The sequence below is a fragment of the Poeciliopsis prolifica genome, unplaced genomic scaffold, assembly GCF_027474105.1.
Source record: "Poeciliopsis prolifica strain line A6 unplaced genomic scaffold, Auburn_PproV2 SCAFFOLD040, whole genome shotgun sequence".
Lineage (NCBI taxonomy): Eukaryota > Metazoa > Chordata > Actinopteri > Cyprinodontiformes > Poeciliidae > Poeciliopsis > Poeciliopsis prolifica.
The window spans coordinates 5,531,483-5,603,571 of NW_026562415.1; the positions used below are offsets into that span (position 1 = coordinate 5,531,483).

Consider the following 72,089-nt stretch of genomic DNA (forward strand, 5'->3'; position numbering starts at 1 on the left):
CGACCCAGCCTCAAACGGCACGTCCTCTGCTTCATGGAGGAAACTGTAGTGAGACAAAAGGGGAGCGGTGATCAATCAGCAACCCAGGAAACCAATCATCTGTCTGGGGCAAAAAGGCTCTTCCAATTAGTGGGAAAGCTCTCTGTGGAGGCGCAAGATTCCAGTTCAGTCTGGGTCAATTTATTTATTAATTTTGTATTTATTTTTTTCTTTTACAACAAGCTCAGCCACACCTACTGTTACATATAAGGGAAAATTAATCAGGAAAAATAAAATGAACACATTGTGAAAGCATTATCACCATCTGGTTATACTACACGAGTTGATCAGCAGGACTCAGAAGAAAGAGGGATGTAAACAGAAATTGGAATTCAGTAAGATTTCACATTTACTTATTTCTTTCGGGGGGGTTTTTGACACATAAGCGACGCTGTGGATGTAGGTGACTAGAGACGGAGCATACGTAGCCGCATGTGTTTTCACCTACGATGTGTAGAGGAAGTTTTCAAGTGCTTGTTTTGTAGAGTATTCGACCTATTCTGCTGTTAATCGTGTGGAACTCGGCTGTGGTAGATGGCTGCTTCATCTGGTCACTTAAAATGTTTTTGGCAGCTTTAACAGTAGTTTGACTGAATTATTGTCAGCTCTTTTACCCTTAACTACACTTGAATTTAAAGGGAATAGAGAGCCCATGTGTGCTATTATGGTTTTTCTTGCGTTCAGAATCACATTTTCTATGTGTCCAAAGATAAACACGTTGGGTTGACTTGAGATTCCAAACTGTGATTTGAACTGGTTGTTGTTTTGATCCTGCAATGGACCGAGAACGTGTCCAGGATGTTCGGTGCCTCCTTTCCGTTGACCTCTGATCAGACTTCTCCTCGACCTTTCGAATTGTCAAGCAGGTACAGACAATTGTTCTCTGAAAACTATGATGGACACAGACAATAAGACAATTTTAATGGGAAAAAAACTTAAAACTTAGAATAAATTGTTACTGGAATGGTTCTTTCATCATTCCTGGAAATGGAATCGTCTGGATTCCCAAAGTGAAATAATGTTCAAATGTCCTGAGCAGTTCAATCTTACCAGCAGTAGATAAATTCTGCTAGTAGACAGCCAGGTTTGCTGTTTCCAGATGCAAAAACAGATGGTTTCAAAGTGCGTTCTATTTGTTAATGTAACCACAATTTCAAAAAGACATCAGTGTTTCTGCAATTGTTTAAAAAAAAGATTATTATTCCAACCTAAAATAGAAGGTTTTCTGTCACCAATAATCTTCCAATGTGAAACAAACAGAGTGCAACATTTTATGTTTCATGTGAGTATAAAATTATAATAATATAATTAGGCTTTTATGCTACTTTGCTACGTTTATTCTCATGATTAAAAGTCCTATAACATTTTTTTAATAGAAATTTGCAAGTTACAGCTTAATTTACTCTTAAATTGGAGAGTATTGGTCTGTTTTGGAGCAAGGGTTTTTTTCTCTCTCCTTCCTTTCTCCCCCCGCAAATTTTCAACTATCCCAGATATAAACCTGACAGATTGGGTTTGCACATTCTGGCGTTTTGGTTTAGCAGTAATTGCGATGCAGAACCAGGAACTAAAAGCACATCAATTTCAGCAGGCACATGCTGGGAGTGATGGTTGTAGGAAAAGGCAGACAGGAAGAGGTCTGACAGAATATGTGAGCGCAAGAAAACAGACAAATTGCTTTTGACTGCTCGCTCTTTGACGAGTCGAACTAAATCTGCCACAACATTTCGACTCTTACTTTCCCCGGAAACGCACGGGAAAGGGCATGTTTGGAATTAGAATATTCCTCCTCAAAATGCAGGCATGTGGATGTGCAGATTCTCATCAACTTCCCTGTAAACACTTAGCAAATGTTCATCCTCTAAACATTTCAGTCATTTTTATCACAAATATGACACCAAGGTCAATTTCTTTCTATTCCATTAGGGAAAGCACTGGTGCTTTGCCCATGGTGTCTAAATCATCAAATAGTTTTTTGGGTTTTTTTTTCAATACCTGTTTATTTAAAGGTTTCTTGGAAGCAAATCTTGGCATTGTATATAGGGTTAGCAGCAGGGATTGTAAATGCATGTTGACATTTTCACTTTTCAGGGGAACGCAGCTGCCTGTAGGTATACTGGCTGGCCTACGTGCAAGTTTGTAACTGTAATAGGCTGATAATTCAAACATATAAAAGTGCCAGCAGCAAATAGAACATTTCTGCTGCCAACACAGAGCCATAGGTTTTATTATGTCTTATCTTAGATAGAAGGAAAATTGGGCATTTATTTGCAGGAAAGAAAAAAAAAAGGGAGAGAGAGAGAGAGAACAGAAATAACAATTTTACTGTTGTCAATATAAATCTCAAACAAACCAGAGCCACTGGAGAGCCATTGAAATTCATTATTTAAGCAGTGCCATCCCGCAGTGCATACCTTTACAAGAAATTAGTCATCATAGTAAAGTATACTGATGCTGAGAATCGCAGAAGTGTGAACATTTTTACATTTTGCCCCAGCATCATGTTGCTGTTTGTTCACAAGTGTTCTTCACTTTAATACTTTTGGCTTTTTTTTTTTCTTTTTTTTTCACTCAGTCACACACAACAGTTAGAATTTAACCTGCACCTCTACTGTAAGTTATTTGACAATAATAATACTTTCTAAAGTGTGCTACATTTCAATAAAATTTTTAAATCTACCTTAGGTGACATCTAAATCTTTTTTCTCCATTGTCACGGCTAAGATAACTAAGGAGCTCAGAATATCGGCAAATGTGACATTAAGTTTAGCACTGCTGCTAAGCTAAGTAAACTAGATAAACATGTTTACAAACTGAAATTCTTCCTCTAGCAAATGCATTTAACCACAAATCTTATGACATTTTGTAACCCAGGTGTAACAAACTTAGAGTATTAAAGAACACATCAACATTAGGTCTCTTACAAAGCACTAATCAGTTGCTAGTTTTAGCTCATTTAGTTTCATCAAGCCTAAACTAAATTTTTCTACATAGATGGTTTCTTAGTTAGTCCATTTCTATTAAGTTTAATTAAAAATCTTCAGTTTGATTTGGTTAACAAAGTCAAATAGTAAACTTTCTCGAGATTTACCCAGTTTGGAACATTACATTAATGACTAATGCACTTGATTCAATTGAAATAAAATATATTTACTTCTTTCTTAAACTAATTAGTAGCGTGAATAATAAAGGCATGTAAAACATTGCAGCGATGTTTTTCTAGGGCAAAAGCAGAGGTGAAAATTAGATGAAGTCATGAAATGAATGGAGAAGTGCAAGAAGACAGAATTGAATTGAATGTATATGGTGGTCATTGAACTTTAGCAAATGAATCTACCCTAAACCTGCACCTCCTTTTCTCTGTGAACTTTACCATGAAATCTCAGTCTGCCTCGCAACGATCCCTGCAAAATTAAAATTAATTCACAACCAGCAGGAAAATTCCTCTCTAAAGCCTCAGAGTGCACTCCGGTATCTGTCTCTGAGCAGATGGCTTCTTTTAAACAGAATCAGGTGGGTTAAATATTTGAAGATTCAGTGAGAAACATAATTTTTCCCTCCTTGGAGCGGATTAAATCATAACAGTTCCGCAGTCCTTTTCAGGCAGGGATTTAACTTTAATCCCAAAGGTATTTTTTTCTTCTTCTTCTTCTTCTAATACAAGATGGTGTGAATGCAAGAATTCAAACAAAAGAAGCCAACCTATCTGTCAAAGTAAAATGGCTGTCAGTGGAGGAGGAGTATGAACAGCTGCAGGCGGCAGTGAGAGAAAACAAAGAGATCACGGAAATATGTGCGAATGGGACAGACAGCGAGGGAGATGAGAAACGAGATAAGGCTCAGCTTACTCAGTCATGTATGTAATCAAATCACCAGTTGTGGGGAAAATAATAATAATAAAGGCAAAAATATGGCAAGTGTGCGCGAGCTCCTTTAATCACAACAAACATGTGGGCTGATGAAGTCATTTTGTGGCCTTGCTGGCTGTCATGTTGTGTTCCTCTGAGCGTGCAGAGAGAGGCTCTGAAGCTGCAACACTTCTGTAGTTTTAGTCGTTGAGGTGATTTAATGCCGTTTTTTTTTTTTTCTGTTTTCCTCTTGAGTTTCGGCGACACAAAAATGAGCAATTTTGAATGTTCCCTAAGAGCCTCTTTGTACCCGTCTGCCGTTCATCGCATTTGTCACATAATAACGCCAAAATTCAAAGTATTTGTCTTGCATCAATGACTGAATCGCTACGTAAGGTGAAAGGGAAATATCTGGTTTTTAACATTTATTGCAAATTCAGAATGTGTGCTAATGATTTACATGCAGCCCAACTGAATCAATACTTAACTCCCTTGCTGACATATTGTTTCAGCATTGCACTATATTTAGTACTATATTTCCCTGCATAACAAAACCTCTCCAACAGCTTGATTTTACCACCTCCATTTGTTACGTTCAAAACAATCTGGGTGTTCCCCAATTCTCTTCTCCAAAGCTTGATTTTGGTCTCATGTCAACATAGCACTTTTTTCTGGTTAAATCCACATGGCTTGTTTTAAGCTTGGAATTAGACAACTTTTGAATTTCTTTCAGTGCTTCTTGCCGTTTCTTCCAAAACCTTCAGTTTCTCCAACTCTGAGACCTGAGGAGTGGTTCTCTGCAGCTCCTCTAGAGTTACCAACATTCTTTTATTGTTTTTCTAATAAAAGCTCTGCCTGTTTAGATGAATGGTAAATTAATAATTGTTGACTTTGCACTGATCGGATAATTTTGGAAGCAATTGAATACCCTCATGTTCAAGTAACTGGAATGTGTTCCAATGAGGAATGCTTGGTAGATGGAAGATCCCTTTTTGAGAATAAAAATAGTTTAAGCAGACAAGCTTTCCATTAATATCACCACTTTTCTAAATTTAAATCTTTTCTTAATTGACGAAGAAACGATTTCATTGGCTTTAGGTGGAAAAATTATAATAATTAAGAGACATAAAAACTTAAAATCATCAGTCTTTGTGTAATATATGTGGATAATGTGTTTCGGTTAGTGACTTGAGTCCCTGAAATAATTAACTTTCAATAATCCATTTGAATGGGTGTGGTTTCTTTTTCTTTGACTTCCTTCATGTTTGCATTACTTTGTTTCTGCCTCATGAAAAGCTGATCATATTCATGGAAGTTTTTTGGTTGCACCATGTTTAAGACTTACTACACTATGTGCATATGTTCTTGTACATCTGCAGAACAGTCGTACTGACTCTGACCTGAGCGTTACCTGAGAACCACAGTATGTCATATTTTAACTCCCTTTGTCTTTGACAGATGGCTTGGCTCTAAAAGCCTTGAGTCCGTGGCGCTGAAGGCTGGTCTGATGTATGAGTGTTAGGTCCTGTTTGATAAATCCACAGTGTCACTCTGCCTCTGACAGCCATTCATCATGCTTTGCTTTCTCATGTGAAATGTTCTGTGTGCTGGATAATTCAGCGAGACAAATAAAAAGTGAGTCCTAAAGCTCAGGCTTTGCTCATTCCAATTCTGTCAACAGGACACAGTGTCCCTTTCTAAACGTGAACAACGGTTGTAGCTGCAGCACAGTGTCTATATTCAGACCAGCTAGAAGGACGTACATGTACTTAATGAGGCAACTAATGAGTTCTGGTCCTCTGTTGCAGTGTTTTCTGTTTGCTGTGAAGGTTATAGTGTGACCATCCAGCTCAAGTCCTTGAACCTGTAGTTTCTGGTTGTTGGTCATTATCAATATACACTCACGGCCACACACACAAAAAAAAACCCACCTACTTGAGTTATCAGAAGGAATGGTCAATTAAAACCATCATTTTTGTTCAAATGTAAGCTCATAATAGATATATATATCTTTGCAGGGAGGTGACAAGTCTAAAGTCGGCACAAAACATATATGTAGAGGCATCACAAACTCAGAAAACTCTATTATAAGCAGTTCCCTGAACTTACAACAATCAATCAACACAGTAACACAGAAGTTGCAAGACAAAAGAGAAGTCTGGGGGTCAAGTGAGGGTCTTGCTGCAATACCTGCATCCATTAATGTGAGTTGTTTGGACCCTCACTGACAAATTTTATTTTGTCACAAAAATCTAGATGTCTGTGATAAGCACTAGCGGAACCTCGTTGACAGAGACGGGACGAAATGTTCTGCTACAATAGAGTTGACTGGGAGGGTGGAGTTTGTTCTTCGAAAGCCTCGAAAGGACTTCCAAGTAATCGGAGGGTCATATAGTGAGGCCGTCTGCAAGTCCCATTCAGTCGCATTTTTAGTAAGACACAGTGTCAGCTTAGCACAATTGTTCTCCCTCTGAGTGATTTTGCTTGGATGAAACTTCCAAGTGTGCGTCCACTGCAGAGCCAGTGGCCATCCCTACACCCCAAATGCTGTACAGCTGAAGGAAATAAGCAGTCAGCCTATCAAACTCCACCTTCAAGTCCTGTTATTGCTTCTCAGGATGTCTGTGAGCCACCTTCTTGGTCTACTGACCTTCACTGTCTGTTTTAACTGTTGGGCGTTAAAGAAGCTGCGTTTAACACCCTTGCCCTACTCATGATGTCACTACTAATGTCCTCTAATGTCTGTTCTAAATTAGCCACTCCCATCCATTTTATGTTCTTCCTTTATCTGTACAAATTTACTAGGAGGATGGTGCCTACAGATCTTGAGGGCTGACCACTTTCTTGCAAGTCAGAAAATTGACATACCCATTGCTTATTTTCATATTTTCTTTCGGCTACTAAGCTGTAATAAATTACAAATGAAGATATCAGATGCTTTACACTTATAGGTTCCACTGATAACTAGTCAATCCACATATGGAAAGACAAAGACAACTGTTTGTAAAAGGAACAATGACATTTATTATTTTTTCTTAGCGCTTTTCTCGATTAGTTTGTTGTGCCCATTGATCACATATAATACAGTTAATATAAAAATGGCTTTTTGACTTTACACCCAAAGCAATAACAAAATGCTTCCTTAAAATATGTATGCTAAAAATACTGAGAAAGTATTTCCACTAGATGTACTGGGAGTATAGTTTCTGATTCTGCAGTGATGACATGATCATGTTTTGCTGTGGTCGACAGATTTCCTCAGTTCCTCTTCCTCCTTTCTTCATGTAGTTCTTGTTGTAGGCACTTACCAGGATTTAGCAAACCACTCCTTCAGGAGACAACGCATCACTCACTTCACTTTTAATCAACATCTCATATTAGTTTTAGTTGAATGTATCTGCATTGTCTCCCAGTCATCGTCGTAATGAGAACTACAAAGCATAAACAGCCATTTGGCAAATCTTCTCTCTAGACACTCATTTCATAGCTGAATTTCATTAAGCTTAATGTGAAGCTGTAATCAAAAGTAGTTTGCTCCTCTCCTTAATTTAAAACCCATTTAAACTTTTCACATACAGAGGATTTGTCATTACATCAACATAATAGAATATATAACAATATTTTCAAGAAAAAAAACAAGAATCCATTTTTTAAATAGAAAAATGGGGTATAGTTCATCAAAAGGCTTACACCATAGTCACTGGTATTCGTCTACTCTACTAAATCTCCTTTCCCATAATAGACAGGTGTTATTACTGTTTTTCTAACTCGTCTATGGATGTTTGACAAAGCACAGACGGTATTGCTTGGGACCACACGGACAGTTCCACGACTCTGAACACATTTAACAGTCAATTACAAGAGAGTTGGCCACCGTCTTCGTCTCGGCTTCCTTTTCTCTGCCTGCGTTTCTGGGTGAATTTGAACTCGAGTTGGTGTTTTTGCAGTAGAGACTCTTTCCCGTAAGGTTCACAAAGCCACCGCTTTGGGCGGGATGCCATGTAGTCCAGTTAAGTGTTTCATCCCATTTATAATTATAAATTTTGCCAGTGTGTTTGAGCTGGGGCTTAGCCACAGGTATGCTTTTGAAAGCATAAGTTCGTCCACCCCTGCCTATGGCATTGTTCATTATCTGTAGTTAGTATGAGACGCCATCCATAGCTGGACTTTTTAAAAGGCATTATCAGATACATTTATGACTGTGGCTTTAACTTCCACTCCGCTCGGCACACCTTTACCCGAATCCCAAAGCTTTGTGAAGAACGAAGAATGCAGACCAGTAGCTTCCACTGGTGTAAGCAATGCCTTGGAGTCATATCTCCTTATATTCCCATAAAAGTAGCGGTTCCTCAGAGACGCATAAAAAAACAGACATGCCAATGAAACCACTGCCAAGAGCACTCCAAAGACAGTGATTAGTGCTGCATCCCATTTTGCTGTGTCCTTGGCTGCCAGCTCTAATCCCTTAGTGGTGACATTGATGCATTTGGTGTCATGGTCGTAGTGGATGGTGCGGATATCCACACAAACTTTGTACTGGGTGGCAGGATGGAGATGAGAAAGGTTGTAAAGCTGGATGTCCGAAGGAACCCTGGTGCTAAACGCTGTTGTGGGATGATTCAGATCAGATAGCGTGTACCATTTAATACTGGGAGCCAAAGAGCCAGGATGACCTTTCCAGGAAACAAGAATGAAGTTTGTCCCCACTGATTTAATCACAACATTCAGGGATCCACTTGCAAGTTGAGGAAAATATCCATTCACCTCTACTGAAACAGATTTGAGGTCAGCTCCAACCAGATTGTGCGCGACACAGGTGTAAACACCTGCTTCATTTTCGGATATATCGTAGATGTCAAATGTTCCTTCTGGATGCATATAGAATTTGTTAGACATGGAATTCGGCTGGATCCTGGTACCAGACGGGGTAATCCAGTAAATGTCTGGCTCTGGTTCAGCAAACGCTCGACAGTGGAGCGACACAGAGCTCCCTTTGCGTGCCTTTATGTGTCCCGGCATACTTTCTGGGGATATTAGTGGCAGGCAGATTTCCATCATCTCCCTGAAGTGCACCTGTCGAACATGTTGGCCCTCGTACTCTGGAGGTTCTACGCAGTACAATGAATCAGGCTCCATGAAGCGAATGTTGGTTTTGTTCATGTTCATCCAGCGAACTACGCAGTCGCAGCGGATAGGGTTACTGTGCATGCTGACTTCTCTGAGATTCGGGAGAGACTCAACGGTTATCCTGTGGAGGGCGCTGAGAGCATTGCCATTTAGCATGAGGGTCTCCAGTCGTGGTAGCTTGTAGAAAGCATTGGGGTGGATGTAGGAGAGTTTAGGATTGTTGGTGGCTTCTATTTTGGTTAACTCAGGGAGGTTATTAAGAGCAAAGCTGTCTATGGAAATTAGCTCTGGCATGCTATTAATCCCCAGTTCTTTCAGATGCAGCATATCAACAAAGTCTCCTCTTTGTATCCGGGATATTGGGTTTTTATTTAGATCCAAAAATTTTAGATTTTTAGCATTTTTCAGGGCTGAATGGGGGACTTCTGGAAAAGTATTATCATAGAATGAAATGCTCTCCAAGTTATCGAGACCTGTGAGTGCATTGTCGGGTAACTGAGACAAGTTCATTCTGGTAAGAACAAGACTCCGGAGGTTTACAAGAGGTTTGAAGTTCAGATCGTAAATGGAGAGAACTGGGTTCTCGCCAATCATTAGGATCTCCAGATTCGGCATGGGTTCAAACCATTCTCTCTTGATAGCCTTCAGCTTGTTAGAGTTGAGATGAAGCCGCACCAGGTTACTTAGACCCAGAAAAGCCAATGTGGAAATAGAAGAGATGAGATTGTGATTCAGGTAGAGCTCCTGCAGGTTAACCAAGTCGGACAGGCATCGCTCAGGTAACTCCTCTATCCAGTTTTCCTCCAGATGAAGGGATGCCAGCTGAGAAAGATTTCCCAAATGGATGTCACTGATAGACGATAAGTTGTTTTGTGATAGGTCTATCTCTGTGATATTGGCCAAGTAATCCAAAGGTTTAACAATCTTGGCAACGTTGTTTGTTTGCAGTAATAGAACTTGTGTGCCCATTGGTAATCTTTCTGGCAGACTAAAGAGTCCCACATCATTACAGTCCACCGTCTGCACCTCCATGTACACTGAAGTAGGAGAAAACCAGGGTCTAATTTCACACACACAAAGCTTCGGGCAGTCGGGCCCCACCTCAGTGGCTACAGCAAGAGAGGCCATAGCCAACCCAATGAAGAGGCAATCAACAAATGACATGTCCTTCATGTTGAACCTTTTCCCCCCAACAGAAGTTGGTCTTCTCAGATAAAGGGTTCTCTGTTGTTTCCTTCACAAACAACAACACATTTGCGGCTGCTGTTGCAGAGGCAACTGACTCACCCCCTTACCAAACCACCGGGTTCCCTGGGGCCCGGGTGGGGGGGTTATGTCCTGCTCTATAGGTGTCCTTGAATGTAATGGCCAATAAGTCAATATAGCTTCCAGATTAAGGGTTTGGAGCCAAACTTGCAATACTAACAAAAAAAGTAGTAGTTGGGGATAAAGAGAAAAAAAGTATAGATCTGTACCCTATATGTTAGTATTACTTAAATGCCCTTGTTGATCATCCTCAGTAGCTTTAAGGTTCCACAGCCCAGTCCATTCCTACCTGCAGAAAACAAACAAGACAGAGAGAAGAGCTTTTAGTATTACACAACAATGAAGGTGGTCAAGGAATGTCATGAGAGAGGGTTGTGGGCATATTGACATTTGTTATAGGCACACTGATGCATGTTGACATTTATATGTGCTCCCTTCAAGACTTAGAACAATGGATTCATATCTGCTTGACCTTCTAGACTTCATTTCTGAGATGTACCGCATGTGCCCTTACGATATGCCAGTCGGTCTTGACGTTGGGGGTGTGTGAGCCTAATATTAGTTAAAGAGAAAGCTCATTAAGATTCTTAAATGGCAAACATCCGAGGACTTAACCACCAGGTCTTTAAGGGAAGCTGCACTGGAATATGCCAGTCGCTATAGCAACAAGTAAATGGGCATCCAGTCACAAACAACATGATGAGACGGGTCGGTGGTAAAGGCAAACAAAGCTTTTGACCCAGATGCAGTTTGCACCTGTTTGATAGAGGACACAGAAATAGCAGGCTTAAAAATTAAAATGCTCATGCTGTTCTCTAAATATATGTGAAAGTCACACAGGGGATTGGTCGGCAAATGTTATTAAAGAATAGCAAGCAATAAAGACGGAGTCCAAATTTACATGCAAAATGAAACCATGAATATTGAATACCGAAAGGTACGACATGATACATCCAGTCAAATATATTGTAGTTGTACTTTTCAACTTTTACTGGGCTACCAAAAGACTGTAATCTATATTCCATTGAATTTACTATTGTATTTTATGAGTAGTAACTGAACGAGAAGCATAAGAATTATTCATCACATCATACATCCACAGAGCAATGAGAGTAGGAACTGCCACTCAGCTGCATTCACTTCCTGTGAAGTGAATGCAGATAGAGGTTAAATATAAGAGGCCACAAAACTAATAATGCTTAATAGAGGACTCTACATTAATTTATATTGATGTGAAATGTCTTAAGTTGGATTTTCCATGTCATAACTTATTCATTTTATTATTCTTAACTGGATCTGATGTCAGATCTGCTTAAAATGCCTAACATTATATATCAATGAAATAATGTCACCAATATCCAAAAACTACACTAAAAAATGTGCAGTAAGCTTCTGTTTACTGCACAGTGAGTGTGAATACACCGGTCCCTGCTTACAAGTCCAGAAGTAAGAGCTCTTTAACTGAGCTGATGTATTTTAGTACAAATACTGGTACACCAGTAATATGGTCCTACATCACAGTATCGAGCCAGACTGAGGTTACAGATGAACAAAATTACTGAAAACGTAGCTTGAGAGTAATATATCCAGATGTTCAGAATGTACATCCCCTAAAAAACATCTCGGCTGAGAAAGTTTGTAATTTTAAATTAAATTGCATTCAAGTACAAGCCAAAAGTTCTACAAATTTCTTAAGTACCTTTCTACAATCTACAAACATTGGCATGGACGTATTAGAGGGAAGTACAATTTTTAGGCCGTAATTAACGCCTGGTATTAAAACAATGATTAAGCAAAACACCCAAGACTGTCCCTAGGTATCAAATTCAATGGTAAAACAAAAAGAATAAGAAATTTGTATTTCTTAGTCAAAGCATTGCCTTCACTAAGAAAATAATCACTTCTCGTGTTTGACACACCTGGATCAATAGAATGGTTCATTAGCAGGCCTCTACAGAAACAGATGACCTTCCAACGAAACAATTAAGCCTTTTCAATCCGCTGTTCAATGGGCGCTGGGGACACATGTAAAGAAAAATGCAAGACGGGATGCCTTCACATTACGGGTCTGCAACATGTGGAAAACCCTACACCTAGGAACGAGCTCAGTTCTCTAAATTCATGCACTAAAAATGACTTCTGTGGTGACAAAAGCAGAAAACTAAATTGAGAGAAATTTTAAACAAAATGATTTCAAATTACACCGCTTGAATGTCAAATCCCATCGTTTGTTTAATTAACATTTTTTGGTACAAAGGACTTTTTTTTGTTGTTGCAAACAAGTTAATGACATTGGTACATTAAGAATATTATATAAACTGGATTATCAAAGACGCTCAAGATGCATGAAAAACTGCCAAGAGACTAAAAATATTCTAAGTTCAAGTTGTCATCGACCTTTTCTTTCAAATTAAAAAGTTTTCTTTTAAACCAACACTGTCCACTACTTTGGCAAAAGTTTCTGAAATATTATACACAAAGTGGAGAACAAGGTCAAAAAATGTTAACTAGAAACAACACTTGCTGCTGATGATGGAATGGTCTGACTTTCTTGCATCTATAATAATTGGAACAAATTAGTTGAAGGAATGAAGCCATTCTTGCCATTATGAAGCAGGGTACTTTTTTTTTTTAACAAACTCAAACTGTGCCTAATTTGCATTTTGTTTTACAAAAAAAACATGATGTAATGATGTAACTTCTATAGAAGTTGCTATTTTTCTATTTACACATAGGGATTTATGTGTAAATAGAAAATGTTTTTGAAAATGTTTACATTTTTAAATAAATTTCTATAACTAGTTATCCTGGCAGAGAATTAATGAGAAGAGAACTGCGCATTTCCTTTTTCCTTTTAAGTCGTCTCTATCGGAAGATTGCTTGCGAGGGGATAGCAGATTTTGCTGCGGATGAAAACAGAGTTGGGTTGTTTTACAGCATACCAATCATTGGACCTTTTTTACCACATGCAATAAAACTGAGTCATATAGTCCGAGATTATGTTCATCTAACATTTAAAGGAAAATATTTCTCAACTTTTTCACCATGTTTGTTTCTTGCAATGTCTTACTTGTTTTATTATTCATAGTAGTAGTATTAGTATTTCTATCTTTCAATACATACCACGGATGCCTCTAATTTATTTCAGCTAACCTGGCATTTACAGTTTTAATATAATGACTACAATGAATGCAACAGTAGTCACTATACATGTCAAAGAGCTTTTCGTGTCATTAGTTGCATCACTGTTATCCAGAATACTGGTCCCAGTACACCCAAAAATGATCCAAATAGCTTAAGATTTTATTCAAAGCCTGCCACACCAAACCAATGCAAGAAATACTTTTTTTTTTTTTTTGCAATCCTGCACATTAATTTTGAAACACCAGTGCAAAAAAGGTTCCCGTGATAAATCCGCACTTTCGAAATGATCATTTATTTATGAAAGTTTGTCATTTAAAGTGCACTAAAATCAGTGTCATATTAAAAAAGAAACATTGTCGGACTACTACTAATTCCAAAAGCATAAAGAAAGTCCCCGCAGCTATTTTTCTTGGAGATTCTGAGCTATGGGATTACTACAAATTTATGCTTTGTCTGACAAAACCTGAACTAGTTAATTCTTTGTTGAGTTGAGGTTTATAAAACTTGGATTTCATTTGTAAAACCACAAGAGGGAGGCTGAAATGAAATTTTGGCCACAGAAATGCCAAATAAAAGTTATTTTTTAAGAGTTTGCAATTTGTCCGAACTAAAGATTGGATTTTTTTTATCTCCCCTCGTAAGAGCTGTTAATGGTTCAGTGGTTTGTTTTAGGCAGGATGGAACAAACTCGCAAGGAATGGTTAGTTCTCAAAAAGAAATTGCCCTCTTAGTTAACACCTTTTCTTTTTGAAACCAGTGAGAAGATGCTTTGCATTTGCTTGTTTTTGCTAATGTAGTAAACTATGACCATGAAATGAGGAATGTGCCTTATTGTGATTAATGCCTGCCATTACACCCCTATTACCTACCCACCACTCTGCTGCTGTGTTGTGATTTTATGATTGTATTCTCTGATTATCAGTAAATGGTTTTTGGCATGAAATCTTTCCAGTGGATGCTGTTAAAATTAAACATGTCTCATAAGTGTCTTAAAGATGATGAACATTATGAAGTTCTGTTAATTGAGCTTAAAAGCGCTCATCGAACAGGACATTGTTTGAGGAAGTAACTTGAGCTATAACGACAGTGCATCCACTAGATGCACGTCAGGCCTTCATTGTTTCCTTCTAATCTGGCGCCTCTCGCACGTCACGGTTGAAGTGCAGCGTGCAATTTATCATCTGTGAGTCTGAGCGGATGGTTTTGATGGCGCCTGTGATACTTTGGGCCTAAAAGATCGGGCCGTCGCGTCACAAGGAGCGGTCAAAAAGAGACGGGATGAAATGGGAGGAATGAAGGAAGCTTTGAGAAACGATTTCATTTCATCAACAGTTCTGTTTCCACCTCAGTGGCCACAGATGAATTGTCTGTGTGCGTGCGTGTGTGTGTGCTGTAAGGATCGGGTAAATATGATGGCAGCAGAAATGTCTCCCCTCTACCACATCCGAGCCAACGCTTTATTCCTGGAGCTCTATTCCAGCATTGACTGGATTCTGGTGTGGATGGGTAAAGGAGGACATGGAGCCAGTGAAATCCAAACGAGGATGGAGAAGAGCGGTCAATGGGGTTGGTGGTATTATTTTTCGAGAGCACCTGGCACTTTAATAAGCTTCTGCACCCTGAGCATTCTGATAAACAGAGCTTAGCCTCTCTCCCTCAGCACTCGCTCCTCGGTGTAGGTTATGCGGTTGAGCTGCACCCTAGAAGCACGGCACAGATGCTGTAATTCAGCCTCAGTGTTCGGGTCTCACCTGGCTGTTCTTCTCCCTAATAACAATCGCCGGCAACGTAATGTGGCAGGCTTAATTGTTATTGCTTTGGCAACAATCTGCGTTCACCACAGGTGCCTCTAGCAGCGTGCACTATTGTTTGCTTAGCCGGGGATGTTAATTGGGGCGGGGGGAACGATTGTTCATGAGGTCCCCGGGTCACATTACACCATCAGATTCTGGCCTGGCTGGAGGACGGATGAGCAGATGATGTGGTGGCCAGTAGCAGAGTTCAGACATGGCAGTAGATTAGGAAAGAGGAAGCATTTGGTTTGGACAGGGTCGACGTCTGCTTTGTGTAGAGTGCTGGAAATCCATGATTGGATTAGGCCACCCAGAGGACAATACGCCATCTGAGTCAGTCGACGTTTAACGTTGATCAACTAGGATTAATTAAATTAATTACTCAACGTTGTGTTTCATATCGCTTTCCTATTTTAAAAATGGCTTTGACAAATCCCTTTAAAAACACGATATAATTTCGTTTTTTTATTAGTTTTTGCAAGTAATCAATATAATAGTGATTTATTATGGTAACACAGCTGTTACTCATTTTTGTTCTAATTTTTATTTTAAGATTATATGATAATACTAGAAAAAAAGGTTAATAATACCACTTCCTGCATGTTCTAGGAGAGTTATTAAAAGGGCATGGAAGAAGATTTCAACATTTTCAAAACTTTGGCAAACATAGGAGATGAAATAAACCATGCTAAAGTTAGAATCTGCTTGAGACCGTCCTTTCAGAGGTAAACTGAGTAAAGGTAAAACATCAGATTCATGTTAGACCTCTGATGCAGCTACTCCCAAATGTTAAAATTAGTTCTTGAATCAAGAAACATTCTTGATAAGTAAAGCTACATCTGCAAGGGGCATGACTAACCTGAGATTTAATTGTCAAGCAAAATTTTGGTTAGGAGAGAGTCACTGAATGTGACTTTACATCAAATGCCTCCACTATAACAATGTTTAGATGTACATATATTATGCTAAGGTAATGTAAATAAAAAGTGACTACTTGTCACTTTGACTGTTGCACAGAAATTTCCCCATTGTGGGATATTTCTAGACTATTTTGAGCCATTTCCAATCAACTAAGCCTTGAAAGTGTTCAACCACAGATCCCACAAATTTACAACCCTTATTTAGAATATCAATAAACTACAAGTTCACATACTCAAGTGCACTTTAATCAGTTCAAGTGAAGTATCCAAATCGTCTCCAGGCATCTGAGCGCATAATTTGGTGTTTGGCGACGACATTATGCAGAGCCAGGCGAGGAGGCAGTCTGTGTTCCAGAGGCCCTGCACTGTGACTGCTGAGACTGTGGACTTGTACAAACCTATTAGTGAAGGTCCAGTCACAGCCCACCCCACTCCATGCAACGCTGCCTTATACAGCTAATTCCCACAATCCGCTGCTCGGTTGGCGGTAATTGAGACAAAGCCAGATGGGAGGGGGAGTGGAAAGATCTGGAGGACAAAAGGACTTGTAGAGGAGGAACTTGTCTTAGTTTAAGCAGCTGTACAATAACCCCCTGCGGCATTTTATTGGGGGCTGTAGTGACAGGAAAAAAAAGGAGGAAAAATAAGCTATACAAATGCATCAAAAACGAGTCAAAGAAATGGATAAAACAAGGATCTCCTGGCAGAAGAGGAAAAATGTTGTGCTGTGTTTGGCAATAAGTGGCTCTGCAGCTGTTTGACAGGGAGAAATGTGGTTAATATGGCCGGGGGAAAATCGAATCCTAAGATGGATGCTTGGGTGTTTGCACGTCGAAAACCTCTAGGTAATCTTCTGAGGTTCACAGATACATAATCAGCACCTGGAAACGCAACGCAGCCTGTTGGAGACGGGATCTCCAGTAACCTAATCTCCACCTGCACCAACACATTAAATCTTGAAACTGCGGCGTTTGTTTAGGGAGCCCTTTTATAGGTCAGGCTAAGGTGTTCACTCATGGTGCTAACGCGGGTTCCCAGGTGTCGGAGGGAGGAATGTGGGGGGCAATCATTCTAACCACGAACTCTAAAGCAACTCCATTACAGTAGGAGGCTGACAGGTCTTGCCCATGGGCTTTTTCACTTTGGCCAGAATTAATCCGTCCTGTGAACATTACAGGAAACAAGCTCCTTGCATCTGGTATGTTCTGAGGAAACCTTAAATGTGTGAATTACTGCCGGGTCTGCTGAACACTGGCACTTGACACTGCTTCCTACTCAGAGCTGCCTTTAAATCCAACATAGACAGAATAGAGTTGCATTGGACAAGTGTTAAAATCTATCAGGCAATGCCTTGCTAATGTATTCATACACTGTGACCTTTTGTTGTACGGTTACAGTACTAAAAAAAAATAAAGTATTAAATGGGTTTTTATGTGACCAACACAAAGAAGCACATAAGTGGAAAGACAATTGTGAACAAAAAAAAAGGTGTTTAACTCTAAAAAGCTCGACCCTCGTCAGTCCAAATAAAATCAAGTGCAACCTAAAATCAATGAATTAATAAAGCAATATCAATAGAGATATCTGACCGAATATTCAGTAATTTCACTGAACTCCAAACCAGAACTGCACATGGGGGATGTAGGCAGAGGAAATATTTTAACTTCTCACGGACAGCTGAGTAAGGCTGGTAGCATCAACTGACTCACTCGCACTTTGGTTACTTAGCAGCAACCTGTTGAGGAACTTGTGCAGCAGCAGTTTCAAGTTTTGATACCATGCCTTATAAATGCTTAAAATAAAATTAAAAAACAGCAGCATACAGAAGGAATACTGTGGAGAAACCAGAAAAAATTGCACCACCAGTTTGGCAATATTTCAGACATTTAAAGCAAATAGTCTAACTAAGAAACTACAAAATGTAATAGTCAAATGTGGTAAAGTTCAAGGGGAATGAATTCTGTCACAAGAAACGTCTGCGCCGACATTTCATTTACCTTTTTTTTTTTTTTCGAACAAAACTACTCAACAAACTTATACTCACGAGCCAAATGCTCCAACATGCAGCTGTCTGCTAGAACTACAAAGCCAGTATAATATTGAACAGCTCTTGCCCATCCGGGCGTAAGGGAGGCGCCTCCGGTGGCGTCTCGCCGTGTCCGGAAACCGGGAAATTGAGCTGAGCACTGCGTGCTGGGACCACGTCCTGTGACCGTTCAATCAAATTGGGATCGAGGGAGTCTTGAAGCCTTGGGCTCCTCGTCGTGTCGGTAAGCAGTCTGTGCCGTTGCTGTAGTGGTCGTCAAAGCTTTCAGTGAATGTCGCTGCCTCATGGGGGACGGGCACTGAGATGTTTTTCTGGGTTTGTATCTTTTACTGGCTGGTATGTGTCAAAGAGACAGGGTTTCCCAGCAGAACAGTGCACTGTAACAAGATGATCAATGCTATTCACTTGAGCTGTCAGGCTATAATGCTTTGGCTGATTGCTGAATTCACCTGGTAGATGCAGGACTGATGGCCTACAGGAGCTTTGTTTTTAGGTTCTTGTTTTACTTGTGCTCCATTTGCAGAACAAGCAAGAAGCAATGTATAGCCAAATAAAATAACAGATAAAATTGCAACTTCTGTCTGTTGCCGCTCAGACCATTGTTAGGTTTATAAATGGATCACAAATTCTTCTAGGATGATTTATGTATTTTTATTGTAATCAATACTCTCCAAATCAGCAAAGCATGAGACCTTTCTCTGCAGCGGCTACGCTGTGATACATTATTGCCAGGAGCAAGAAAGAAGTGAAGCAAAATGCACTTGTCAGATCAATTCTCCAGCTAATTTCCCTCAAAGGTTTTAAGTCTTTGTAATGACAGGGTCATTGCATCAGCGTTACAAGTAGGCATGAGCTGGTTCCATAATACGCTGCAGGTTTAGAACCACTAAAATTTAGTGTCTTACTATTTTTATGATTTAAAGGATGTTGAAGGCATCAGGTTGAATGGAGCAAAAAGTAACGTGATAAGTTGTCAGTGAACTTTGTGCCATGGCTGAATGAAGGCATGAGGAAATTGCTTATAATTAGGGAAGTCTGGGGAAGATTCCCAAGTAAATTCTCTAATGTAGACATGGAAATGTGGATGGCAGGGTGAATTTTGTTTCTATTTTTATGTGTATACAAAGTGCAAAATGAAATTAAAAATGTGGCCAAAACCAATATTTACCTTGTTGGATAAGGACATGCTTCTGGTAAAATCACCACTTTTAAGGTAGCACCTTTAGAAAGCAACCTTTAGCAATAAGCTAAGACAGCTAGCATGGCTGCCAGTGCAGGTTTAGCAGATCTGCTGAAACTCAGTTTCATTGCACACAAAGTGATATCCTCTAATAACATTTTATTTCTGTTAATATTGATGATTATGGCTCAAAGCAATTGTAAACTTAAAATACAATTTTTCCTTAAGATGAGAGTATGAATCTTTTATGGAGAAGCATCACACAACTAGCACAAGGAAATAAAAATAAAATTACTGTTAAAGAACTTTGTTGTTGAGAGTACTGGATCCAGGCACATTAATGGACAGTTGAATGAAAGGAAAAACTTTCAGCAACGTTTTAAAGCTGATTCGTTCAAGAAATTGGGGTATTATGACAGTGTGGACTGTGGATGGAGTCTCATTATATTTTTTTTATTGATTAAGTTAAAATAATATGTCATGGGTCAAACCACTGGGCTCTTCACACATGAAGGCTGACGTGTTGTGGCCTGACGCTTGTTTTTCTATTTGTTTTCCAAAGTTATTCCTCTAATAACTTTCACTATATAATTTCTTAGCCTGCAGTTAATTTGCTCCCATCTGGAGAAGGCGCCGCACTCACTTGGCCAGCGCTTCCTTTAAGAGGCTCACCCCTGCTGTCAAGGTGAAAGGCTTTTCCATTCACATCTTGGCAACGCTTCGCTCGCATCCCCACCAGGCCACCTCCATTATGCTAACACTGGGGCTGCGGCGGACAGTAATGGCACAAATACAGTTTGATTAGAGACCAGTGAGATATGACCACTTTAAATTAATGAGCGTGCTCACTAAGGGGGCAGGAAGCGATGGTCCTGGTGACTCTGCAGTCCTAACTCAGGAAAGCCTGACTCGAGTCGTCTGGGCGGCCAAACTGCCGGGCCGAACTGTTTGTTTTGTGCTCTTTATTGAAATGAGTTATAAATCCTCAACCTCGCTTCACGGCGCTTGGATGAGGTGTACTGAAGCGGCGACATGGAGGTGATTACTTTGTTGCAGGTTGGCTACTCATCAATGCGGCACATGGTCGCGAGTTGACCTGTCGCTCATGTGAAAATAAAATCTTTTATGGTACAATGCATCGGATCTTTGGGATACGACGGGCATAGATGAGGGGATTTTGAGAGGAACAGCACACCTGCCCTCAGGGTAGCTGATTATGAAGCCTGCACTGTTTAAGTGGTAACAAGGCAGTATTGCATCTGCCGAGGCACACAATCGCTGTGGTAAAACTGGGTGGAAGACATAAAGGTCAGATGCAAGTGGAAACTAGGGCACAACAGAATTGCCTCCTCCTTTCAGGAGACCAACCGATGTATTGTAGGGATGTTTCACTGGGAATTTTGATCCACTGGTAATAAGCCTTGGAAGGTTTTCTTCAAGCCACCCCCACCTCTTTTTTAAACTCTTGTTCTGCCTTTTTGCTCTCCTGTTCGACTTTTCTTATGGTAATGCCTTCTCTTAGATCTCTGCTCTTTTTTTCCCCCCTAAGCTTTCTCACATTTGTCTCTGCTATTTAAACCCTGATGGTTAAAAAATTTCTCCCGACGTTAGCATGATTAGCCATTAGCATCACGACCCACGCAGGCAATGAGCTACGGATAATGCAGGCGTTGCATTTGTACTTCCGTATCCAGGTTTCTGTCTTGTGTTCTGCACACTCCTGTCGGCCTAATTCCCTGGACAATGCTTGTTACCACTGCCAGACTGTATCCATTCTTGGGCATCAATCCCCTTGCTGGAGTTATTTCCCTGGTTTTGACAGATCCCAAGGCATTCTCAGGCCAGAAGGGATGTAAAGTCCCTCCAGTGAGTTTTGGATCTGTGCTGGGGTCACCTTAAAGTGGGATGTGCGAAGAAAACCTCCAAAGAAAGTTTTAAAGGAGAAATTCTCATTTTGCAAAAGCTGCGCTCATCTACGACTGAGTCCAGCAAGCCAACAAACGGTCTTTCAGCCCCTTTTGTTCTGGATTGTGTTCTTTTGGTCATAATTGATACCTCATGACCAGAGTTAAGGGTCGGGGCACAGATTAAACTGGTAAATCAAAAGCTTCAGATGGATAGACGAGGCCCCGTTCTGTCCACTTAAAGTTCTGCTCAATCGTAACAACAAGCATAAACAAGACACTATTTTTTCTATCATTTTTGTTTTGAAGTGGACAGTTTGGTTTGAAAAAATTCTTATTTTGTTTTACGTTGGATTAATGTCCACTGTGATTCACAAAGGGGAGTTACAGACTGGAGCTGTTCAGTTACAGGAAAAAAGTCCACATCCATTTTGGAAAATATAGAAATTTTAAGTATTTAATATAAAGAACTTATAGACTTCTAATATGGTTCAAATGTACTGACGAAATAGCAAATTTCACAGTAAATTACATTGCTTTAGAACAGTGTGAAGGCTATCATTGAATTGATTGATCAGAACTCAATTTTGCACTTTTCTCAACTTTAATATTTTCATTCCTTTAATCATTTTTGTTTCATTTCTTGATATTTGATATGTACATTTTTGAACCAGATCAAATTTAAATTCTGCATTTTTTTTAGTGCACAGCTAAAACATTTGCAGCACAGTGAAAAAGCATTTGAAAATTACTCCCTCAGAAAATGGATGTGGACTTACAATACGTCTTTTATTGTAAAAGACATATTGCCAATCAGCAAAAGAATTTTGTGTGTATTGTTGCTCCCATTAATGGCACAAGCCATGTTTATTTGGATCAAAACCAGATTTTATTGTAATTATTCTGATTATCTTTTGTTGGATCTGAAACTGATAAATTTGGAACAAGAGGTAAAAATGGCATTAATCTGTAAGTGGGCAAATAACTTCCTAAAGTATTAGTTATATAACATATCTATAAAATTTTTGTTGGCTTTTACAGATTTTTTAATATATATACAGTTTCTGCTTTACCCAGAGGCTGAGGGAGAAAGACTGCAGCTAAATGTTACTAAATGTATATATTAAAATCTTTTTTTTCTTTTTTTTAAAATAAATTCTTCTTATGGCCTTAAGCTGGACAGAATCTGTAGTGTTATCAGGCTCGTTATACATTCACAGTAAATCCAGTATCGGGCGGACGGCTTTACCGTCCCTCCCACTGCCCTTCACCTCATTGATTTACTATTATACTTTCTCAAAGGTAAGCGAGAGTCCATTAAAGCGAGCCTTCCATGTGTCTGTGCATAATGAAACTTGCTGCATGTGTCTGAGTTCCGTGCCTTCCATGTGCGAGCCGATGGAAACCTTTACATCCGCGCTTGTGCGGCCATGAATCAGCAGCACGTCGGCTGTTAATGCAAAAATCGATGTTCTAAATTAACCACAGGAACCCCGGCTCAGATTTTTCAGCCTCTCTCCCTGGACAAGACGTGCCCTTGGCGGGGGGGAGCCGAGTGAGGGAGAAGCTGCAGCGTGCTGCACCGGTTCGATGCTAACAGGACATGGCAGATGTACAAATGTACAGACAAAAAGATTCCAACACTAAATGCAAAAAAAGGGAGAAAAAAATTCATTCATTCTCCTAATGTAAGCTCAGTACTGCATACAGTACTCCATACACACACACACACACACACCTCACTCGCCCCCATCCCGTCTAATTCGCATAGTGCTGCATCCATTAAAATTAAGCCAAGGTATCCAGCTTAAGGCGGCTGCTGATAAGGTCAAAGGCGTAGTGAACATTGCAACACTCATTTCTCCCCCAACATAGTCGGACCTGCTCTTGACAAAAATCTGCATAATGTTTCATGTATAGCTGCTAGCCAGGAGTTGAAAGACGGGAGGTATGAGGGGAGCCAGTGGCATATCCCTCAAAGTCAGAACTAAATTGAATCTGCAGGTGCGAATGTGGCATGTGTGCTTGCCTGTAAGATGCACAGCTATCTATATTTATATGAATAAAATATGGCTGGTCAAGGGGGCCACCAGCCTGCAGGGAATAAGTTCCTGCGGCAGACAGAATCAATCATTATATGCCACTGAAATGCGTTTATCGCGGGCTTGGACCTCTTTATTGTGATTTCATGGTGTCTGATATGGGCTTTCTCCTTCTGTTACTGTTCCTCGGCTAAAACAGACAGAAGATTGGGGGGGCCGCTTCCTACTCTGACTTGGGATTTGCTGAGGCGCGAGAATTTCGGGCTCGTCTCTGACGCGTTTGCGCGCACGCAGACGCATCCATCTCGACTGAAACGCGCGCGTCGGTCCTTGCAGCTTCATCGATACCCGACAGCTGATCCAGCACGTATTCATTAGCGCGACGACGTGCCGTAAGTGTCGAAAGCGAATGCGGAACAGATGGAGAAGCACAGCAGTGGACTTTTTAGCTGTCCTCCTCCTCCTTATACTTTATGTTTTGAAGCTGCAGTACGGGCATACGCCTCGATTATGTCCATGTTCTGATTATAAATCTGCGACAACTGAAGAAAAAAAACAAACCCTCATTAATCAGCAGATAAAAGCATTAATTTAGGTTTTTGTTTTTCATTTAAACAGTCAAAGCTAAATTCCTAAACTGGAAAAAAAAAATGCAAATTAAATGTCAGTGGACACAAAGGAAGCATCATATCCCATTCTGACCTTTTGATACAGAATAAAAGCAGCAAAATGTCATGGATGTTGCCATCAAAGCGTGTTTTGATCTGTGGCTCTTTTGCAATGCAGCTCTCCTCCTGATGATTAATAATAATTTAGGCCCTGCATCCTCTCCATGCACTCCATCTAAACCCCGTTCCTCCACCTACAGTCCCGTGACTCTGCTGTTTACTCTATTTTGCCGAGCTGCTGCGTTTGCCTGTGAAAAGGATGCTATCAGAGCGATCACGCTCGGCTGAACATGCTGATCCCCCCGAAGACGTCTTCTGAATATGTTACGCAGTTCACTCAGAAGCTCTGGTAGATCCCCGGGCATCTCGTTACCGCCATTATGGAGGGGGAACGCGGGGTGTGGAAGAAGAGAGTCGTCTGAATCGGACAGCACCAGGCTGGGCAAGTTACCAGCAACAAGGGTTGGAAGACGTTATTTCAGCATTCCCTTCAAACAATTTATGAAGACAAGACGAGTGTTGGAGAGTCTGGCATTTTCCACCAGATCGACAGAGAATAACATATTTAAGCCTCTGTGCACTGCAGGTCAGCTGGCTGGAAGATGGCTATGATCTCTGATCAAAGGATTACAATATGTTGAAGTTGGAAATATTACCAGACCAGACAATCAGAAAGTGGACAATAAAATTTTTAAAAAAGTGTATTTTTTCTTATTTTTCCTTTAGACCAAGTTATTATCCCCTAATAATCTCATACCAGCAATGCCTAGTTAAAACAAATATAATCACTTTTGGTCTATGCTACATTTTATTTTTCATTTTGGTAGACTAAATGAAGCACTTGCTAAATTCTGAATTGCTTTTCAAATAAACACGCTCGCTGGGTAAAACACTGCCCAGTCACTTTGTGCTCAAAAATTGGATTATTATTTTTTCGAGTTACTAGTACGAAACGCAATAAGAGCGCCCCCTGGAGTCGCAATTTCAACTAGAACAGCTGGCAGCCAGTCACTACAGTCTATCATAGGTCTGCAGCTTATCAAAAATGGAGTAAGGCTGCAGATTAAAACTATATATTAGGACTTCTGATGAATTGCCACGTTACATAATGGAGTTGGAGCACATAAAACTGAGCTAAAACTATATGAAGCTTCGAATTCTTCTCTTGCAGTTCCCACCAAAATGAAAGCAAATCATACTGTTATTGTAGCACTTGCCACCACAACTGAAGCTATATTAAAGAAAAAATGCTCATCACACCTCCTAATAGGTAAATAAAAGAATGAAAAGAATTATATACACCCACATGTACACAAACATATGCAGTAATATACATACAGTGAGAACAAGTCAACAAATTCATGGTTTCTATAATGATATTGTATTTTAACATGAACAAGAAAGCATTTACCTTGAAAAGCTGTGGGAAGAAGACAAACCTATTTACTCCCATTCCCTATTTGATTAAGTAAATTGCGTGGTCGTGTGTTACTGCTTGTCCAGTTTGTATCAAAGCCGATTCTCGCGTGTAACATTTTCAGATCTGTTAAGACGAATCACATGTGTTGTAACTGTCCTGCGTTGTCGGAGAGTAAACACAAACGTAGCTGATAAGATGGCCTATAGGCCTGCAGTCGAACAGAAATTACCCTTACAGAGAACCAAACTGGCCGTTTTAAAACTTCATTAAGTTGATGTTTCTCTTTTGCAAGAATTTGTCTTTCTTGCCAGTGAAAGAAAGTATCTGGTGGCCTGCCGCCAGCCAGCTGACCAGCAGTGAGCAGCTACGACAATTTCAAACCGCAGACATGTTCATGGGGGAGATGTGAGTCTGTGGAATCTCTCTTTAACCCTCTCAGGCTCAAATTACTTGAAATGACTGGCTAAGTTGTTGCAAATCTGCAACACCTGCCTGGAGAGGGTTAAGCCAGCTGAGTGGCAGTGCACAGCAAGACTATAATCACCCCTTTTAGCCTGCGAAAACTCTGGTACTTTATTGGCATCTCCGAAAAATTTTAGCAGTTCCGAAACTGACTTTAAAAATATCTACATACATATAGGCATACAAATTCACCTTGACGCTGCAACAGGGAAGTAAATAAGAAGAAAAAAACACGCAGATTCAACTGGCTTGCACCACAGAAGGTTAAAGTCCTCCAACGCCACTTCTAACCAACTGTGGCGTTCAGCTGCCCACACACACGCACACACTCTCGTAGGGAACCTGCTGCCCTCTTGCCTATAGAAAGGGGAAAAAATGAATATGGAACACCCACACTGTGCTGCCTGTCATGCTAGTGGAGCCCCCTCTCTCACCCCCCCAGAGAAGGCACTGCAGGCAGAACACCTTTTCTTCCACCGCGGCTCTGTTCCCTTCACACACAGATCAATAGGCAATTCGCAAGCCCACTCACTTAAAGAGTATGACTTGTGAACATGTAATATTGATTTGTTTTGAGCAAATGTGGCAAAATTAATGAAGTAAACCCATCACTGTTTATCACTGTAGAAGAAAGAAGGGGGTGAGGGGGGCGGGTTGATGCAACAATGTAAATGGATGTTGCGTTATTGATCTCGTATTTTTGAGAGTTCGCCTTGTAAATATTTGCTTCAGAGGTTAACTTAAAAAAAAAAAAAAAAAAAAACGGTTACAAGTTTCCTGAGGAACGTGGGTGCAATCTGTGGCCTCATGCGCAAGTCCAGCTTTTCATATGAAAAGCGTAGTTTTCATATGAAAGCAGCTGCCTCGGGTGAGTAATTTGCATCATGCAGGCCAAAATCGACTGAATTCACAACTGAGGAGAAGCAAAAGCCCAAATGGAAGATGGGGGGGGAGCAGAGGGGAGGATGTCATACTCATTGCCCTCTATTCTAAATCCGTAATCCCTGAAAGAGTCAATAGGATCTTAGTGTGATGGTGTATGTGGAGGTCTGTGGGAGATTAGTGGGTGCCATCCCGCTCTCTGTTTACCATCCAGGTCCCTGGATGCGTGGATGTAGGAGGGATGACGAGCAGGTGATCAGGTTCGTTGGTGATGGTGAGTGCTTCTCAGCTGCCGTGTGGATTACGCAAAAAGCCAGAGAATCCAACATGCCAGAGAGCGGCTGGGAAGCTAATCTGTTCAGCGCGGAGGTGCTGGGAATGCAAAATGCACTTAAGTAGCGTTTTTATATTACTATGATTATAGGGATGTATTTAAAACAAAGAGAAAAATAGAGAGAGAAAAAGGAGCAAGTGAATTGTGTGCGTGTTGTGGTGGTGGGGTGTCAGGCACCGCTCTATTGATTTGAGTATTCATTTGTTTTTCTAAGACGCGTCTCTGGTCGGCGACGCGAGTCTTCAGTCGGTTTGACTTGTTCGCCTCGGCGCAGTCCGAATCTGCATCATGCACAGCTGCGCAAAAACAGCGCGTCCACAGCGATGGGTTCGAGGGCCAGTCATCCGCCTAATTGCTGTGCGCCGCTTTCTCCGCAAGCGCCCGCCGACGCCACCACCACCACCACCTCCCCGCCCCCACCCTCATCCATCACTACATGTCTGGATTTTAAACAGTGACAGAAAATCTGCCTCCCGTGAATTGAAGCGTTTCTGCATCAACTTGGCAAAATGCGCCAAAACGAAACGACAGAGGGGAAGAAGAAGAAGAAAAAAGAAAAAAAAAACTTACCCGCTTCAACCATCGTCGCATTCAGAGCGCTGCCCGTCTATATTCCCATCTCGATCGAGTGAGGAGGAAACAAAAAGAAGAAAGAAAACAAAACAACAACAAAAATAAAAGAGGATCAGGAAACAACGTGTGGTCGTTTTCACACCGCTGATGAGAAATCAGTTCTCTGCTCTCATCCGATGGAGGGGGGCAGGTGGCGAGGGGGGGAACGCACGCAAATAACACGGGCTTCTTTCAAAAATGTTCCAAAAGCAGCAGCAGCAGCAGGAGAAGGAGGATGAAGGAGAAGTGCAGATCCAGCTTCCTGTGTTCCCTGTGCCCTTCCCTTCTCTGTCTTCAGAGCGGCCGATCAGCGGCGCGTCTCTTCCCTCGATCAAGTGTCAGGCGGACCACATAGATGCGCCGCCGTCTCCTCGGCAGTCATTAATATGAGCACAGAAACCTCCACCCGACTCTCTGGCGCAGCCGGCCAATGGCGTCAGCGGAGCGGGGCAAGCTGCGAGCAGCTCCCCCGCTCTGATTGGCCGAGCGGAGCCGCCAGTCATCTCCCCTCCCCTCGCCCCCTCTCCTCTCTCCTCTTGTGTTCCTCCCGTTTGGAGGTGAAAGGCCGCTGCAAAAAATGTCGGTCATCCGAGTCACTTCAGGAGCCTCTGAAAATGGAACTGGAGGTTCAAATAGAAGCTGCTGTTGTTTTGATTTCAACATGTTTTTTTTTTTCAATTATTATTTTGTGACATTACCATCATACACTTTTTGAAGTAGAATATAATTGGCATTTTTCTCCTGTAGATATGCATGTTTTTTATGTATCTATAGTTGTTTTTTTATGCATATAAACTAATTCTAATTTATATTGTTATTATGGGTTTCAGTTTGGAGTGTATAGACTAAGTTGTGAAGAAGACATGAAATGACGTATATAAAATCTGTTTTAAAATATTAATGTTGACTAGATGTAAAATCTTGAAAAACAGTTAAATTTGTGCAATGCTTTTTTGTTATATTAAATGATTTTATTATTTGCTAAATAATCAATGTCGCTATTGATCCAAAGATATGCTAATGATTCAAAATCCTAGCTCTATTCGCTTAACTTTTTGATCAATAGCAACATTTACTGTGTTGCAAATAATAAATGCATGTAATACTTTAAGGGCTCCAACAGCAGGCTTTTAAGTGAGCTATTCAAGAAAATAAAAAAACGAGACAGCGGTAGCAGCCTCTACTGTCATCCAAAGAGTTCGACACATTATTTAATTCAGAGCTCGCTAGTTTATGAACTTTGTTTCCAGTTACAAACAGAACATTCTCTGTTTAGTCAAACGTAAAAATTCAATGTTGCCGACATGTGATGATTAACATGCATCACATTTTTGATGGTTTGCATCTTGATGTGCAATTTTCATACATCCGGTTAGTGAATGTGTCGCTGCAGTAGTCGTTTATGGGCCACATTTGAATGGGCTTCTACTGTGAAAAGCAGTTTGTTTTGCAAGTCATTTACCACGTCCTTTCTGTTTTTAACTCTTAAGGCTTAAAAACAACTTTTTTTAATGGCTTAATTAAAAAAACATACATCAATTTGTACCATATAGGGTGGCACATTGTAACCATCTAGATAGCCAATGATTGAATTTTCTAGAATATGCTCGGTTTCTGAAAAAAAAAATTCATGATTTGACCATAATTAATATTATTTTTGATTTGAAGAAGACTTTAGTCTTATTCTGCAACATTCTAAACCTAGATTAGCACCACAGCCAGTGAAAGCAGAGTCTTAAAGTCTCAAAAAATAGTTTACATAAAGTTTGTAATAGAAGTCTTGAGCATTTTTATGATTGCTACCTTAATTTATCAGCCGTTATTAACTTGCAAGAAGGGTGAATTAATACATGAGGATGAATACGTGGACACAAATGATTTGTTTGCATGCTCAATGTTTAGTTTTCTGGGGGATTAAATGGTTACCAAGGGATACTAAATGGAGCACATATTGGCGAATGGGAGCATCATTAACCCAGACATAACTTCTGACAAAATGACACTAGTTACTTGAACAATGACAATGAATAAACTGGTAAATCTATAAATTGAAATAACTTCATAGTAACGTAGTAAAGTAGGAGTTTGGGAATAAATTATAATTCTCATCTCAAAAAAATGTACAAAGTAATAATTTAATCTAAACCCAGATGAGGTAGAATCCTCTAGCTTCCCCAAAGAGGCAATTTGATGTTCTCATTTTTATCCTTAAAAGTTTCTGTTGAAATGAGTTTGAGTGTAAGCCCTTGAATTTAAATGTCATTCCAAGTATCTGAGATAGTTTAGGTTTATTCTGACTGTATTAGAGTGAATTAGACTGAAAGAAACGGGCTGAACTGAAATGTAATGAACTGAACCGCATATATTTGGATTCTAATGTGACCTGTCGGCCTTTTTGAGGTGTCCTCAAATGACTGCTGGTATGGATTGGCACTATATAAATAACAAAATTGCACTGAATTGCATTATTGTGCATCTATTTTCTTTTGATCCGTTTTTATCCTCTTGCCTCCAGTTCTGGCAGTGCTTACATCTGCAAACATGACATTCAATCTGACAGACTCGCTTCATGAAAACAGAAGCTGCTGTAGCAGACAGCTTCTTAATTAATTATTTTGCCATCTAATGGAGGAGAAGGAGGGGGAAGAATCAGCATACAGTGTAGTAGGAAAGTATGTGCTTTGCTGATTTCATTTAATAATATATATTTTTAAAAGCTATTCGAAACAACCTGGCAAGATGTTAGAAATACAATTTCCTCTTTGTTAAACTTTGAAAAAAGAGAGATTAACCTTCTTTTATCACAAACCTGTTAACTGCCCAACTTCTTAGAATACAAGCTGACTATGTGAAGTTAGCTTACGGATGTCAGAAATCAACACCTGCTAATGCCTTTGGAGAGCATTGGAGAACCATAACTGACAAAATTACTCCAAAAGAACATTCATAACTCATACAGGAAGCAACTAAAAGCCCAAACCAACATCTAGAGCACTCCAGACCTTGCTTTCCCAAAAGTTAAGGTCACATTTTGGGAAGAGAAGAAGACAACTCTTTTGAAGTTGTGCATCCAGTTAGAAAGTAAAAACACATTTCAGAAAGCTCTCCTACATTTTGGTGCTAGTGTGGTGCAGGCACCCAAACAGATGTTCTGTTGTAGGACCTGGGTGACTTTCTGTTATTGGTGCAACCATAAATTTGTTTATTTAGCAGAAAATCCTGAGGAAGAACATCCATCCGTCAGTTTGATGTTTAAGCCCAGTCGTGCCTGAGTTGCGCTTGGGCTTAACTCAGGCGTTGAACATACAGAATAGCAAGCTCAACCGTAATTGACTCAAAGCAAAAGAAGAAAACAGATTTTGGATTTTCCTAGTCTGAAATTACATTGATATACCGCGGTGCTGATTATGAACCAAAATCATCCAAAGTGGATCAATTAAAACAACTCTGATCTGCAGTTACAACAAGAGCTTGACAGCAGTTGCTGTCGATAAGGGGGACACAACCTGGTGTTCGGTTTTGGTGGTCATAACTGTTTTACACAACTCCAGGTTGCTTTTTTTCCTTTTGCTCTCCATAAAGGGGTAAATACTTTTTAACACCGCAGGTGACATCTTTCATTAGCATAAAACAACTGAAGGACTGTGTCACATGGTTCTGTTGGCTTTAATTTGTGCCGTTCAAGCACAAAATCTGTTGGAGAGGAGCTAATCTTTCAGCACTGATACCACATGTTGACAAATGACTCTACGAAAAAAACCAAAACAACAAGGAACAGAAGATGCAAGCCGTGGCCATATGGTCACCAAATCTCCCCAAGACTGATGATAAGACACATACGAGAGAGCTGGACTCCTTTCTACCACGAGATTTGTGAACTTTCCAGAACTCAAGCAGCCGAGGCTGATATCTTGTTTTGCTGCTTTCGTCTTGACAACAGCATCGCTTTTAGAGCCGTGTGCCTGCTATCTCTGGCAGGCCCCTCCGCCTGCACGACACCGCGCCGGAGACGGACATTTTTTGCAGTGCGGCAGAATGGGGAAGCGAGAGTGCAGGCAGGAAAGAAAATGGATATCTGTACCTATTAGCTCCAGAGCTTGGGTCTCGGTTCCCGGGAGGATCTCTCAACACAATGTTCTACAAACTGATGTTCCTAGAGGTCAGGCGGGGTTATCTGCACCGCCGAGGAGCAAGACATACATCATCTGTCACCTGGAAGGATTCTGAAGGGGTTTTTTCCCCCCAAACACTTTATCGATGTTAATAACATGAAACCTTAACATGGATTTTCACCTGTTTTCTTATCTACGGCATCCCATAGATGTCTTTTTTTTTCTTCTTCTTCAGGGAGTTCTGAAAGGCTTTCTAGGCCAGTGCTGACTCCTGGTTCATTTTTCAATTTACTCTAGAGATGATTTCAATTTCATGTAAATTGCACCATCTTGTTTATTCAGAGCTTCCCACATAAACTCATGATTTTTATGAACAAGTACAACATAAAACGATTCCGAAACACCTCTAATGGAATGCAGATGAATCTCTGCCTCTGGTGATGCACAACCAGACAGGTGATTATGCATTTATTTAGAAAAAATGTTTAATATTTAGCACATATTCTCTCTGCATTGTAAATGCTGCATTTATCATGGTAACTGAAACGTGATGCTTCCAAGCTGCTGTAAGACTCCCACCCACTGTCCATCTATAATAACAATACTCCTTGGAAAAAAACTTTAATTTTAAAACTAACGATCCAAGGAGTATAATTGCACATGGCAATTTCAATGTAGGTAAGAAAAGTTTTAGTCTTATCTGATCAGAACAAAATGTTATTCTACCACCTTTTACTCTCTTTAAAAGCATAAATTTGAAAACTACGGCACCTCGGTCTCTTTGCATATTTTTAAACGTTCTTCTTTGCAAAATACAGCTGAGTTTCAGTTAAATTTTGCATAGAGCCGGGGTGTCCAACTCAAGATGATGAGTGTCCTCAATAAATACTATTTAATGTTTAAGTTAATTACTAATGTTAGGAAAAGAAGATCAAATCTAATAAAATTAAGCAACTTTTTTCCCCCATGCAAGTCAGATTTTCTTAGTTTCTTAATTAGTTTGCATTTCTGTACAGTAGCCAGGAAACCCTTGGGGTATTTATGTAGCAAATCAGTTTCCTATTAACTTGACAGATTCTGAACTGGTATTAGATCTGAACTTTGACTAGGCCATCTTAGCACGTTTCAATCTAAAAGCATTGCTTATCTCTGGCAGTATGTTTGAAGTTGTCCTGCTCAAAGGTGACCACAATCTCTTTTATTCTCAACAACTGGTCACAAATGGACTGCACTGCTGTCAGACTTAACCACCTGAGTTTCAGATTTCTGCTGCTCCTCCAGAGCTACAGTGGGCCTCTTGGCTGCTTCTTTGATTGACTGATAACGTCTTGTTAGCTTTGCCCTGAGATCAAACCTTTTTCATTTTCATACAACAGATTAACCAATGCTCTACTAACCCTAACCCAACTAACGTATTATGATATAAAATAATAAACCTTTATACTTTTCAGAATTTCATTTGCAAAATCTGTAACATTCTTGAACAGTACCAGTCTCTCCATTTTATGTTTGTGCTACTTTCCTTTTGTGTATTACAGTAAAATATTTCAAAGTGTGCGGTTGTACTGGGAGATATGCTTAGAACGCATTGCAAATGTTTGGAAAAAATGTACTTTGGAAGTTTTTATTTCATTTAAATGAACTAAAAGCAGCCACATGGAAAATAGATAAATCAGAATAAATAAGAATGTACAGTTGGACTTGTTTGAAAAATTAGGTTTGTACATATACGAAATTATCATTAGAACTAAGGTTATCGTGGTGCGCATTGTAGTTCTGCATCATTGTAACAAATATGAACATTTTAGATGAAGTGTTTTGATTGTGAAGTCTGTACTTCTCTGTTCTATATTCAGCTGAACATTTGGCATTAACTCCAAATTGTGTTTAGCTGAAGATAAATTATAAGCTGAAGTTTTACTAGATCTTTTACATCTTTCTCAGTTAGTTCTTTTTCCTCCATTTTTTTTTTGTCTTTCCCACATTGAAGAGAAAAACGTCGCAATATGTGCAAACCCCAGGGAAACATGAAATCATAGATTACTAATTAAAGGTTCCTAGACAGTCAGACTGAGACAGTGTTGAAGGCAGAAGTTGGTGTGTTTAATTTATTTATTTATTTTATATTGGAAACAAATCAAAGCAAAACTTTTGTGAATGTGTGACCTTTAACCTAATGAATAATATTTTGTCAGTGTGGAAAGTTGTTACAGTTTCGAAAACTCTTTAAAGATCGCGATGAAGCCCCTCCAAAACGCTGAACCTGAAACGGGAAAGGATTTAGTAGAAAGTTTTTGAAATATGATAAAAGGATCGATGTGTGTCAGAGTACAAGAGTGGAATAAATCGGACCCGCAGGCTTGTATGAAGTTCAAAGTTGAGCCAAACGAGCTGCTGCTTTTGTTCAGCTTTGGGTGTCTGTAAGAAAAAAAGCCTGGTTTTATTGACGGAAACACAAACCTACTGAAGATGATTTATTCACACATAAGAGGTCATCTCCTGTACAATAGGGGGGGAAAAAATCTTCAAAAGTTCTGTTTTTAATGCTTTTTATCTTTTGTAAGTGCACATTTCTGATAGTACTTAAAGCACGGATTCTTCTAGTGGGTAAAAGTTGTTCAGCTCGCTCCCACTTTGCAGCTTTAGCTTTCCTTTCCGTCAAAGGTCAACATGCTCCCAGGGTGAGCTGTGTACACTTACTTCACTTTGTTCGGGTGAAGATATACTTCCTGACAGAAACACGGAAAAACTTTCACGCGAGCAGGGCTTTAACCCCCTGCACTGTGAGTCATCTTTTAGCTTTTATTTTTGATGCGTGTTAAGCAGGCTGTGTATAATTGAGAACCCTGGTTTACGGTTCCTTAAAACAGCAGTTCGGCTTTATTATCCGTGTTTATCCCGGTGTAATTGATGAGCAACGTGATTATTAATTCAAAATCTCCTTCTGTTCACAATGAAAGGGGATTTAAAACTGTGATGATTAACGGTACTACATATCCGCTTTACTTGAATGACAATGTTCAAATAAAACCTTAAAAAAAGCATCTGTGTACATCTGTTGCAGGCAATATATTTCAATATGAAAAATACATCTACAGAAAACAAAACATATTCATTTATGATCCTGAACTTTCAGCACAAACTTTCGCACAAATTGAACAGTTTAAAAAAAATTGAACTGAGTTGAACAGAAGGTTTGGAAGAGAATAAAGACAAAAATAAAGTCTTGCCCATTTGGAGCTAAATACAAAACTTTAAGAGTTACAACTTCTGTGCAGTTCGTGATTGAGTTCAGCTTTCCAAAGTAAAATGCTGAGAAACGGAAACAAACAGCAGCTTTCGACCCAGCTGCAAGTATTGAAGAATTTGCTTTTAAGCATGGACAATATTGGAAATATCAAAATAGGTCTTTTACAGTGTGAAAGTCCTCAGTTAGTTCATACTGTCCTGAATGTTCTAGATGAACGGGGCGGCGCTGACGGTTACTGTACCCCGAGCTGAGTCTGCATTTCTGGCCTCTACCACCTCTTATATTCTGGAGCTTTTCCTGGAGCTGTCCTCTAAGATTTCACACCTCATGAAGCCAGTCAAGGGTAAACCCCGCGCATCATAAACCGCTTCCCAAAAGTGCTTTGCAAGAGTCGAGGAAGAGCAGACACAAGATGCAACGCCACATTTCTGGGAATTAAATGCGTTTTTTTGTCTTCTTCTTCTTCTTTCCCGGGAAGGACGTTCCTTCATTTCTGTTTTCAGTGCCGAGTTTTTAGACCTTTCCGAAACGTCCCTCGGTGACATTTTGCGATGCGTTCCGCAGAGAGGGAGCGAGCGGAAAGGTCGTGGAGGGCAGAGGAATTTATTGACTGAATTTCACGGCTATAAATGGGTCTTTTACAAGTGACACAAAGAAAATGATCCGGCCTTTGCCGAAGTGGCCGAGATCCATAAACACATTCCACGCACTCACAGCAGTCATGACAGCAATCACTTCAATTAAATGCAGCCTTAGTCAATAGCATGTGGCTTTGCTTTTGATAAATAACACAGACAAAGCCAAAGTAGAGGAGAAAGTGAGTAAAGCACATTAACGCTTTTTCTCTCTGAATTTCTTATATTCTCCCTTCAAGCTAAACCTTAAATCCCCTCCAGGCAAAGTCTGAACAATCTAGATTTGCATTTTTGTATTCAGCATTATGTTCGCTATCGCTGCTTTTTATATGTTTTGTAAAAACCTTAGATTCAATTCAGCACTGTAGAGGATCTCTTGAGAGATCCCCGTCAGACCAATCATCCCCAGAGAACAGCAGCGTGGGGGGAAAGAAACCAAAAAAATCGTCTCCCATATGCTCCACATTGTTCCTGGAACAATCCATATTCCTCTGAAAATCCCACGACGAGATGCTAATGCAATTTCTTCTAGAAATGGGGTTTTTACAACGCTACATTGCTACAAACTTAAAAATGTAATAAAAGAGAAGATTTCCTTGCACAGCCGTAAGAGTGGTTAAATAGCGAATGTTCTTGGATGGGCATAAACGTAAAGGGTTTTATGTGAATGGTTGTGGTCCATGTATCTGCACCCTTCTTCATGCTGCCCTCAGTCAGTCTGATCCATGTGGAGAGCAGCCGAGAGGCGACTCTACAGGACGCGACTCTGAACTCCACTCTATGGAAGATGTCCACTGTGGATGGGAAGCATAAAAATCCTTTTTCTGTCTTTTCTTTTTGATTTTTTTCCCCCCATGAGTTTTCTTAAAGTAAGAAACATTAAGAACTACATAGTCTTTTATACTTCATTGTCAATTCATACCCTCATTTCACATCAATCCCTTGCAAGTTTTATCTCAATATACTTCCCATTTCTCTGGTTAAGGTTTTGCATTGAAATGAAGCGCCACTAAAACTTTATACTTTTCATAAATTTGTCTGAAAAACTTGTGATTTCCCATCCCCACTGCGTTATAAAAGTCACCGCGTTATTTTTATAACGCAGTGAGAGAAATAAGAGATTGAAATTAGACTAAAGAACTTATTAAAAACACTCGAAGCAAAACATTTGTTAATTGCTGAAAGCTGCTCACTGCTAAAATCGGTGTGAGTAATTAACGTTAAACACTATAAGCTCACTAATGACTAATTAAAGCTAAATAAAAGAGAAAAAAAATAAACAAACACCAATCTGGTCTGCATACCATGAATTAAAATCACCAGTAAACAAGAACTGCAACTCCTAATAATTTCCCAATTCACCAAAAATAGTAGCAATAATTAACAGATCCAAGTTGAAGCAGAAAGGGAACTTTTGTCTGGCTTAAGTTTGATTCTAATAAATAACTTGATCTATAAAAGGAGAAACAGCCAAAGGAGATATTATTTTAGTCTCTGAGCCAGTTTGTAATCATCCAGCTTCATCAGCGCTATTTTTGCTGGAGGCAAACCTCCAGCAAAAATAGGAAGGGCACAAATTGGTCTTCCAAATGGACAATGGCACTAAGCATCACTGACTGCATTATAGAAAATGACTTGAAATGAATCCCAGTCAACGTATACAGATGGAGCCCATAAAAGTTGGAAATCTGTTGCATAACGGGCCACAGATAGTTCTGACCACTGGTAACCCAAATGGATGGGGTGTAGGAGAACTCTGGGTAAAAACTGGGTTCTAGGTGTATTGTGAGTTTTGAACTAATTTTCTTAGAGCCCATTTGCAACCCGACATACAGTAGGAGTCTCAAGTATTTGAGACTCCTGTTTTGCAAAATATACCTTGTATTTAGTAAACTCATGTACATTTGGTGCAATAAGCTTTTTCTGAGCTCACATTCACATGTTGGTTGGGCTGGTAGGAAATGCTATTAAGGCAGTTATTTTTTAATTTTTTATTTGTTTTATTAATGATAGCATGGTTATTACAAGAAGGTTCTGACCGCTACTTTTCACAATGTTGACTTTTCTTTTGTAAGAAAGGAAAATTGAAACTATTGGCTGATGTAAGTTTGATTCTAATAAATTGACTTTTCGTACTTTTATAAGAAATGTCAATGGAGCCGAAAGCCCTGTGACAATGCACATAATATTCCACTGGGCCGATTCAGACCAACGTCTTATTTTCTAGTTTTAATATAGTGTTTGGTGCAGGACCTTTCAGATGTTTAATTAAGCAGTTAGTTTATTTAAAAAACAACAACTTATAATACAGTTCAATAAAGCTGTGTTGTCTTTGTACAAAAACATTGAGTTACAATTTTGAAAATCCATTAAAACATGTTTTTTGGAATCTGGTACCAACCCCCCTCGTGGCTCTCCCCAGATCATGGCCCTGGGCCCTCTTTTATTGTTTTTCACCCCTGTTCACACACTGTTTCTTTTCTGAACTTTAACTTTTGTGGCAGAGCTGCATTGAGAGGCCTTGCTGACACAAAACCAATACAAAGAAAGACCCATTTTGCAGTGATGACTCCTATATCTGTACAGACCAAATATGTTCTAAACTGATCCTTTTTATTTGACAAATTCAACAGTGCTCCAGTCTGTGCCTTTACTTCTCTCAGAGCAGTTTGGCTGTTCTTTACCTTTCATGTCTTTCACAAAAACAGATATATTTTTTTTTACTTCTCTTGGAAGAAAAGCTGCCAGAGTAGGCAAATATAAAAGCTTCAGATATTGAGTCATTTCTCTCTACCGCGGTGTTTCAATAAGGAGTGCAGGAAAATCAGGAAGGTGAAAATCTGATGTAAAAAACTGTAATGCCCCATGGCAACGCATCAATATTCTCCAGTGATTAAGTCCAGGCAGGGTCACAATACCCACACTCCCTTGATTCCATTCTTAGCTCTGATTTCAGATCTACTTTTAGCTAATCACACCCACTACAACGGCGGTGACGTCAAACACTGGCCCTCACGGGTCCTTCTTTGAATAATACTTCAGAGTCTCAATGCTGATTTTTGGGGCCCAGGGTTTGAGGCAGAACAGGCAAGCTGCGCTTCAAAGTCCCAAAGAAGGGACAAAACTGGACAAGGTAAACATCAGGTCTTCGCATTATTATCAAAGTCATTTCCCTCCTGGTTGTTTGCATTTTCAAGGGAAATAAAACAAAATCGTATCTATCTCAGTGTCTCAAGGCAGATTCTAATCTGACCATATGTCTTCTGTCTGTCTCACCCCATTACCTCTGTAAGCAGGGCAATGTGTAAACCTGAAAATGTACTATATTTCATTGTAATTCCAATACATAAAGCTCCTACATAATTGTGGAGGAAAAACATTACGTAGTTATCAAAATATCACAAGGACAGCGTTAGTCTGAGAAGCAACAGAGTCCTGTAGTAACTCTGGAGGAGCTGCATTGAGTCCAGCTCAGGTTGTAGAGTCTGTAATCTACTGGTCAGTATGGAAAAGTTGTGAAAGTTGATGCCATTGTTGGTGGGGGAGGTGGCAGAAATAGGTAGTTTTATTTCAGAGTACACAGTAAACATCTTGAAGTAGATGTTTTTTTTCCCCTCCCTAAAAAGTCAACATGGATGTCAGAAATATATCCTATGTTCTTTGTGATATCATACAAACATGTCTGAGTGTGGACAGTTTTTTTTTTCTTTTTGCTCTTTACAAAAACAAACAAACATCTAGACCATTTGTGATTGGCTGCTCATTTTCACTATAAGGAGCTAGAGGCCAACACGTCTCCACGTTCAGACTATGAAGCAAAAATATTTGGTTTTCCTTGAGGAGTTTCAGCATGAGGATTTCTCCTGGCCCATGCTTACGCAGACTGTTCTTGAGCATCAGTCACACGGGATCACAGTTAAAATGAAAATGTGTCAGAGCAAATAGTATGCAGAGTCCTGACTGAAGTGTCAGTACTGTGGATTAGGCCTAGTGCCCTTTAAAGACGTCTGAGAGGCAAATGTGTCATCTCCTCAGTAATTATACTCAAGTGATGGATGATTCGAGAATCTCCTCAAACGATGACCCTCGGTGATTTGAAAAAAAGCAACATGCTGTGATATGATGCACAATCGCCTTCATGCTGAAAATAATAAAAAGATCTTATCCTGTTTTGACAACAACAAAAAAAAGATGCTGGGTGAGATTAACATGTTAAAAATGTCAGATTCTTTGATAAATATAATAAGGATCAAAAATGCGTCACAAATTGTTGTTAATGTCTTTAGATTTTATTTTTTTTGCTTTGGTGTTATATGATAAAGACTACAACCAAGTATGCTCAGTTCACTAAAGGAAGATAAAAGCAAAAAAATTAGCATCAAAGTTAATCTGTAAGAGACGGAAATATGAAGTGGAAGTCCGTTTTAAAACAGGACGTTTTGTAAAAGTGATGAAATCCAAGAGTGTTTCTTGGTAAAAAAAAAAAAAAAAAAGAAAGAAACATGACAAAACATTATTTGCTGGATGCAGTCAGATTCAGTGGGAGGGCCAATGGGATGTATTAGTCACTTCATCCAGGTGACTAATGCTTACTATCATAACGTTTTCCCACACATTCAGCCAAAAAAGTCTTTCCTTAGCACAAAAAGAATAAATTATTCAAAACTTAGTTGAAAGTGGGAAAAACTACAAGCACAGCTGAAAAATGTCAAATTACGTTCCTATTAGTACCAGGTCGGAAATGTCCTTTTTTTTGTAACATGGCAACAACGCTGGAGTTAATAAAGGCTTTCATGTACAACATAAGAGTTGCAGTAACAAAGTCGGTTTTTGATTCAGTCAAAGGCACCCATTTGGATTCAATCCACTCTCCTTAAGCATTACGCATGAGTTATGAAAAATGCATTTTGTTTCATTACTCAGTAATTCTCCATTGCCTTGGAAGAAACGGACACTACTTTATTCTGTGGCATTACCTTTTGAGGTCACATGTGCAGGAGACGGAGCGAGGTCAAGGATAGATGAAATTAAACTTTAACCACCCGACACTCCAGTCTTGCCAGAGTGTCTGCGATAACGCAAGGAGACTAAACTGGTAACACAGGTAAATGTAACAGATGGACTGACAAGGAACAGAGAAATGATAAAGAACGACAAATACCCAGAGGACTCATTAGGAGCACACTCAAAGGACTCAAACCAGAAGTGAAACTAATGAGGTACTCAAAAAAAAAGAAAATACCCCGTAAGATTACATGTAAAAGACAGACACCCGAGGAAAGAATCCTTCAGAATGAAACGGCAATACCCAGAAGACAGATGGAAACAAGTGGAGGAAAACCAGGACCAAATGAATACAGGAGAGAATAATAGGCGAGAGATTAAAACCAACCCCGTTACGTTAAATTCAGCTTTTTATGGTCACTAAAGGGTAGAGCAACAACAACAAAAGAATGTTTAGCACACCTGTGACAAACTGATGAAGTTAACCAATGAAATTAGTTTGAATGTATTGGCAATTATGGCGCCACTTGTGAAAAAAAGGGTTTAAAGTCATAGATTTCAAGGGGTTGTTACCATTAGGTGGTATTGTACCATAAGAGTTTATTTCTATTTGAATATAATTTATTTAACGGTTTTGCATAATGAGTTAAAAGAAACTCAATTTTCATTTAAAGAAAATGACAGAAGTCTTTGAAAAGGTTTCTTGTCTGAATCTTGTTTGTTGGGAATTTTGTACCATCGCGAAGCAACCTACTGAAATGAGTCATTCATCATGGTTTCATTTTGGTTCTTTACACTTTAACAAAGACAAATTTCCTGTTGCTTGCAGCAAAAATAAACATCAGACTCATCCTCTACTTTGTTTGTGTTGGATTATGATTTCCACAAATTTTCCTCCCATTTTGCAGAAGCCTCATTAAACGCACCTTGCAACGAAGTAGAGGTGAGAAATCACACTCCCAGGCTATCTTTTATCAGAGATAACGTTCAGCTTTCTTGCCTTCATCCTCATCTGTCTTGCTTTCTCCTGGCGGGTTTGCTTCGGCCCTGTCGTTTTTCTCATAAATAAATTGAAATTATTTTGATTTCTACTCGGTTCTTTATTAAAGAGGTGAAGGATGACGTTGGATTCATTTAAATTCAGGAAAGATATGTGAGAAATTCAATCAAATAAGACGTGCAAATTGAAATCAACATCCGTGGGCAACCTAATATACTAGTAGCCTCTACTTTACTGCAGCCAACTTCAAATTGGTCATTAGTAAATTTTACATTTGGTCAGTGTGTTTTCTAATATGACCAGTGGCATTATATTCACACCAGATCCCTGATCTTAAGTCTAGGCCTATCATACCACTTTGTGTAATATTTTTTGGAACTTTTTTTATGTATTCAATATTTATTCCCTTTATAATTTCATTTCAGTATACTCAACTTCATTGAGTGCGCTAATTTATTTTGCGTATGTATGGGTTTCTGGAATTGTTATTGTCTTATCGTGTGAAGTTTAACTCAATAGTCCCATTTAAAGTGTTCACATTGAAAGAAATTGTTGATTTTACTTGTACCTAAAGACAAACTACTAAAATTGAATACTGCTGTTGTGGCGTCATAATGGTTGCATTTTAATCAACTTCCTTCCTTTACCTCGCAGTGAAATTGCACTGTTTTATCAAAAATTAAGTTCTACTCGGCTTTTGAATTAGATATATTTTTTGCACATAAAAAGAGGCTCGGAATCTTTTTTTTTTATTATTATTTATTTATTTATTCATTTATTTATTTTTATCCATTGTAAAGATATTAGATGCAGCCAAAAATGGAGTGCTGCCTTCACCTCGCTGCCCTTACACACCCACTCACTGCCAACACTGAGTAACAGCTCTGCTCTGTCGGATACACAGCTGTGTCTGAACTTTTTGGAGAACATTAAAATCTGAACATCGTAGCAATAAAACAGTAAAATGTAGATTCACAACTTTTTTTTCTTGCCTAACCAGAGAACCATCTTAAGCCGTGTTTGGCTTAAGGCGGAGCTTAAGCAGGACTTCTAATGAGTTTTTCCAACAATGACTCATTGAAAGATTTCTTTTCTAAGTCTGAAAAAGTCCAAAACAAGCACTGCATTAAATTTCAGTATATTAGTTTTTTGGATAAGTAGAGCAATATTAAACTGCGGAACAACATTTGTATTTCCAGACTTTATTCCCTTTTGAGTTCCTTTCCTTCCATCATTCCTTTATTCCTTTCCTTCTGTATTTCTTCAGGCTTTCCTTCCTTACTTCCTTTTAACATTTCCTTTCTTTCCTTGTGCATTTCCTTTCTCCTTTCCTTCCGTTCAAACCTTTTATTTTCTCCTTTTGTCATTCCTTGTCCTACCAGCTTTCCTTCCCTCATTCCTCGTGGTCTGCCTCCTTTCTTTGTAGTCTGGTCGTCTTGTGTCGTACCTCTATTGCCCCTGTGTGCCCTTCCTCCTTTCTTTTTATTTATTTTTCTTCTTTCTGTGCTTCATTTTTATTCATTTTCAATGTCCTTTCATATTTCTTTCCCAGTGTCTGTCCTTTCTTCCTTCCCTAGTTCCTTCTGTCCTACCTCCTTTCTTTTTATCCTGGTTTTCTTCCTTGTAGGACTCCTATATCCCTTACATACCCATCCATCTTTCTTTACATGGTTTCTTACAACCTTCCCTGTTTCTTTATTTTCTTGTCCTTCCCTAATTTCTCTAGTTTTCCCAGGTTTGATTTTTAAAATCCTGTCTTAGCTGTAGTAAAATGAGTATTTAATGTCTGAATCGAAGGTTAATAACTCCGAAGTATACAACATGTCAGCTGAAAAGCAATGAAACCCTTTTGTTGTCCCGTCAATACGTTCCTCTACCTAAGCTGTGGATTTCTGCAGAGATATTATTGATCTCTCAACTTCTTCTCTCATCCACTATACACATCATCATCTTTCCCATTCATAATTATGCACCACTTTGTTTCGCTCTATCACGTAACAACCAAGCAAAACATCCTCACGTTTTCAGTTATTGGGGTGCAAAATATGAAAAGTGCAACCCTTTTCCACGGCGCCGCGGCGTGAACATTGGTTTCTGTCGATAAAATGGGCCGAGAGTCAGCACGAACGAACAAGTGACTCACTGGTTGTTCCACGACCTACTTCACGTTCGAGCGTTGGGGCGGTCGTTGAGTGGAGAGGCCAATTCATAATGATCACAAGGGAAGAGATCATGACACAAAACAAAAGCGAGATCCGCTCGTGGCGGCTCCGCCGGAACCATGGACGTTGTCGTGATGCTCCGGTTGCACCCACACACCTCTGAGCCTCCCACATACATACACACACATGCAGCTTGAAGCAGGAACTCGACAGCAAAATAAACCCCTGAGATAAACAGTAATCAATGCAGGGAGATTTTAAACAAATCATTTGTGAGGTCTGCTTGTTTGCTGATTGACTCTGATGAACTCTGCCTCCTATTTTTCCAGCTGGAGGGATTCTCTTCATTACAAGATGGCAACCATTTAATTCAGATGAAAGTTATTGAGTTGCATAAGCGTCTGCCCCCCCAAAAGGTGCATTCAGAGAGAGCAGCTGTGTGATCTCGCTAAGGGGCTTAACTAAAGGACAGTGTACTTTGATGAGCTTTCTCTGTCTGGTTGCCCTCTGGTTTGGCGGTTTATGATAAAAACACTCAGACAAACATAACCTTTGGCTTTACTCTGCTATGTTTTAGTGAGGATTGATGAAGCCAAAGCTTCACAAATTAAGTTTTGTGTTTATTTCATTTTTAAACTCTAATACAACATAAATATTAATGTTGTAGCCATATTCAGTGATACAAAAATGTCGATGCTGTTGGGCCTTAAACGAGCCATGTTGGCGTTCATTTTATATTAAAGAGTTGGGTACAAGTCTGCAAAATCATGAGAGCTAATTAAAATATATTTGAAATCTACTTTTCCCTAAGTGCCCATTATGTTGTTGTTGGTATGTCATGTTGGCAATTAGTGATATAATTATGATCGGGCATTTACAGTAGAAAGATTTTTGTGTTTTGATTTTTTTTCAGCTTTGCTGCACTCTTACAAAATTAAAAAAAATCAGCTTGCCATTAGTAAAAATTTTGACTAAAATACACTTTGGCATTTGGTCAAGGTCCAGATATGAATACATTTGTAGTTTAGTTTATTACTATATATATATATATATATATATATATATATAATATATATATATATATATATATATATATATATATACTTCCAGATCCAGACAGACAAAATGGTAATGGCGAACCAACCAGACATTGTCGTAGTGGATAAACATCAGAGGAAAGCCGTTTGGTAGATGTAGCAATACCAAGTGATTGCAACATCAGGAAAAAGGAGCATGAGAAACTGGAGAAATACCAGGGCCTCAGGGAAGAACTGGAGAGGGCCTGGAAGGTGAAGACCACAGTGGTGCCTGTGGTCATCGGGGCCCTCGGGGCAGTAACCCCCAAACTGGAGCAGTGGCTACAACAGATCCCAGGAACAACATCAGACATCTCAGTCCAGAAATGTGCAGTCCTTGGCACAGCCAAGATACTGCGCAGAACCCTCAAGCTCCCAGGCCTCTGGTAGAGGACCCGAGCTCAGAGGATAAGAACCACCCGCGGTGGGTGAGAAGGGAATTTTTTTTTTTTTTTATATATATATATATAATATTTCATGATAATTGTGTAAGTATAGCTGTTCCCCTGCACTAGGAACTAAAATACCACATAAAGTATGTCTTTAAAGAATCCATTATTTTGTAAAATTAATAAAAACGTATTTTAAAAAATCTTTAATTGAATGATATGTCAGACTTATTAGACTTCTGTAACTCCATTACACGCAAGGTTGGATTTCCCGAGACTTTTTATCTGTTCCTTTTAATAATCATAGCTTGCAGCTAATGGGAAACCAAAAATCCAGCTTTTCAGAAAATTAGCATGTAGCATACCAATAAGAAGACATTTCTACGACAGAAATGTTGTCAGTGTCAAGGAGAGTCACTGAGATCCACTGCAAGGAAAGTGTCCCTCAACAGGTCATTGCAGTAGAAGCCGAGCAAGAGAAAGTTTAGTGGAAGAAAAAACTGTATTAGAAAAAATATGTCAGAAAACCTACGCTTCCTTATTATCGATCTCATATAACACACAGCATATCTTTTTAGTCTGCTGAAATTTCAGTGTTGTGTCCATTTGTTTATCGGTCTGAAAAACTGAACTCAAACAATGTCCAACCTAAATATTTACTTTGAACTTGGTTCACGTCATTGATGAATAGTTTACTAGCGTTGTCTTTAGTCTTCAGTCTTGCACTCAGTGTCAACACCACCAACAGCGACAAAGCGAGCGCCCTCCCTCCGTCTTTGCGTTTTGTTGTCAAAGGACGGCTAACATTTGTATTCCTCCTCACCCTCAAGGCGCTGCGCTCTCAGCTAAGCCCTGTCTGCAGCACAGAAAAGTTTACTGCATGAAAGCAAAGTTTTTTTTGTGTGTGTCTTTTCACAGTGAGAGAGCTGAGGCGGAGGAATATCGCCTGCGGATGTTTCATATCCCCACAGCCCCGACTGCACACTCTCTGCACTTCTTCTTCATCTTGTTTTCTTAATCATTTGTCTTTTCCCTCTGTCTTATCGTACCTCTCCTCTCTTCTCCAGCTCCGTCTCTCAGGGTCTAACCTCTCCTTCCTCTCACTGGTTTCTCTTTTTATCCCCCCCACCTCTAATACTGTTAACTTCCCACCCTCTTCCTACTTGCTGTCTCTGAGAAAGTCTTCCCCTTTCTCTCGCCATCCCCATTTCCCTTTTTTTTCCCCTTTCTTTGTCTTTTTCCCCTTCTCCACCTATCTTGGCAAATGCGGCAGCAGGTTTCAGCGGTTTGCTCGGCGTCCTCACTCCTTGTCAGGCACCGCGGCAGCCAGTGGAAGAGGCAGCGCTGTCACAACGGCCCGGCTCCACGGGAGACGAGGCAGAAAAACATGGCTCTGAGGAGGTGTACGGGTGACAGGTCCCTTCATTGGGGAGTTTTGTGAAATGAGGGAGATGCAGCTTTGGGAGGAAAAGTAGAGAGAGGAAAGCTACACAAACAGTGTTTTGTTTTTTTTTTTTCGGGAAAAAGCCAAGGGATGGAAATTGCACACTCCTTTCCAAAGGTCGGCCTTCCGTCAGCGATTCCTTCTCGCGTCTATTCCAGGATGCAGAACTTAGGAAGCAGATGCTGCTCATTTGCAGCTCCATGTCTGAGTGCGTAATGCGCTTGTTGTTTGCATAAGCTACATCCAATCCATCAGACGAAGGCTGTGCATCAAGCCGTAGACGTGTGCATTTGCTTTCACGACTCCGTGCGTTGTTGGCGAGCATGTCTCTGAGCGTGTCCGACCCGTAAAGCTAAATGTTTTGATAATTCAAACACAGCAGGCACAAGCAGTCCCTCGGCTTCACCTGAATTATTCATTCTTGGCGCTCGAGTTGTTGTCGAACGGCGATGTTAAAATCAGCACTGCATGCTTTCCAAAGTGATTTATAGGATTTGGATAAAACCAGTCTGAGATTTTTTTAAATTTTTTGCTAGTCTTTATCTCACAAACTTGGATTGTAAAACTTCTAAATATATCTAGTTTTATAGAGTTGCACCCAGATGAGTATATACACCATATGTACTTTATTAGAAGCAGTGTAACTAAGTCATTTTAATTTGGCACATGACACACTTTCTTATACATGTATGTATATTTATGACTTTATTGTCCTCGGGACCAAATGACTCATTTATATGCATTTGTGAACTTCCTGCTTTTTTTTTTTTTGTCTGTCTTCTTTTTTTTGATGAAGCAAACTTGTGGTGATCAAAAGCGAATAAATGAATCTAATTTACAGCAGAATCAAAGAATAACTTTTGCTCTGTGCACAACTTGTCCAAAAAAAAACAAGTAGAGTTCCATGAATTCTGATTTTACTTTTTACAGGCATATGTTTGAGTAAACTGAGCTTTGTTGTTTTATTCTATAAACTACTGACACCATGTCTCTGAAATGCCAAACAAAAATGCAGTGTTTATATGGAGACAATGGGAAATGGTCAAAATTACAAAAAGATGCGGTGCTCTCAGACCTCAAATAATGCCAATAAAACAAGTTGGTATCAATTTTGAAAAGACAATACTAAGGTTTTAACTCAGGAAGAGTTCAGACATCAATATTTGCTGGAATAACCACAAGGTTTTCAATGGGGCTCAATTCAGAGGCCTCAATTTGTTTTCAGAGCTGTAGGTCTGCTGTCATAGTGTAGTGGCAAATAATGGTAATAATGTTAATATTGCTCAATTTAGCTCACAACATATCTAACATGCACACGTTGACATGTTTCTCCTCCTTTTTCTCTCTTAAACGAGAAAAAAACGTAGAAAAAACGTTGAGAAATCACAGGCCATTCGTCAGTATTGAATTGCATCATCAGTAAATCTGACCTTCAAACGCTTCCTGCTTGTTTTGAGTCCTTGATGCTTGGAGGTTTTTGTCGATGTCGATTGAAATGTATTGATCCAGAAGAGCAGCAGCAGTCACTCAGTCATGTCTGGCCTTCCTGGGGTAGATATGCCACAGCTCCATTACCTTTGATGCGCCATTGTGGAATAAGTGACATTCATTAGCCTGGATGACTCCTCCACTAGTTGGACCTATTGTTAAAAGGCTACATGAGATCCCAGGGGGAATTTGTCAACATGCTTTCATCTATGCTCAACTCCTGGAGCACAGAAACAGACATTACGAGGGTTTCATTTATGCAAATAGCTAATTAACATAGTTTTCTGAAGCCGGTCGATGTTAATCTAAACCTTGTTCAATGGGACCAGACATGGAGATGCTTTTCATTTTGTAGCCCTCTTAGTTCTGGATGACACATCTTTAATGTACACTCGTGCTGAGACATGTTAAATAGAATTAACATAACCTGAAAATGAAGAGTCAGACACTTAAAACATCTGAGAGTCGTCTCAACAACTTACAGCAGCTTTTGTGGCGCCTCAGTGGTAAAGCAAGGTGTCTTCGCACGTTTTAGGTGTGATGTGAAACGGTGCATATTGTGTCTGACTTTAACCAAGGCAAGTGAAGGCGTTGTAACCCTTTCCGGACTGACCTTTAAGCTTACTTCATTCTGTCAGACAGGTTCTGTTAAAGTAGTTTCTTGATTCTGGAGTTAAGGTTGCAGATAATAATGCATAACACAAATCCCACACTAAAGAAAAATTTAGATTCACCAATTAAACTGCATGCATGCTCGTTAAAACCCCTGAGTATCCACTGAAAACCCACGCATTCACTGGAGGAACATGTAAACTTCACAGAGAACGGCCTTGATGACCTTCTGGCTGTGAAACAATAGAACTTTCTTCTGGGTCCAGCCTGCATCCCCCATGAGAAAACTTACAGTGGACTCACAAGGTTTGAAAACATATATTGTGAAATTCTACTTTCTTAACTTGTCAAATTGTGCAATTTGGCCCCGTATTGCTGTAAAAAAAAAAAAAAAAAAAATCATTCACTTACCAAAATCCAAACATGGCAAAAAATAATGGCAAACATTCACTAAAAGAGAAGCTTGTGCAAGTTAAGTTAAATGGTGCACATTGTGCTCAAAGTCCTCAGACAATAAATCCATTACCAGCATTGTTGGCATTTAATTTCTGTTTGCAAAGTCTTTTAATCAGCAAATCGTTTCAGCTCTACGGGGCTCGTTAATCTCTTATTGCCCGAGGAAATAATAAAATTGGCATGTATTGTCAGGGTAAAACGAGATCCTGCGGTACTTTCCTTGCCCCAGGGTACCCTCAGAGGTTAATCCAGCCACGGCTGCGCTGAAAAGCTGCAGTGTTGAAGCTTTCATTAGAAGGCTGTATAAGCTCCGCGGGGTCCCGTGAGGGATCAGAACACACCTGTGCTCCTGTGCACAGCTGTTAGAGGAGGATGCATCTTTTTTCTATAAATGCTCCCCTCTCTGGCGTTCATTTACACAGCGGTGCTGCTAATGAAGTTAAATCTGAGACTTTAAATATTCAGTCCAGTCTATTTGAAAATCTATATTTTACAGATCCACGTTATTCATGACGTTGTTGTTAAACTTTTTCACATTGTGCCACATCCGAATCAGAATCGTATTTTGATGTGTTTCTGAGGCATGAACATAGTCAAGTACAACTTTGGAAGACAATTGAAAACGGTTAGCAAATAAGATACTAAGAAGTTTGATGCATCGTCGTTCGACTTGATTGTTGCTGTACGTTCTTTATGATTTGTGGGGACAATTTGATATCTGCAAACTGAACCTCTGACCTACTACACAATTCTTTATAGCTACTAAAAGATTTTCTTCCACGATCAGTCCATGTTTTTGTCAAATCTGACAAGAGGACAAGACTTTTAGGTGGAAAAGTTTAAAACATGACGTGAAACACCAACACAGAGGTTGAATTTTGGGATCGTTTTTACCAGAACTCCTTTTTCCAGATGCTAGCTGTGTCCCCTACATTGATTCTGGCAAACTGCAAATAGGACCCCTTATGGCTTTCCTCAAAATAGCTTTCTTTTCCACCCTCCCTTACAGGGTTGATTTTGTGCAGTTCACAGCCGATGGTTGTCGACAGAGCTGTGAGCCCTGCAGCTACTCCAGTTACCTTTAGCCTCTCGGCTGCTTCTCTGATTGTTGCTCTCTTTGCCGCGTCTATCTGTTTAGATGGATGACCATGTCTTTGTTGAAGGATTCCTAGACATTTTTCATTTTTCCAGACTCAAGTTTAAGAGTTTTTCCAATTTCTTAAAAAAAACAAAACAATTTTGTCATGCTTAAAAGCGATGCTTCTTGCCATTTAAACCAACTTAGATCAGCTCTCTGCCTGGCCTGTTGAAAACAAAACAAAAAACAATCTATTTGATATTCTCTCGGACCTTGAATACTTGTATTTATTAGAATAAAGTATGCTAGGCTAAAGACAGGTTTTATGGTTTGGTGCTTGTTAGTAAATTCATAGAAAGTAGCAGTTTTAGTGGTTTGTCAAGCACTTTTTACCCAGCTTGAGAAGCGCAGCTCCAACATAACTCGAGTTTTGAATTTGACAAATATTGCTTTCAGTTTGTAAGTGAAAAATCAAAATGCTAAAATGTTCAAATCAATTTGCAGTGTAGCAAATAAAAGAATACTTTTGACAATTTGAAATAAAAAATAAAAAAAACTGCACTTGTTCAGCATAATTAGACCTTTGACATTTACATTTATGACAACCTTGATGAGGGTCAAGGGTAGATACTGATCCAGGTTTTATTGGAGTTTTGATTGCTAAAATCAATCGCTGTGCTTATTGGTGGCATATTTGGTAAGAATTTACATTAACTTAGGAACTTAAGTCTTAAAGAACAAAGGAGAGACGTATTGGGTCATTGTGAATCGCGATTAAAACTGATCTGTCTTCCTTGACTCTCTGCCTTGTGACCTTTTTGAACAACACCCCTTACAATTTGAAGAGACAAACAGGACCTCGTTAGTTCCTATAAAAAGCTGTGTTCCTGAGACCCCGACTTAGACTGATCCCGAGGTTAATTGACCCCAGGCAGTCTGCTTTTCCTCTCTTGTGCCACGGGACCACTCTGTCGCTCTTTCGAACCCAAAGCCTCCTCGAATCCTCTTCCGCTGATCTCCCTCGCACTCCTCCATGCATTTTTCACACCTCAGAGAGATGTGCAGAGGTCTGCTGCCGGGGCTCCACCTGTTTACCAAGGACTCCTGTGCCTCCTGGCCGCCCTCATTAGCGCCAGCATGAATACTGATGCTCCGGATGAGTCTGTTGCCATGTCGATCAGAGCGGGTGGTGCGCGGGGTGTCAATTAGGGTTGCATCCAGGAAATGAAAACCTGACTCATACGGTTAGTTGGTAAGTGACAGGAAACAGCAACCAATATGTCCAAGATGCACAACACCTGGATGACGATGTGGGAAGCTGATTTATAATTCCGTACGGACTGAGAGATTTATGAAAGCTGCGAGTTTTGTCTTTGCAATTCTCAGTTTCAGCTTTGTACGAAGTATACTACAGTGACACACACGCCGGCGGAGCCTCGGCTTTCCTTTTTTGGCGGTTAGAGATTTTCAAAAAGCTTTCATTCTCCACTGTGATAATTACCCATGCTGCTCTCCAATGGCGCATTTGCATAATCATCATCAGCCATTCACAGAGGACACACAAAGGATTATAATGAGGCAACAGAGACACAGGAGCGATTCGGGGGGTGGGGGGAGCCAATGAGTATTCACCGTGAGAGGGATGTCATTGTCGGCTGATTTTGTTTGGAGAATGCCACGAGACAGGAAGAGGAACATTCCACAATAATCTCTTGAGGTTACGGGAAGGGGGGGTTGACATAAATGCACTGGTCATTTTACCCCGAGACTGAACGTCACAGCCCATAATGAGGTTGTATATTTAGGTGGAATTAAGGGAGAAGTGAGACAGAGAGAGAAAAAAAATCCTCTTATCCTTTAGAGAGCTTGCTTTTGCAGCTCTCGCAGAAGGCAGCCACAGCAGGAGCTGTCAGCTTTACCTGCCTTTAAATCCATAGTTATTTCTCCAAGCTTTGTTGTACCTGCTACAGCATAAGCACCTTAGCAGAGCCACAAATGTCAGGTAGACCCCGCTTCTCCTGCACAATGTAGATTAGAGCGAACTTTGCATAAGACGATGCCTACATACTTCCGAGCCTAAGTGTGAGGTGTTGCCAAGAGGGCACCTTGGATGTGTTTGCATCGCTTAGACTGTTTGACATGTTGTCAAATTACAACCACAAATCCAGTGTGTGTTTTTATTGGGATTTCAAGTGGCAGACCAACACAAAGTAGCACACAATTGTGAGGAGGAAAGTTTAGGATAGTTACTTACTTGGTGGAGGAACTCCAAGTAAGTGTCTGTTGGCAGTACGGCTGTTACTATTTGGTCTCTTTGAAGGAGTTAGAGGAAGGAAGCCTTTGTTGAAGCATACAACAAATACATGGAAGCGATAGTTTTTCCAAAGATTTTGGACTACATGAACACAAATTATCTTAATTTTTTTTTCTTTCTTGTCAAAATCCAGATAAATATCCAGTGGAGAGTTTGTGGTAAGATGTGATTTTCACAAACTTTCTCCAGTCTGACAGAACCTGAGGTATTTTTGCAAAGATATTGGTCCCTAGATGTCCAATTCTGGTACATATATACCCTAAAGACTTCAAGCTGGATGGTTCTGAAAAGTATTAACTGGGGAGTTAATTGCAAATTCACAAAGTTTTAGAGTTTTATTCGCAAAAACATATATATATATATATATATATATATATATATATATATATGTATATATATACACACACAACTTTAGGTTTTACAATTCTGCCCTACAGCACCGGTCTATCACAAAGGATTAAAATACATTGCATTGGCGTTTGTGCTTATAAGAAGACAAAATAGGAAGCAAATTGTTTTTGCAAAGCACTATATATATATATACACATTCTGTAGTTCCAGTGGCTGTAAAAATGCTTCTCTCTCACTCTGGAGACTTGCCCACACTACTTAGACATTTTCCTGGAACGGGCATTGTGGAGGAATAAAATAGCTGAAGTTGAGCGCAGGATTTCATTTTGAGATGATCTATTTTTCATCATTTTAGAGAAGGAAAGGATGCCGTTTCAGAGTGCTTAGAACAATAGGATGAAATGGGAATTCAAGGTACTCCGGTAGTGTAGATCTCCACAGTCATCATGGATGGAGAAACAACATAAATCATCACTCCAAAGGTAATAAAAGTCCATTTGTCAGAGAAGTCAGCAAACTTCCCATAGTTTCTCCAGGTTTCTGGCTCCCTGCCAGAAAAACCAACAGAGCAGCAAAAAGCTCAGGCTATGATATGTGTATCTGCAAGTATATGACACAGTCTCTTCTCTGGCATTCCTAATGTGATTAAACCGCAGCAGTTAATGCAATAATCTCGCAACAATGCACAGTATAATGCTCCAATCAATGCCAATATAACTGCAACCTTTCCTCCTCCTGGTCCTGCCAAAACCATGTAAGCTATCAAGTGTGTGATTACTTTCCCATCAAATCTCAATTTTCTCTCCAAGCATACCAGTGCAACAAATGGGAAAGAAGGGCTGGATGGGGGGGGACAAAATTAAGGGAAAGCAGCTCTGTGAATCAGATGAAATATAGAAATATTATCTTAGTTTCTCTGCTTCCAGTTTATTGTCATACAAAAGACATTCTGTACCTTGGCTCCGCGTCGCTGCCATCGACGTCCGTCTCCTCTCACTTTCCTCCTGTCGCACCGTGGAAATCTGTCAGAGAGGCGGGGAGAACGAAACGGAGAGAACTGGCGGTGGCACATACAGAGAGGCCTGTGTGGATGGCGGCAGGTCTAAGTGCCATTAGGCTGCATAATTATAGGACTGTCTCGGCTGCAAATTGTACTTTTTTTGGCGGTCATGCAGCCCTCCTTAGACATTGACAAGTATGTGAAGGGAATTTCTTTTCTTTTTTTTTTGGCATTTAAATTCATTGAATCGCAGTTAGTCATCGCTTGAGAAGACCAAAACCACCTAAATTACATTCTGATATATGAACATAAATGGAGGATGCTTTTTCATTTAGCATAGTGCTGACAAAGTCACCATTTGGAGTTCAAGAAGAAAACATATAATTGGTTGTGCAGAAACCTTCTTTTGTGTACAATATTAGCTTTTTTTTTTTTTTTTAAAGCTTTTCTAGAGAAGATGCTTTCAAACAAGGTTTCTAGTCTTAAGTTAGATGCCTTACAGTCCTTGACTATTTCATTCAAGATCTCTGCAGGATGAAATCACATATACACACACATTCAGTAAACAGAAATGTTTACTTTAGGAACTATTTCACTAAGTGAAACACATGGGCAGACTGTTTTGAGATGATGGAAAGGCAATGAGCAGCTAAAATATTTCCTGTTCCAATGACAGTAGGGTCAGATTTTCGGGTACACATTTCCTTTGACTTTATTGCCTGGTTTATGCTCCGAGATGCACTGTCAGCTTTGAGACGAAGGTCTTTAATAACAAATCAAACATAAACTGAAATGATCACAGTGGAGCGCCTGAAAGATAAAATCTGAAGGACCTGAAGACCATTTTGCTCAATCGGGTGCTTTAGTGTCTTCTGAAATCATGTAAAACAATTCCAATTCCTGGAAAACAATTTCAGAACAAGCCTTAAAGTAAGAGAAGTTGGGAGGGTTGGAAAAAATGGTTCCAAAACCTTTGGAACTAATCAGCTGCAGCCGAGGACACCAGTGACCAGCTTCCGAGAGCCGATTTTCTACTTTTTGCTCACAATATGAGACCAACAGGGGACTTTGTTGGTAAAGTAAGACAGGAAGGCATAATGACACTCAGGTGAAACTGGAAGATGCCACTCACATCTCTGACAAATTGACGCCGTGAAAAAGAACACCTCTGAAGAGGCTGTTTGTCTGTGCAATGCCCTCCTTGGATCTAAAGAAGAGTGGGAAATGGGGAACCCACTGTACTTTCTGGGGGACATTCAGTCACTTATAGCAGATGTCACTGTTATGTCAAAATGGAGGTTTTCCGGTAGATTGCTCACTGAGGTCTGTCACACTTACGGCTGATGAGCAATATTCAAAAGACACACTGGCTTTGGAGGTATTTTTTGAACTCATTATGTTGTCCCCAGCTATAAGCTAACTTATTGCACTTGTTGGATCTCTGTCAGTATTAAACCCGATATGTTTTTTTTGCATCTTATGATCAAACTTTTAGCAAATCTGATCATTTCGACACATTTTCGGGTCAATTATTCCATCCGGACCAAATGTTTTTTTGTTTTTTTTCCCCAACTTTTGTTTTGTTTTTGTTTGTTGTTTTTTTTTAATAGGCTTTCACTCACAGCCAACAATGTGGAACAGGGAGCTGGTGGATGAAACAGTAGCTGGCTAAATATGGCCCCTTCATCTGGCTTAACTCTGCAAATGGACCTCATTGTCTCGAGGAATTTGATTTCGTGCCATTCTGTGGCCATGCTGTGCCCTCTGTGGGGCCCGACTGCGGCGAGCGGGGCCCTTATCAACAGCACTCAGGGTGTGGAAATGAGGAATCGAGTTCTGCCTCAAATCAAACCATGAGAAGGAACGAAAGGGAGTGAACAGAACTGAGAAGCAGGCAGAGAGAGACAGGGACGGAGGGGCTGGGCGTAATTCTCCAGATGCTCTCCGACTTAGACACAAGCCACACACATTTCTGTCTGCGTGCACCTGGTGCAGAATACATGAGTGTATGCACAGAGCACACTCCAAAAAACACTTGTCATGGACACACATGAAAACAAAATCACCACGTAACAATCGCTAGTAAGCCTATTGTTAGAATTCAACTGTGGTGCTAAAGATTTTACACTAGTGGACCTCTTTCACTTTCAGTTACCAGTTTTGATTAAAGCACATTTATGTTATAGAATAGTCCAGTCAAAGTTCAGACCTAAATCCAGTTACATACCTGGTGTAAAACTGAAACATTTGTGGTTACAGATGCCATCAAATCTGTTAGACTGAGCAATTTTGAAAAATATGTGGATGTTTTGCAGGTGGTTCTGCAACGTTCCTTCCAGACTAGATGGGCTTTACACAAACATATGCCACACTTTTCAGATTTTTATTTGTCCGACCTGTTGAAAACGATGCTTCCCTTCCACTAAACGAATAGGCTCTACCTTGTGTTGGTCTTTCACATAAAACCGTCACTAAGAGGCACTGTGAAGGCGGCAATAATTGCGTGAGTACAGTGTGTGACTGTGTGTGAAACCGTCCGTCTCGCTGTTTGTGAGAAACATCTGAAAAAAAACAGCCATCGCTAATTGGAGTCCAGAGCTCGCAAAGCTGGCAGCTGATCGATGAGACGACAGTGAAGGTGAACGTTTGATACGTTTAGCGTTTCCAAGTTTCCTTGAGCAGAAACGGATGTGAACCGACCGGAAAAAAAAAAAACAATTGATCCAGAAGATTTTCAGTCAAGAATAATTGATCCGAAAACAGTTGTGAAGCAATAGGGTAGAGTTTAGCCCCACAATTAGTCTTTATTCAGATGGAAGACAGCAGAGACTGGTTCCTTGAGATGTAATCCTGAAGACAAAGTGTCCCTAATGCTCGCAAGTCGGCGTATTTGTATTTTTTTTCTGCACAGACCGATGGCAGCAAAACTATTAGCATGAGCTTCTGCCAGTACATGTGTCTTCAGACTGCTGCCCCTCTTTGGAAAACTGATGTCACCAATTTGGTTTTTTATTGAGTTTGCAGCTGGAGTTACTTTGAAACCTAATTTGAGGCGACTTGAGAGTATGGGTTCGGATTCAACGTCCCGTATGTAAATACATACGGGACGTTGTTTTGTAATGTAAATATGTATATTTATATTACAAGTTGTTTTTTTTTTCACTACGTATTTCTATATCATCATCATAAAACTCATTTACATAACATTTACCAAGTGACTATTTTGGCACAGTTTAAAGCGAGTGTGTTTTAGGCGTTGGAGGTTTTCAAAGCGACTAAATATTTAGTGTGGTGCTGTTCCTGCGGTTCAAATGCGTTTTAATGATAAATGTCCTCCCCGGGCCTCCAGCGGTCACCTGAAGGTTTTGGGTTGACTGATACTTGAATGAACCAAAACAACAAAGCATGATGCAGCCACCACTGTGTCTCACTGTGGGTATGGTGTTCTGTGTCAGTGATGAGTTTTGGTGTTTCATTGATGTTTCTGTTTTCGCGTCAGCGTCTTGGTAAATGATGGAAAACACTTGGATAATCAAGCAAAAAATAAATAAATAAATAAACAGATTTGTTAGATTAACAAAATAATATCCAACAAGTGATGCAGGTAAAACTTCTACATCATCATAACATTGTTTATTATTTTGGGGAGGAAATTATTATTTCATGACATTTTCCAGTTTTAACATTTTTCTCATCACCATTGCTTCCATGAAAGCAATAATATCAATATTGCACTCCATATTGGAACTACTTGGTGTAATTATTTGGGGGTCGTGACTGCAAGGACTGGTGGATATGCTAGCTAAAACAGAGATAAACATTTATAACTTGAGATAAATGCCATAAGTACAATTTCTAGCACAAAAGCATCATATGTTATGTTTATTTGCAATTCATAGCAATCAATATTTGAGATAATCATGAGTAAAACAAGAGAAAGATTTTATGTATGTGGTAGTATTACCACATACCACTTTGTCTAGTTGCAAAAGAAAAAAAACAAAACCAATATTTAGTTCCATTTTCCACTGCAGTCAACCCACAAAAAGGTCTTCCTTGCTGTCACCTGCTGTCATCTTTTAACTCACTTCTCCCTTTTTTGGCCTGACACCGCGTGTCTCACCAACTAAGAGAGCCTGTGATGGGCTGACAGAAGGGTCGACACATCCAGACTTTACAGGAGCGGAGTCAGCAGCATCAATCTGTTGCCAAGCCGCTGCGCCTGAGTCACCTTGAGAGCGCCGTCCATCAGGACAGCGAGTCGGCGCGCAGGCCTTAAACCACCAAAGGGGAGCAGGCCAGCGCATCAGGTGCCAAGGCTAAGTTACACATTACGCTACGACACCACCACCAGTTGTTCGGACAATAAAGAAGAGACATCGTCGAGGGCGGCAGCCTTTTCCCCTCCGCGCTGTGTTATGTAAAACATCTTTTCTGCGCCACCGCTGTGAAAGCTCCCAATCTCATGCACCAGAAGCCAAGAAGCAGAGCCTTGATTTAGGACGTCGTAAAAAAACAAAATCCGAAATCATGCCATCTGAGCAGGGCGGCGGGGGAGCAGAGGGGTGGCAAGATTTAGGGACTTTGCAGTCAAATGGGGCCAGAATTAGTTTCTATTTCGTAGATTTTTTGCTATTAGAAAGCCTTTTCCGCCCTGGCTGGAGCACATGCCACTTTCCATTTTTAATGCGCTGCAAGTAATATAACAGTTGTAGGTACTTGAATCCAACATGCATCTGTCTCCCTCCTACTGGGCAGCAAACACACACACGCACACACACGCCTACGGTTTCATAATGATTTTTAGCTGCGGGGTGCCTAGCTTAACACGCACCACAAGCAGCTGCACCACAACAAATGATGGTTCCCATTTCGCAGACTTGAATGGCGCCACATTGATGCAGCATGCGCCTCGGAGATTGTTGTTAGGCGGGTGAAAGGAGTGTCATGTGATCCAGCCGGATCGCCTCAGTCCAAACAGAGCAGCACAGCTTTCTGCTAATGTGCATGTCAATATGGGAGAAGTTTCCCATTGACCTTGACCGGGTTTTCACCTCCATTATCGGTGCGTTTCTATCTATATATATATATATATATACATATACATATATACACATATATAACAACTGGTAGGGCTGTACGACCCTGAGTGAATAAGGTGAATGGAAGATGGAGTGGCTGTTACTGTAGCGTGAAGAGTTTCTCCCTGTGGGAGTCGCTTGCATAGTATGAAGAGTTCCAGCGCCTGGTATTCATGTTGGCCGAACGTTTTAGCATTTTAACATGTTGGAACCCAAATTTGAATAAAAAGGTTCACAGTAACGTGAGTTCATTCATATTCCACCGCCTCCCTTTTTCCCGTAAAGCCTCGTGCCGCGGTCGGCCCAAAACGGCTTGAAGGTCAGCGTCAGAAGTCACCGTCCAGGACGCGTTCACACTCAGAGGTTTCTATAAAGCAGAGAGTGGAGGACTCGCTGATGTTTGAGGTCCTTTTTGCTGAGCTCATCGATTTAGTTATTTAGTTATTTTTTTGCCAGGGAGTTGCTTGTTCGTATGGTGTGTAGACTCCTGTAGCTTGTTTCTCTATCTTTGGTAAATCTCACAGAAGGCTGTATTTCAGCCCAGGATTTCAGAAAGAGGGAATTACCTAATAACCCAAGAGTTGCTCTCTGGTAAAAGTAATCTCTGCAACAGAGAAAAAATATACAAAAGCACTTAGCAAGCATACTCTGGAGGCAGCCATACTTCATAAGTTTGTTCTTATGGTGTGTTTGCACACCCACCAAGAAGCCTTTCCCAGCAGAATTAAAAAACATGACTAACAATTTTGTCAGATTTGGTTGTGTTAAATGTTTTTGTTTATATTATATACGCTACGCTACATTACTCTGAGCTTTTGTAGTCTTCCTGCAAGACTTCAAATTTCCCTCTTTGCCTTGGAGTCTGAAGAGAACAGAAGTGCTTGTTGTTTAAGAGGGTCCTGCAGACAAAAATGCTGTGATAGCAGCGACTATTATTGCAGCTGAAAGACAGAGGTTGGAAAAAACCCACCTTAGCACAAGCAAAAGTTGGTTCTGTGAGAGTAAACAGAAACAGGAAGCGCTCGCCTGTTGGATGCTTGACGGTTCGGGTGTTGAATGGTGATGAGTGAAAAGTACTTCTGAGATTTTGAATAGCATTAGCAGAACTGTTAAAATCAACTGAACTTCTTAGACTTTTTGGAGACAAAATAAATTTCGATAAATGTTTAATTTGTTTGGGAAATATCTACATTACTGCCAATCCCATGGTAGTCAGTCAGTGAGTTTAGAGAACAAATGTAATATCCGTGTTTGTGCTTTTTTTTAAGCTTGATTACGTGACTATTAATTTGATCTTAGCATGAATAATTTAATTGTGTTGCTTTAAATTTTTCACTGATTAGTGTAATAATTCTAGATAATTCAGGAAAAAATATTCAGATATCAGAGAGAGAGAGAGATCGTAAATTTGATGCGTCTTTTCCTCTCTGCAGGACTCTATTGGTTCTGTTTTAACGTTCAGGTGAGAACAAGTGCTACAGCGAAAAATAAAACATTTAGGAGCTTGGATTAGTCCGTAAAGTGTGGTTTCTGTTAGGCGCATTCATCAACTTTCAGCGCCAAGTCGAGCTCTTAAAAGCAAAAAGCGAGAAGCTGCAGGGGACCGCCTCTAATGACCATTTGGTTTTGCTTAAAAGCAGGTGTAGCGATGATCGGGGGGCCATCTTGAATAAAGTGTGGAACTGAGTCATAGTCTGATTAGGAAGCATATCGTAGAGAGAGGAAACCATAACGGTAGGCGGACGAGGGCACTGGTGACGGCCCCCATCTGGAACGAGGACTGACTCATTCTGATTAGCATGCAAACTAAACTGGGGGACTGTAAGGCAGAGTGCAGCAGTCAAGAGCTGTTGGCCCTTATGATGCATAAGGAGCTTAAATTGTAGGCTAAAAAAAATCTGGATGTCGTCATTTGGGGCTGGTGGAATATCTTTTGCAGCAATGGAGTATTTTTCATAAATATGATATAAATTGGTTGCATTCAGAAAGGGTCCTTCAGATCAGATTGATTTCACAGCAGACATTATGTTGCCAGAATTAACTGTGTTTAGGTCCTGGATTATGTAAAGCAGTGGTAACCGGTGATACCAACACTTGCTTTTGTTTACTGAACTAAAATAGTAGAGTAGAAATCAAACAGATGTGGCTCAAAAAGTTGGAGTGACCTGGATCTGTGGGTACTTTCAAATCAAACCTGGTCATGTCCTAGTTTCACATGGGAAAACCGATTTATACCAAATCACTACCAGAAACACAAGCTAATAACATTTTATGGCTTTAAATGCTAAATAAATGTGTTGAGCAATGGGTTGTGTATACTGTTTTCAATTAACTCTAGTTTAAAACTTAACTGATCAAACCTGAACTGGATTATTCCTCAGTAAAAAGTGAATCTTTATGCACAGTTTTAGCTTAATGAAACCAAAACAGCATTTCCAATTATTCTTAGGCATATAGTCAAAACTAAATGAGATAGATAGTATGGTGGCAGTATATAGACCAGTCAAAACAAGGCCAGATCATTTTACACTGATTAATCTTTTTAATAAAAGACATTTTATTTTTCATGACAAATTTACTACAATTCATTCTCAACACTTCTTTCTTTTTTGTGAACCCTGACTGTGAAGGCTGCTGTTCAAGCAAGAACAGTTTGAGAGTTGGACAAAAACATTCACCAGCGTGTCAGAATGTTTCCAAATGGCAATTATCACCTGGGGTTTATGAGACTCTTCAATGACAGTCAGTCGTACGTCTGCAGGCAAAGCACAAACTTGGACAAAGTCCTGCAACCTGTCTCGTTTTTCTTGATGGAAGCTCACCTATTTGTTCCTCCAGCAAAGTGACCGCTGTTAAAAAGCCTGACGATGACAGCTATAATATTGCTCCTTTACGGTTTTTATCTTCCTTCTTCTACCCAGAGGACAAGGTGTAACGGCACAAAAACATCTATTTAAGCAGATGGCCGTTGTTTTATTTAACGGGCACATTTCATGGGACTAACCTGGACTTACTGTGAAAAAGCACTTTTGATTAAACGACCTGGAATGCGTGTCTTTGAGAAGGTCGAGCTCCCCGCAGCTGACCCAAACTACTGACAAACTAAAGGAGTTGCTTCCTAAAACGTGTTCATCATGTCCACTGGCAGGAAATCCAAACGTAAACTGATAACAAAGGGCATGCACATGCAGCTTCATATTATGTTTCAGACAGATAAGGGAGCTTCTAAAAACATGAAAGGTAATGAAAGTACAAAATGTATCTGTGGAGACTTCAGACACCTCTAAAAAATAAGGTTTTGTTTGTGTACTGTGCATTTTGGAGCGGGTTAAGGATGAGTGCCAACCAGTCCAAAATGCATTTTGGTTTATTTTTTGAGCTGCAATATTTCTCTCCACATTAAATGGTTGCTTTGAGGATAACCTTTGCTTTCAAGTGGAAGTCCAGTTTGGTGGAAAGGGGGACTTATTCCAGGGTCAGAAATGCACATAAAAGCTTCACTAATACCCAGAGTTGTTGTTTACTGCCGTAGGAGAAAGTGGCTGATTTTCTTTTTCTTTTTTTTTCCGGGTTTGAAGCTTATGGGTCTTTGATGCAGAAAAGATAAATTTAAACCTTTCCAGACAACATGAGGGTACAAAGATGGGGGGCAGAAAAAAAGAGAGCAACTTACAGATGAAATAATGGACTTCTTTTTTTTTCCTAAAGTTAGCCTTAAAAAGAAATTTGTGACTTTCGGATAATCCACAAAGCAGCCTCTGTAGTCGGTCATACAAGGTTCATTTCTGGATGGCAGAGCTTTAATTCATTTGTCTTGTACAGGGCAATGACTTGACCTAGTGGATGGAGATTAATGAAGAGCTTTAGTGGTGATGAAGGCTATCAGGCACCATGTTCCCTTCATTTAATAGAGCAAGAGTTTTACATAGCCAATTATGCCGTTTGCATTCCGCTTGTAAGCACAGCTCTGTCAGGAGGAGCTCAGTCAGCTGTGGTGTATTTGCAGTACTAAAATATCAGTGTCATTCAGACAGGCAGAGCCCACAGTCTTGTCCTGGTTCTCATTTTAGCGTCAGTTTCATCTGGTGCAATGAAGAAATGAAGAAATGAGTTGGTCTTTTATACATACGGTTGTTCCGGAAATTGGCCCAAATAGGAATTAGAGCCTAAACAATTGCAAATATGATGTAAACAATGTCCTGATGGAGTATTTACTTAAAGGGTGTATATTTTCCAGAGCTCATCGAATTTATAGCACGATCAAGTAACAATGTTACCTTCACTTGTTCAAATTTGATTTCGTAATTTGACGTCTGGAAGTTGGGTGTCTGTCTCTTTAAGAATCTCCTACTCCTTCAGTCACTCTGCCTTCAGCACATTATCACAACAACGCTTCCTGACATTAGCTGACTCGCAGTTCCTCCAGGTGTTGACTAATTGCTGCTGCTGCTAGTCTGAAGGAGCTGAGTGAGGAACAGGCGCTCTGTGAGGAGGAGGATCGATTGTAGACTGCAGCTCCAAGGCGGAGCTTTGTGGAAATAGGCGGAGCTTAGTCGGAGCAGGTGTTTATGCTCCACGAATGGTTGCATCCATAAACATATTGTCATATAATAACAATATAACTTGAGCAGTTTTATGATTCTATCTCCATAATTCATCTAAAACCTGAACTGCTGAGAGAAATTAAAGTACACTAGTTAAGTCAGGGGGTTGGTAATGAAAGGAGGCTGGAATAAAACAGCAAGGCTTTAAATTAGCCCATACCTGAGCGTTTTTTGGGTTGTTTTTTTTTTTAGTCTTTCATGCTTTGAGTCTCATACCAGCATTTTCCTATTCACACCTGTTTTTTGTTTGTTTTTGGGGGTTTTTACTGCGTGATTATTAAATACTGAAAAAGTACCGTTGATTCCTTTCACCATGTCAAATCATCATCTTTTGTTTTGCGAGTTCACTTCATGTCAGCTCCAGTTTTGCTTTCCCCTCCCTCTTCCCGCTTCACAATTTTGATTTATGTGACTGGACTCCCTGCCTTTGTGGTGCCTTTTTATATATTTTTTTCAAGAGTGAAATGCCTTTCCCCCTTCCCTCCCTGCCTCTGCAATCTAGATCTACTGTCTCCCGCTGCCCAGTTCCACATATCTCATGACAATGTTTCATTAAAAGTCAAACCGGACCCTCATGCAAGAGCTGACTCTCTGTGTTCATGTGCGTGTGTGTGCTACTCTGCCATTAAATGCTACTGTAAAAACGTCCACAGCCTTAACAGGCTTTTTGATCACAGGGTACGGAGTGTAAAAGTGCAATTGTGAGCCATTACGCCTCTTTACTGCAATTATTGTCAGCCAGGCTCTCTGGGCATAACGCTCCGCTGTGCTGTTATGGGCCGAATACAGAGGGTAATTTTTGATTCACTAAAAACAGGACATAAAATTTTGATCTGTGGTGCACTTTAGCTTCACCATCCTGTCATACGAGGGGGGCCTAAAGAAAGTAATAGATGGTTGCTATATTGGTAGGATGGAGAGATCTGTAATAATCAATAAATGTGTAATTGGAAACTGTCAGTTAAATGTTTTAGTACCCCCGCTGATATCGCTGCCTGTGGCGTTTTTGACATAAGATAAAGTAATTCGATTCAAGCTTGTTTGATATACAAGAGCTATTTTCTATCCGACGATGAAGGGGATTGAAATTGGGTTGCCAGTGAGTGAATGCTGTGGACTCTTTATATAAATTATATTTTATTTATTCCTTGTACGCCTTTTAAAAATGGTCATAAAAAATACGACGATAAACGCCTGAGTTCCCAAAGAGTGTCTGGATTAACAGAGTCGGACATAATGCATAAGAAAAGACGAGTGAAAAGAAAGTCTATGGTGAAGATTAGCAGCATATGAATATGATCTATCCAGTGGAAATTAGGAAGAATCAGTGCAGTGGCTTGGAGACTTAACTGACTCTGTACAGGGATTTGAACATGTTCTCTGATCAATGCAATTTACTTGTAATTCAGTAGTATAAAATTCCCGTTTGTGATAACTGATATAATTTGAAACCTAATTATGGATAAAAGAAAGCTGTCTATTACCTGGTTAAGACTTATTATTGGTTTTGACTTCCGTGCTAACAAGGTTCGTCAAAAACTCTCGTCTTTCTCATCTCGTTTTTTCATTTATTATATTTTGTTTACGTAAATAAAAAAAATGTTGCACTGGGATTCTATTTTGGCTCACAATTGCACTTTTACACTCCGTACCCTGTGATCAAGCCTCACCATGCTTTTTTTTTTTCTTTCTATTTTGCAGCAAAGATACTTTATACCACCCTTTTTGGGATCCGTAAAGAATGACATGCATTTTGTAATTATCAGATTTTAAAAAATCTGATAATTTTGTGAAAATGATCAGATGCCTAAAATGCCATTATAAATCCTCTGCCATTGCCCATATTTGGTAGTATTGTCAGGTTTTGATACAGAGATCTGCTATATACATGAATATATGTAATGCTTTGATGATTGTTTTGACTTCTTGTCTCTAAAATGTAATACACCCTCTTCGAAAGTTAAACCGCAGGCATCCCTATCCTCCATTGTATCCGTTTACACTTTGTTGATTTCCTTAATGAATCCCTGAGCGTTTTGGGTTGCACACTAGTGCCTAGAGAGAACCTATGTTTTAGTAGAAGTGACCCGTAGCGATTTAGCATTCTGCGGCATTTTGAATGCTACCATTTTGCAATTAGGCTAATGGAAAATGTCCTCAGATTAGAAGACAAGAGGGACATGTTCCATTAAGCTGCCCATAATGTATTTATATCATCTGGCTTTCACATGTTTAACTCTGGCCATGTTAATGGAAAGGCAGATGATGCTGAGGCTACACTACATTTAAGGTGACGTAGTTATAGAATAAGGTTCTGAGTAAAAATGCAACAAAAAAGGAAATTTGTATATGCAGAGAAACTCTTTCTTGTCTGGAAAAAAGTTTGACAAAAATGTTTTTTGTGTGTTATTTCTTGTCATTATACTAAGTAGCTTTGTTGAAAGTTATCTAGCAGGATCAATACCACTTTCATGTTTCTGTGTTGAGTATTAGAATGAAGAGACACAGGCAGAAGATAATTACCATCGTCTGGCAGCAAGGTGAAAAGCTGATTTGCTTCTACTTAAAGCCTCTTAAAATTAAACATTGACACCATTAAAAATAAAATGTCATTCTAGCATAAATTTAACATCCGGCGCCTCGTCACTAATGGAATGGCTATAACTTCCTGTGTCGCATTCAAAGTTAGCTCGACTGATAATAACTTTGAAATGTAAATATAGAGCAATGACCTGTGGTTAATCAAGCCACCGTCCATAAAACCTCTCTTGCTGTGAGTGACTAAATGCGGTTGTTGGTTCCCAACCCCAACCAAGGACTTTTGTTAGCTAATCCCAATCAGCAGCTGTGTTTACTCCAGGCAAACAACACTGACACAACAGCGAATGGGCACATATCTCTTTTTTCGTTGACTCTATACAAAGATACGTTTATCAAACCCACATTTTGTCATTGCTTTTTGAGCCCAAAGAAGTCCATATGCGCACCTTATCTGTGGGAGGCGATGTGAGATTGTGTGTGGGTCACTACTTGCAGCAGGAAATGTGCATAGGAAATGTTTTACATGGCCTGGTGCAGAAACATGACTTCAAAGAGTGACTGATGTCAGGGAAGCATATCAGAAACCTGGTCAGTTCCTCCCAGCGCTGGCTTCGCGTCAGCACCGGCTGGCCTGCCTCGGTCCCTGTAGATGGGATAATGCTCCAGAGCAGGCTCTTAAGTGGAGACTGTGATGCTGGCATCAACCTCTCTGCACTGACAACACACTCTGCGGTCGGGAAGGCTTCTAGTGAGGGCCCGTCCCGTAGCATCTGCTCTTTCCTCTCACTTACTGGATGATTTCTGGGTTGTCGCACTCGATCAGTCTCCGTGTACCCATGCTGGTGTATCTGCACCTCTCTACATAAGCAACAATTCCTGTCTTTGCATCCTCTGTTGGTGTTTCTGTCACTCACAATTCCTCCACTTCTCTTCACATGCGAGTGCTCTTGTTGTGTCATCGGTTTGCTCTGCTGCCTGAAGCGGTCACTCTGAGTCTGTTTCTTGATTTCAACAACCTGTTCTCTCCAGTTTGTGCTTTCATTTTCAACAACTTTGCCCATTTCCACCCCTTCCTGTGACAAGTTCATTCTTACATCCTTCATCTGATGATGTAACTGGAAGAAGAGTTGGAGGATTTAAGTACCTTGGGCCAAAAGTACATAGGGTTCCTGAAAATTCTCCAAATGGAAACACCCAGGAGGCTTCCTTATAATCTGTCAGACTGTCTTTGGCTAGACTTACAGCTGAAAGTCCTTTTGCACGTGTGTCAAACAGGTTTTAGTCTAGAGACTAAATGGTTTTGCTCATTGTCCTTTGCAAAAAAGCTCAACCTCAACCCAACTTGCTTGAATGTAAATTTTCAATTCTTACCATGAACTCCATTGGACTTCAGTCTGTACTTTGGATTATTTGCGACGCAAATATTATTTGATCTAAGCTACTCCATTGTAGCACTGTTCTAGCATTTTGCTTGTTGTCTTGTCAGAAGTTGACTAATCGTTAATCTCAAGTCGCTTGAAGAATCTGGAAGGGTTTGACCCAGGAATATGCAAGTAGCTCCATTTGTCTTTCTGTCTCTCCTGTCTCCCTTTGCCTGCAGGAAAAAAAAAATGAGCCCACCATAATTTCTAACCAAATATGGTCAGTCACATGAGATCTCAATAAATACACTGACATTTGTGCTTCTATCATGACAAAATATGCAGACGTTCAAGGGTATTAATACTTCATTAAGTTAATGTTTATTGCTAAGGGCTAAAAATATAGGCAAATCAGCTCTTTTTTCACCAGAATAGGCCATGAACAATACACCAAGCTACTTGATGCTTTTTCCTTGACGTAAGATGTCTAAAAAGGATACAATGTAAAATGGTTTCTTAAAGCCTCTGTGTAAAAATACATTGTGATGAAGTGTCATCCTTGAACCCCCATGCTCAGCACTTGAATTCTCAAAAAGGATCGGTGGCCACTCAGGATGCAACAACAAAACAACAAAAAGAGCGGCAGGGCAGCAAAGGGTAAAGGACCTTATAATACAATGAGAAAAGAATGTATTCAGGTGGGATTTCTAATTCTGCCAGACTGCGATTAATCCCATCAATAAACAAAGCAGAGGTCATCGTGTTTTGGAGAACTCCAATTAGAAAGTAATCACTGCTAATCAGACAAGCTGCTCACCAGCATCTTGGCGATTTCGGCAGCAAAGGGCCCTCTGGTGAATAGCCTGCCCTGCAAAATGAGAACGACCGACCCACACTCTGTGATCCTGTGTTAAGGGAGTGGGAGGAAAAAGAGAGCGAGAGAGAAAGGGGCTAATTAGCGTTGCCATTCATTAGCGACTGTGTGTGATGTGTGTTTGGGTGGGCTGGTGAAATGTGAGGGTTTTTATGATGTGGAGAGGGTGCCAAAAGTCAATGCGTGAATGCTTGAAGCTCCTTTACCCAAGCGAAGGTATGGCTTAATTTGCGCATCGCCTCTCCAGTCATCCTTTTGAATACGAGTCAAAGGAATGGGATAGTCACCTGCCTGCAGACCACCGCGACGTTAGCAGCTGCATATGTAAATGAACGATGACTCAGTGTTTTTACCCAGTGACTCATAAAATGCTCCTTCCTGCTTAAAGCTAGCCTTCCAGGCTGCAGGCCTGATGAGCCAAGACTGTCCGCCAACTGATGGGAGGTTTTAAGCTTGCTGCGAGAGAGGAATCATCTTCTTGGCTTGGCAACCGTGTGGTAACAACAAGGTGTCACAACACTGTTGCTCTCGCCAAGAACCAGTCAAGAGCTGACACCCGGCAAAACTCTGGCTTTCTCATCAGATTAACAGCATTTGACCTGTTAATTGATGAGCTTCACAAGTCAGAGGTCAGAATCTTGAGATAATACAGCTGTAGCAGAAAAGCAGCTAAACAGTGGCTGACACAGTGCTGTAAAAAAATAGTCTTCTTTCAGATTTTGTTGTACATTTTCTCAAAGCAGTTTTCAGAAGATTGTTTTACTCATAAAAGTAAAAATGATATCCAATCTGAACCAACAACTTTGGTGTAACTCGCAGTCGAATCAGCCCGCTGTGGAAGATTTTAATTTTTTTTTTTGCTGAATTGTTTATGAATATCTTAAGATTGTGCCATAGCAGAGTCAGATCTCAGAGTGGACTTTGACTATCCTCAGTTTTAAGCCTTTTAGCGAGGAACTCGATGGTGTTCATAATCCTCGTATTTACCCACAGAATTCATAGTTCCTCCCTCTATGGGGAGTATTTGTGTGAACGCTGATCTTAACGGAGACAAGTGAATGTTCTGGCTCCTTCGTGAACTCCTGGGTGAATCATTGGGACGCTCTTGAAGTTTTCTGGCAGGTCAGTCTGTCCTGGGACAATTTACCTCTGTTTACGCCATTTGTAGATAATGGCTCTCGCTGTGGTTATCGTAAGTCCGAAAGTATTGACAAAAGCCTGTAACTCTTTGCAGACAGATGATGGTAATCCCTTTATTTCTCTTGTCTTCTTGAATTACTTTAAATTTGGGAAAGTTGAGTGGTTTTTGAGGCCTTTGAATCTACCTCATGTTGTCAGGCAAGTTCTATTTAAGTGATTTCTTGATTTCTTAACTATGGGAGATTCTTTTTTTTCTTTTTTTTTGCATCGGATTAATTCGGCCTGGAAAGCTTCCCCCTCCCTTTATTTAATGAAATAATCACCTGAAAGCTGACGTCAAACGTTTAAATGTGACATCAAAGCAGAAGCTGAAGAAATCTGCAAGAGGGAAATACTTTTCCACAGCACTGTGTGTTCTTATTGATGGATCAACAGCACAGTCCACCTTTTATCTCCACTCTCCTTTTTTGCTCTAGCAGCATGAGGAATCTGTAGGAAACCCTAATCAAATAACTTGCAGGCAATCACGGCTGCCATTTCAGTCATTTTACTGGAATAAGCACAGATGCTGGCTGGGCTCCCTCCTGGGCTATCAGACCAAAACCACTGTTGAAGGCCCTTACCCATCGCTATTTCCCGTCTCAGCTTATCAGACGTTTATAGGCTGAGGGGGGCGCCGCAATAATGACTTTTTGTTTATTGCTAACGAGTAACCCGCCAGTAAAAATGGCAGATACTAAATGATTTGCGAGTTTAATTCCTCCACCTGGCCCCCTGATGGCCTATCATCCTCCACCTACGCCCCAGTACACATAAATAACATGTTAATGATTGGTTTGCGGATAATGGCTTCTGAGGGCAGTGATTTGATACGGCCATTCAAAGTTATTAGTGAATCATACCGCAGAAAGTGAGCTGTGATAGCTTTAACACAGATCAATAAGTATTTTGAGGTTGTTCTGGGCCCTTTGTCTCGTCTGCGAGACGAGACAGAATAACAGGATTCTGATTTTTGCCTTTTGGCTTTTTGAAAGGTTTCTGATTGCGCTTCATCTTGTCATCGACCTGGCTGGATTAATTTCGCAACTCCTCTGTTCTGACAGAGGTTAGCAGAGGACGGGTGAGTGAAGTGACAGTAAACCACACATACACAGGAGGGTGTAAAATGGCCTGTTATGACATGACATATTTGGTGTAAAAATTCTTAGTGTCTAGGTTTACATTGGTTTAGTTTACCACAAAAAAAAAAAAACTTTCACATAAATTAGTAATGATCTGTTTTGATTTAAAATTGACTTGGTTTAGTTTAAAATGATAGCATGTTCATAGAACCAGCATGACTGACTGAGCAAAGGTAAAGTATTAAAAACTGGAGAGAAGCGTGATTGGTTGCTCACGCAAACACAATAACAGGATATATTATAAGCCTATAAAGCAACAATTTATAGCTTTTAAGAGCAGAACTGAATCCAAACAGTCTCAACTCGTACAACACAGAGCATGATTACAGTTCTTTTACCCACCTGTGGCCTTCACTGCATGTAAAGACACGAGAAATTAAGTATATTTAACCCTAAGCACAAAGAGCTACTTTATTTTTTAATATTCTCATAAAAAAATAATGATAATTAAAAAAAGAGCCACTGAGGTAGACATGCAGATATAAATACCTTCTTGGGAAAACACACATTTCATAACTGGCAAAACCACATTTAGCTGCTAAAGTGTAAAATAATCCTGCCTTATATGAATTAATCACTTGCTCCCCATTTCGACCTCTTCTATCAAATATTTTCGGTCTGATTGATGGCTGGACTTTGACTAGATCATTGCAAAACCTTGAGATGTTTCCTGTTCAGACGCTTTGTTGAATGGCTGATAGAAATGCAGGACGGATGATCAAACTCTCGAACATTTGCAAACCCAAATAATCACCCCTCCACCACCATGCTTGATACCTGATGTAAGATGTTTGTGCTGATCTTCTGTATTCCTTTTCACCAAACGCGGTTCTGTGCATTATGGCCAAACATTCTCCTATTCATTGAAATGAAACGTAGCTAAGTGACATTCCCATTGCACAGCGGGCTAATTCCCATTGCAGTAATTTAAAAGAAAAAGAAAAGGCCAGAGTCACAATATAATTGGCTGACACAACACTCTCCTTTTTTTTTCTTTCATTTTGTCATGTTAGCCAAATCCTTTCCCTGCAGGAGAGTAATGCTTTTCAGCCAGCCGACTTGCTTAAAAGGCTAAAAAAGAAATGAAAGAAAACGTAGACTCCTCTTGGCTAGCAGAGCTTCCAGTTGCCTTCTAGTTCTAGCTATTTAGAGCAACGTTACCATGAAATTTGAAGGCATTCCTTTGGGAAAGTCTTTGTCGCTGAGGGAGGAAAGGAATCCTTCCATCCTTCTTAATTAAAACATGAT

The 72,089-nt window shown here is 40.0% G+C and overlaps 1 protein-coding gene across 1 annotated transcript; it reads right to left on the reverse strand.

Annotated features, from left to right (window-relative positions):
* Positions 1 to 6,887: 6,887 nt before the first annotated feature.
* On the reverse strand, positions 6,888 to 28,081 carry LOC129375611 (leucine-rich repeat neuronal protein 3). The gene is made up of 2 exons (XM_055054825.1): positions 27,647 to 28,081; positions 6,888 to 10,569 (listed from the first exon to the last, which is right to left on the reverse strand). The coding sequence occupies exon 2, from the start codon at positions 10,185 to 10,187 to the stop codon at positions 8,058 to 8,060; it is 2,130 nt and encodes a 709-aa protein (XP_054910800.1). The 5' UTR covers positions 10,188 to 10,569; positions 27,647 to 28,081; the 3' UTR covers positions 6,888 to 8,057.
* Between the last annotated feature and the right edge of the window lie 44,008 nt (positions 28,082 to 72,089).

Excerpts from the sequence above, each read along its gene's own strand:
- LOC129375611 (XM_055054825.1), bottom strand. The coding sequence starts at position 10,187 with ATGAAGGACATGTCATTTGTTGATTGCCTCTTCATTGGGTTGGCTATG.